At 34.8% G+C, this 72,089-nt stretch overlaps 4 protein-coding genes, 2 long non-coding RNA genes and 1 other non-coding gene across 7 annotated transcripts in view; 1 reads left to right on the top strand and 6 right to left on the bottom strand.

The window, feature by feature from the left end:
- Positions 1-3,905: 3,905 nt before the first annotated feature.
- Positions 3,906-5,346, bottom strand: LOC131635931 (uncharacterized). Its single transcript, XR_009293906.1, has 4 exons — positions 5,119-5,346; positions 4,902-5,013; positions 4,630-4,718; positions 3,906-4,498 (listed from the first exon to the last, which is right to left on the bottom strand). It is a non-coding gene; the product is annotated as an uncharacterized LOC131635931 (long non-coding RNA).
- A 7,360-nt stretch (positions 5,347-12,706) lies between these two features.
- Positions 12,707-14,147, bottom strand: LOC131635929 (uncharacterized). Its single transcript, XR_009293905.1, has 4 exons — positions 13,920-14,147; positions 13,703-13,814; positions 13,431-13,519; positions 12,707-13,299 (listed from the first exon to the last, which is right to left on the bottom strand). It is a non-coding gene; the product is annotated as an uncharacterized LOC131635929 (long non-coding RNA).
- Positions 14,148-17,619: 3,472 nt separating this feature from the next.
- LOC131635927 (DNA repair protein RAD51 homolog) lies at positions 17,620-18,962 on the bottom strand. The gene is given in 4 exon segments (XM_058906565.1): positions 17,620-17,756; positions 18,237-18,347; positions 18,582-18,726; positions 18,873-18,962. Coding segments are annotated over 4 exon segments (354 nt in total). The 3' UTR covers positions 17,620-17,748.
- A 20,542-nt stretch (positions 18,963-39,504) lies between these two features.
- LOC131635918 (uncharacterized) lies at positions 39,505-40,011 on the bottom strand. Its single transcript, XM_058906555.1, has one exon. The coding sequence runs from the start codon at positions 40,009-40,011 to the stop codon at positions 39,505-39,507; it is 507 nt and encodes a 168-aa protein (XP_058762538.1).
- Positions 40,012-49,096: 9,085 nt separating this feature from the next.
- LOC131635914 (putative HVA22-like protein g) lies at positions 49,097-51,298 on the top strand. Its single transcript, XM_058906552.1, has 7 exons — positions 49,097-49,315; positions 49,478-49,550; positions 49,658-49,756; positions 50,022-50,078; positions 50,168-50,231; positions 50,522-50,737; positions 50,824-51,298. Exons 2-7 carry the CDS (start codon positions 49,519-49,521, stop codon positions 51,199-51,201), a joined length of 846 nt encoding a protein of 281 aa, XP_058762535.1. The 5' UTR covers positions 49,097-49,315; positions 49,478-49,518; the 3' UTR covers positions 51,202-51,298.
- An 11,648-nt stretch (positions 51,299-62,946) lies between these two features.
- TRNAI-AAU (transfer RNA isoleucine (anticodon AAU)) lies at positions 62,947-63,020 on the bottom strand. Its single transcript has one exon. It is a non-coding gene; the product is annotated as a tRNA-Ile (tRNA).
- A 3,453-nt stretch (positions 63,021-66,473) lies between these two features.
- Positions 66,474-72,089, bottom strand: part of LOC131635925 (histidine--tRNA ligase, cytoplasmic-like) — a 7,776-nt gene continuing 2,160 nt past the window's right edge. Inside the window, exons 3-7 of the mRNA XM_058906562.1 lie at positions 71,934-72,089; positions 70,344-70,478; positions 69,198-69,479; positions 67,526-67,666; positions 66,474-67,080 (exon numbers count right to left, since the gene is read on the bottom strand). The exon at positions 71,934-72,089 is cut by the window's right edge and continues 102 nt beyond it. Of these exons, the coding sequence (XP_058762545.1) occupies positions 66,775-67,080; positions 67,526-67,666; positions 69,198-69,479; positions 70,344-70,478; positions 71,934-72,089 (1,020 nt within the window). The 3' untranslated portion in view covers positions 66,474-66,774. The remainder of the gene's footprint in view (positions 67,081-67,525; positions 67,667-69,197; positions 69,480-70,343; positions 70,479-71,933) is intronic.

Below are 72,089 nucleotides of genomic sequence, written 5' to 3'. Positions count from 1 at the left end.
CTCCAAATATAGTACAACACTTCAATTTAAATTCTAGTTGTGTGGATTGGAGTGCTAGCATCGATAAGATTTCACAAACCATGCTCAAAGCTCACTCACCATTTCCCATTACACTTCTCAGCAATGCTTACTTAAGCCACGAAAATGTCCAACGTACTTTGTAATACGGTGAACTGACTTTATCGAAATGTACGGTAAGAAAGAGTCGCCACCGACTTTTATTTATCCAAATTAATGAAAGGCTAAAAGAACAGAAAAAACCTTTTAAAAGAAAACTGAGTTCGGGGGGTAATTTATACAAAGAGAAGGTGTAAGGCACCCTTTGCATCCATGATTTTCCATGGGCTCTTAATTGCTTTGCTCTTTTAGAAACCAAAAGTTTAGAAATGTAGAAGAAGAAAATAAGGACTTTAGCCCGAAATGAGCGTAGCCTTATTGAAGTTTTTTAAGAAAAGGGTAGAAAAAGGGAATTTAAACCAGAGCATGCAATTAAGGGAAAATTACCTTGATATTTGTAAAAGTGGTTCTTTTGGCCTCTCAGGGCTATCCATACCATAGGAGGGTGTGAAGTCCTTTTATTTGGAGGTTGAAGGGTCGTCGCAATTATCGTTCGCCATAAGACTGTCCCTGCCATAGAGGGGCAGGTAGTCTAAGGGAAGGATCAGAATAGCCATCATTTTTTAGGCAACCAGAGGACACCTCAGCATTTCGTAGGCAACTTCGAGGGACGAGATCATATTATCGAACCGAAGGCAGCATCATTGGGACTTATGATCTTAAGAATGAACCGAGGGCAACATTGCTGAGGTATCCTCGTATTCGAGGAACTTGGCTATTCTGCACTGAAAAACACAAGGCAACAAGGCAACAGGCAATAGGCAACAAGCAACAGGAGGGGTTACCATAAAAGGTGTGTGGGTGCACAATCACGTGATTAATTCAGAAAATTTATCTTGTAAAAATTAATGATTCTACATTCAGTTCGAGGTTACACTCCCTAAATTACTAACCACGCAGTAATATAATGCATACAGTTTTAAGTGCCTTCAAGGCCACACAATACAACCAGAAGCAGTTACATAATAAACCATGGGAAAGGGGGAGAAAAAGCAATAAAGATAAGAAAACCCCACAAGGCAGATAGTTTTGACATAAGTAATAATAATAAGGGATAAATAACTGTTACCCCCCTGCCATTAGGGCGAGTTTTGGTTTTCCCCCTATTAATTTTTTTTTTGGGTTACCCCCTTGAAATATGAAAAGTTCTATGATTTACCCCCCTAGGACCCCCCTGTAAACTTGTTTTTTTTATTTACCCCCCTGGGTTTTCACTGTTTTTTACACGCTTAGGGGGGTACCCTAAAAATACAGGGGGGTAATCCAAAAAAAATAATTAATAGGGGGGAAAATCAAAACTCGCCCTAATGGCAGGGGAAAATGTCAATTATCCCTAATAATAATAAACGAGAACGAGTTTTAGGGTTACCGAACATCTGAGCTTTGACTGGTTGGTTAACCCTGAAAATTGGAAAAGGAAAAACAAACAATAAAGGGTGAGTATAGGGGCAGTTCATTGGCATTGAAGATAAACCCTAATTTATTTTATAAGGCAAAAAATAAATGAATAAAGAAATAATAATAAAATCAGGGACTTAGCTTTTGATCTGATATGGCGCATAGTCGGAGAAACCCTGATAGTAACCCTGAAGAACTGCACAAAGAAAAAAGGGAAAAAAATTTGTGTAGGAATGATCCTCGTAAACCCTGATTAGGGCACAAGTTACCATGGTTAATAGAATAAATAAAATCAAATTAATTAATTATTGGTTTTAAACTTAATTAATTAAATCGATGAAAATAAGGTTTCGATTAAATATCCTAACCCTAATATTTATTTTTAATCAATGAATAAAAATTATTAAAATTAAACAAATAATTTAAACTAAAAAAAACAAATTATTAATAATAAAAAAAATATATAAATGTTTTATTTATTATGTTTTTATATATAAAAAAAAGTTTAAAAAAGGTTTTGTTTTTTAAAGAGTTTTTTTTTAAAGACTTGTATACATATAAAATATTTATACAAAATATATATAATAAAAATAAAAAAACACAAGTTTATGTAATTTAAAAGAAAAAAATTTGAAAACTTAGCGTTTTGATCCTGTGTGGTAGGGTGCGTGATGACCATGGTAGACTGGCAGCTTCAGGGGCGCAAGATCTGAATTTGGGATGATCCAAAGGCTGAAAGTTGAGGGAGTATTGGATGCACGTGAGCCACAAAGCACCGGATCCTTTAGAATTTTAACAAAAAAACGCGCGCGCTTTTCAAACCCACCAATAGCGGACCGCCACGTCTTCATCGTCCCCAATTAACCTGCAAATTTTGCTGCTATTTTGCTACGAAATAGCTGTGAATCAAGCTTCTCGCTAATTCACCTGCAACGACCAAAATCTCTTACAGACACGATAACTTTATCGCGAGTATGCCATAGTGATCGTCCAACACTCACGGATACGATGGACCTAATGATTTGTCCTGATTTTACTCATAACAGAAAACCCTAAATCAAGAGCTTTAACCATAACAATGGCGTCCTCACCATACCGGCACCAAAACGAAATTAAACTTCCAGATTTGTTCAATACATCATAACAAATAGATATATGCAATCAAAACTTGTGAATGATGCGTAAAATGTTGTAATCGAAGAAAAGTAAGATCAGCCAAACCGTGAGTGATTGGCTCGTGTTCTTGAGGTTTCAGGGGCTTGTGATGATTGGTACAGCTTCCTTGATGCTCCTGGAACGTGTTGCAACCAATAAAACAACTTGAATTGACCTGTAATTCAGAATTCGTGTTTGAGATTTTCTTAGTTTTTGAAGCTCGGGTTTAAGGTTCTTTTGGTTGCAGAACTCGTAACCTTTGTGTTGCACCCCAATTTTTGACCTCTGAGATCCCATCATTTTTCTAAGTATCATGATCATTATCATTATCATTTATCATCATGCATATTTTTATTTGCTAACAAAAAAATAAAAATAAAAAGTTTGTTGCTTGTGTGTTAAAAAAGACAGGAGAATGATCAAGAGAAAGCTGAAGAAATTAGGGTTTTAAGGCCCACAAGAGGTTCAACATTCACTCAGTATTCAAAGGTTCCTTCAATCAAATTCAAGTCCAAGGATGGCTCAGTTTAAGGCAGACAACTCTCAAGATCGCCAGAAGCGCCAAATTAGGGTTTTGTTCTCCCTTCATCTCAAAAGAACTATCTTCATCAACAATCAATATTTGGTCCTCAAAGATTCATTCCAAAAAGCTCAAAAACTTTGAATCAACCAAACTAGGATTCTTCATTCATTCACTCGTTCATTGCAAGATAATTTCGTGTTCATTTGAAGTGTGCCATTTTCAATTTGTGTGATTCAAGAGATTAGTTTGGAATTTGTTCAAGGAATTGGCATATGGATTTGTCATTGATGAAAGAAAGTGTTTCACATGGATTGCTTGGAATTTAGAACAAGTTCAAAATCATCCATAAGGATTTCTTCAAGGTTTGCAAAAAAAGAGAAGACATTATCCGTTTTGAGTTCATTTTGAAAGAATTGCTTCAAGTATGGTTCTAAGACCATGAATTAAAGAATTTCAAGTTCAATATTATTTCAAAGATCCATGATGGAAAGAACATGTTTCAAGGTCTAAAATTCAAAGGATATCCTATCATTTTCTATTCAAAAGGAATTCAAATTTCATTCAAGAATATTCAAACTTCATGTTTGAATAACAATTTCATTCAAGTTCTAACAAGAAATTCAAGCATTTACATGGAACAAATGAATTACAAAGGAACTTTATCTAAAGTTCAAGAATTACAAAATTTCATTCATTTTAAAGAATACAGGTTTCATACAATTCTAAGGTGAAATGAATTGGAATTACAAGAAAAAAGAAAAAAAAGCTTCAAAGACTTTCTTGAATCCTTCAATCTTCAAAGTCTTCATTCTTCAAAATCAAATTTCTTCATGCTTTCTTCAAAGTCCTCATGCAACATGAAAAAGAAACAAAAAGGGGTGAGATTAGCAAAAGTTCAATAATTCAAAAAAAAAAGATTAAATCAAGACAAAAAAGGACCAAAGAGAGATTTTTTGTTTGGCTTATGTCATGAGAATATATATTTGCACATGTCATGAGGAATATGCTTGCAATGATTATAACTTGCCAATCAAGTTTATTATCATCCAAACACATCCTTAACTTTGCCTATAAATAGGAAATTCTCTCCTTGAAGTTAAAAAAAAAGCTACTATACTACTAGCTTTCTCACTTCACTCTCTTTTCATAATTTTCAAGTTACAAAGTTCCATAGTTACAAAGAAGGGAGAGGTAGTTCTTCATACCTCACTTGAAGATCTTCATCTTCAAGCTTCCAACAACTTGAAGTTCCATCTTCAAGGCTCCCTAATATCCAAAGAGGTGGTGGTCACTTTCATCAAAAGCCTACAACAACAAATCAAAGTTGTTAGCAAGAAGTTCTAAATTGTTCTACAACAATCAACAACAATTCGAGGGTGTTCTTCATCAAACACCACACGAATTTCCAGAAAGACAAAAAGAGATTTGAAGCATACCTTCAACGTTGCAGCCCCGTGTCTACACCTCATACACACATCACCTGCAATTTCAACACCGACGCTTCCAGCAACAAGTTATTGTGAAGCTGTAACAAATTGCAACAAAATTCAGCAAACAGCAACAATTCCCAGGAACAATTCACAACAATTCTAAGGCAATAGCGGCAAGAGTTCGGTAAAGCATCAACAACAATTTCACAAGCAGCAATTCAAAATTCAGCAATAGATACTATCCTATCAAAATTCCAGAAGCAAAATAAACTATATACCTCAACAATCACCGGCAAAAATCTCCTTGCCGTAGGTAAGTCGATTCAACTCTTTCTCTAAATATTGTAATTTGTTGCTGTTAAACTTATTTCCCTGTTAAAACGAAAATCACTAGAAAAATTGAAACAGGGAGACTAAGTTATCAATTGAGCCATGATCAGAAAATTAAAAAAAAATGAATTGGTTTGAGAAACTGTAAAAAATGATTTGTATTACCTTGAACATGAGAGAACCAAAAAGCACCCTGAGAAATTGTTGTTGTCACTGTTCTCCACGAGAGAGGTAGCACAGAGAGAGAACATTAGTTTGTCGTTGTTGCTACAAGGAGAGCTCACCGAGAAAGGAGAACCAAGAGCAATTGTTGTTCACATCAAGAAAGAGAAGCTACTGTTGTTGTTTTTTTATCAGAAACGTGAATATGAGAGAAAAGAAGAAGAGAGGCGCTGTGCCTCTTCTGTCCAACTCTTAGGGTTTTCTCTAACCCACCTTGCATATTGGAATGTGGGCGGATCCGGGCTCCATCTGACCCGACCCGGTCCGGCCCAGTTTTTTTTTATTTCCTTTACTTCAAATCATTTGGACCTGCACCTTCTATTCAGATTAAACACCTCTGACCCAAATTGATTTTATTTTCCTTAGTTTTTTTTATTATCTTTCATAAAAGTATTAAGTATTTTATTTAATATAGGATTTTATTTTTCTTTTCTAATCCTTATTAAAAATGACAAAAAAAATATGTTTTAATATTTTCATATGTTTATAAGTATGTTTTAATTTTAATCCTTATTAAAAAAAAATCCAAAAAAATATATTAGATGCATATTTAAGTTTGTGCTTCTAATTATTTTATCTTTTCATGAAAAATCACAAAAGAGAATGAATTAAGTTTAATTTATTTTATATATTATTCGATATTATTTCTTATCTTTTTTCCTTTGTCCCGAATCAGAATAAAAGATCAAATATGGCAGAGATTGTATGCAGTTGATTTAAGACTTTTGGAAATTTATCGTGTAGTCGCTATGATTCTATCAAGCTTCTGATAAATTTTCATTAACTTTAAATCCGAGATCATCATTCACTCACCATCGATCTTCACTAACATCGTGAATATACTTGACTAGCTTCAAGATGATTCAGGTGCTAACATACTAACAATTGACTTTAATTTCAGCATTTTATTATATTGTTCTTTATATTTCTTGCTTTATGCTTTATTTTATTATTTATTATTTATATTTCTGTTATTTTTTTTTTCTTTGTCCATTTGGACATATTATTTATATTTCTGTTATTTTTTCTTTGTCCACTTGGACATATTATTTATATTTCTGTTATTTTTTCTTTGTCCACTTGGACATATTATTTATATTTCTGTTATTTTTTCTTTGTCCACTTGGACATATTATTTATATTTCTGTTATTTTTTCTTTGTCCATTTGGACATATTATTTATATTTCTGCTATTTTTTCTTTGTCCATTTGGACATATTATTTATATTTCTGCTATTTTTTCTTTGTCCATTTGGACGTATTATTTATATTTCTGCTATTTTTCTTTGTCCACTTGGACATATTATTTATGTTTCCGCTATTTTCTCTTTGTCCATTTGGACGTTTATATTCCGCTATTTTCTCTTTGTCCATTTGGACGCTATGTTTATGTTTCCGCTATTTTCTTTTTGTCCACTTGGACCATACTTTACTTTTATGCTAAAAACACTAATAAACAACAAAAAACTAAAAAAAAAAAAAACGCTTAAGGTTCTCTCTTGGACTACTGGTTACTATCCCTAGCATTTTGGAGATTCGGACTTATGGACTTAGTGCCTCTGGACCCTTATTCTGTTATTACTCTGTGGTTGTTCTGTCTGGCATTGGATTGTTGTCTGTTTGCGTATGCAGGTATTTCCTTGGAAGTCCTTGATGGTTAATTCCAAGGCATTGAGATAAGGATTTTACCCGAAAACAGCCGTTACTCTGCCTGATTTTCATCAAAATTTTAATGTGCTTAATGCAAAGTGGTGCTAAAGATAATAAGTGCATCTGGATCCCCAAGTGGTAATGCGTCGGTCAACTGTTGGTTTCTTATTTTGGTCAGATCATTCTCTCCTTAAACTTTTATTTTATGCACTAGGTTAGCCTCTTCATCTCCTCCACTTCTTATATTTTCAAAATCTTCTTCCTTTTTTTCCAAAATCTTCTTATGTTTGTAAAACCTTTTTTTAAAACCTTTTTAAAAATGTCTTTTGCCCTTAGTGGCTTTTCTGCAAAAGTTTAGACACGATTAATTGTTGTAGTGAGTTGCGATACCCCATGATTTTGAAATTGATTGATATAATGAGATCTTTTCTGCGTGAGAGAGCTAGTGGCATACTCGTTGATTTTATCCGAGTTGGAGCCCTTCTTTCATTAGCGATGCAAAGAACTCATTTGTTCTCATGCTCAAGATCAATGGCCGAGTATTTCTCTCCGACGATGATAAAGTGTTTATTCATTTTTTTTAAAAACCGTTTTCCCTTTTAAGCGGAACTACATTAGCTCTGACTTCTCCATTGCACCGAGGAGGTATGTAGGCACAAGGCTTAATGTCTTGCCGAGCTTATTTTAAAAATCAAACAAGATAAAAAGTGATCTAAGCAAAATTAAGAGCCCATGGATAACCATGGATACAAAGGGTGCTTAAAACCTTCCCTTTGTATAACCAACCCCCCGAACCCAAAATCTGTCAAAAGGTCTTTCCTGTTCTTTTATGCCTTTCCTTTTTTGGATAAAATAAAAGTCGGTGGCGACTCTTGCAAAAAAAAAGAAAAGAAAAAAAAAGAGCAAGGAGTCAGTTCGCCTCAAAAAACCGAGTTTACAGAACTGGCGACTCTGCTGAGGAATTGAAAAATCTTTTTTAAAAGAGGGGTTACCTTAGAGTCTTAGATCACTTTAATATTTGCTTATACTTGGTTATTTTGTACATACTTGTTATTTCATGCTATTCTTGATATATGTGTGGTTCTGTCACTTGAGATACTTTATGGACAAATCCTAACCCGGATTAAGTACACATAAGAATTAGGTGGAGGGTATAGTCATGTATGGCATACAAGGAGTTCAGTCCTTAAAAAGCTGGCATGAGAATCCTTCCGCTCAGTGGAGGTTCCTTGTTGGTAGTATATGTTTAGCAAGTTCAGTTGCGAAGACATTATTGCTTTCATTGAACTGTAGAAGCTGAGTTGGCTGTAGAACCCATAACCCATCCTGGCCTTACTAGGTTGTGGCGCAGAAACTATTCAGGTGAAGACTTGGATTAGTTGTCATGCGAAGAGCCACACTCAGACGAGTTTTTCTTGAGAATATTGCTAGCTCACAAGTTCAGTTGTGTAAGCCGGTAATATCCGAAAGAAGAATGTGGACTCTGACGTATCAGTAGAACATGTTGTGCAGGTGATTAACCCCTAGTACTATCCCATGTTTGGTTCTTTGACCTCATGCTCGTGACGTTGAACTTTTGAACCTACCTTATGTGCACCATGTTTGTGTTACCATTTCTGTATATGTGGCATTCATGCATTCATACATTCATAAAAATCTTTTCCTTTGATTTCGAATGAACTCAGAGGTCTTTTTTTGTAAACATCGTAAGTTTCATCAAACTCAATGGATCTTGGGTGTTGATGGGGTGAAAACTCTAATCCACCAAAATGGATGATTGATTTTGATGATAACTTGATCAATGCTTTAATCCAATGCTTGAATGTTTGCAAATTAATATTTTAAGTTCTTTGGAACTCAAATAAAAAAACAACAATTACATCATTTGCATACATACATCCAGGTCATCCATGAAAATTATCCTTGTCTGTCTCCATCTTCAGAGTTGTTTGTCTACCATCGAGTTGATTCTTCCACCTCGGATTCCTCTTCCATAAGGTTTTAGGTCTAATTTTCATTGTCCTTTCCATCAAGGGGCAGCGGGCCATGATTTAGAAAGATGTTTCCCTACTGTTTGCATTTCCTCAGTTGTATTGTTTGCTCTTAAACTTTTTTCATTCCTGAATGTTAGTTTTAATGAAATGAGCATCGTATGTTTGAATTCATTTTCATCTACTATGTCTATGTTTATGCTTCTTTTACAAAAAAAAAAAAAGAAAAAACAATAATAATAATAAAAAATAAAATAAAAAAAGTTTTTTTGCTTTCTCTATCAAACTTGTGTTTTATGCAAAGATTGGAGGGAGGATGATGACAACGAAATACCCAAGTTGTTGAACTGTATGCTTTCAAATAAAACTTTGCTAACGATGTACAGGCATTGTTTCACTTCCCAAACACTGGAGAAATAAGGAAGTTAATCCCTCGTCAACCCCTTTGAGCCTAGAAGTTGGTGTTTCTTTCTGTACGAAATAACCCATATTTTAACCCGGGGCAGGGTAGTTCCCAGTTAATTTGTTTGTGCATTCTATTTTAAGAGAATCATTCAATGCACCTTTTAACAAGTGTTTTAATCACAAGCTTTCCCCCGCTTACATCAAAGAAGTACTAGAGATGCCAATCAAAAGCTGATAATGGTTCATTATAATCATTAAGCAAAGTAGTCACTATCTTTCAGGAAAAAGTATCGAAAAATAAAATCGACGAAAAGCCTGCTAAGTCAAAATCAAAAAATGACTTAGGCAAAAACTAAGGCATCCCGCTGACTGTAAGTTCAAAATCAACAGTTCAGGCAAAAGTTAGGGATATCAAAAGAAAAAAAGGAGAGATAAGTCAATAAGTTCTTGAACCACAAAATGTTGTGACTATCAAAAGGAAGAAGTGACTGGCATCTCCAAGTTTTCTTGGCTTGTGAACTATCATCATTACAACAGGTAAAATTCCAAAAGTCTCTTGGTACCTGAATGCATATTTTGAATTAACTGGGTTTAGGAATGAAGATCATCACGGAGATGGGGTGGGTTACAAAAATTTTGAGCCTTATACCTTTTATTTTTTTAAACCGTGAACCTGACCATGTTACAACCTTCAAAAGCCCTAATTGAAGCAAGGTTTATTTTGAAAGCATACTACAACAAGGTTGCGTAAGCTGACTCCCAAGAGATTTACCAATCATTTATGTTGATACCATATCTTTGCTTTATCTTTCACGTTGATTGTCTTAACCTTTATGTTTTAACCAGTGATTCCATTTTCTTTACAAAGTGATTTTGATTTCAAAAATATGTTTTGAGCATTGCATTAAAATTACCATTCTTGAATGAACACTTTATTTGAAAGTAAGTACTTATCTTTCGGGAAGTTCAAACAGTCGAGAAACTTGGTCAGTGATCCTATCAGGGGCACGTTACTTCAAGATCCTGTTATTCATATGTTTAATCAAGATTTGTTGATCAGAATATCCTCTTCAAGATGTATACTATGGCAAGTCTTCCCAACATTCATTTCAAGAGTTGAATATGTGATCAGTTCATCCCCAACATAGTTCAACTGAAGCCATGATCAGTTAACTTGCAACAATTACTCAATCAGGGGCAATCTTCTTCAGCAATACTCAAGCCTAGTTTATCAGTTATTCTCAAAGGATCATTTGTTTGATACAGTTATCAGTGTGACAAGAAGTTTGTTCATGCATCTTCTTTCCAAGCGGATTTTTTTTTTAGAGTTCCTGTGTTGAGGAATCAAAGCTCCAATCTTGCCTCACAAAAGAGTCAATCCCAGTCGTCATGAATAACTACATTGCATTGAGCATTCATCATGCATAGAAAACTTTAACATCATGCATAAAAACAAAATCATGCTCATTTACATTCTTCTAAGGTCCTGTTGTTGTCAACATCTTACCTTGAGATCAAAGTCCAACTTACTTGGCACCTACCCAAACAAATTTATCCTTTTGATTCGTTTTGTCTGTATCTATCTGATATTCTTCATGATATGTCTTGTTTGTTCTGACAATTTTTCAGAACTTTGTCACCTTTTATTCAAAGCTTCTATGGATGTCCCAATTCCCAATAAAGTGTTATTACCTCATTCAATGTCACTCTTGAATGTCTCTGAGTTCAATCATGTTTTATCTTGATTGTCGTTTGATGCTGCTGCATTCATGGTTTATCTTAAAACGCTTTTGATATTTTCTTCTTAAAGTTCAAATCATGTTTTACCATGATTGACCTTGGTGTTCTCTAATCATGTTTTACCTTGATTGTCACTTGGTATTCTCTAATCATGTTTTACCTTGATTGTCATTTGGTATTTTTCAATCATGTTTTACCTTGATTGTCATTTGATGTTATCCAATCATGTTTTACCTTGATTATCCCTTAATGACATCCAATCATGTTTTACCTTGATGGATCTGTGACGATTATCTAATCATGTTTTACCTTGATTGTCCGTTGATGATTACCCAATCATGTTTTACCTTGATTGTCATTCGATGTTGCCTAATCATGTTTTACCTTGATTGTCATTTGATGTTGTCCAATCATGTTTTACCTTGATATTCATTTTATGTAGCCACATTCATGTATGCCTCAGATATTCTATTCTCAAAGTTCAATCATGTTTTATCTTGAAAGCTTTTGTCAACTGTTTCTTTCTTGTGTGAAGTCTGATTCTATTTCTAGATGACGTATACCTTTTCCTTAGCGGAGTCTGTTTACTTCTCCCCTGTGGTGTCCTATTTCCATCTCGTGGAAATCATATGCATTCATAATCATAAGCACTACATTGCATCTCAGGTTCAAAAATTGTGTTTTTATATATATTTAAGTCTCTTCAATCACGTCGAAACGAAGATTTACAATCTTCACATCTCCGGATAGAAGAAACTTAAATAGGGGCATCTGTTGCACCCCAATTTTTGACCTCTGAGATCCCATCATTTTTCTAAGTATCATGATCATTATCATTATCATTTATCATCATGCATATTTTTATTTGCTAACAAAAAAATAAAAATAAAAAGTTTGTTGCTTGTGTGTTAAAAAAGACAGGAGAATGATCAAGAGAAAGCTGAAGAAATTAGGGTTTTAAGGCCCACAAGAGGTTCAACATTCACTCAGTATTCAAAGGTTCCTTCAATCAAATTCAAGTCCAAGGATGGCTCAGTTTAAGGCAGACAACTCTCAAGATCGCCAGAAGCGCCAAATTAGGGTTTTGTTCTCCCTTCATCTCAAAAGAACTATCTTCATCAACAATCAATATTTGGTCCTCAAAGATTCATTCCAAAAAGCTCAAAAACTTTGAATCAACCAAACTAGGATTCTTCATTCATTCACTCGTTCATTGCAAGATAATTTCGTGTTCATTTGAAGTGTGCCATTTTCAATTTGTGTGATTCAAGAGATTAGTTTGGAATTTGTTCAAGGAATTGGCATATGGATTTGTCATTGATGAAAGAAAGTGTTTCACATGGATTGCTTGGAATTTAGAACAAGTTCAAAATCATCCATAAGGATTTCTTCAAGGTTTGCAAAAAAAGAGAAGACATTATCCGTTTTGAGTTCATTTTGAAAGAATTGCTTCAAGTATGGTTCTAAGACCATGAATTAAAGAATTTCAAGTTCAATATTATTTCAAAGATCCATGATGGAAAGAACATGTTTCAAGGTCTAAAATTCAAAGGATATCCTATCATTTTCTATTCAAAAGGAATTCAAATTTCATTCAAGAATATTCAAACTTCATGTTTGAATAACAATTTCATTCAAGTTCTAACAAGAAATTCAAGCATTTACATGGAACAAATGAATTACAAAGGAACTTTATCTAAAGTTCAAGAATTACAAAATTTCATTCATTTTAAAGAATACAGGTTTCATACAATTCTAAGGTGAAATGAATTGGAATTACAAGAAAAAAGAAAAAAAAGCTTCAAAGACTTTCTTGAATCCTTCAATCTTCAAAGTCTTCATTCTTCAAAATCAAATTTCTTCATGCTTTCTTCAAAGTCCTCATGCAACATGAAAAAGAAACAAAAAGGGGTGAGATTAGCAAAAGTTCAATAATTCAAAAAAAAAAGATTAAATCAAGACAAAAAAGGACCAAAGAGAGATTTTTTGTTTGGCTTATGTCATGAGAATATATATTTGCACATGTCATGAGGAATATGCTTGCAATGATTATAACTTGCCAATCAAGTTTATTATCATCCAAACACATCCTTAACTTTGCCTATAAATAGGAAATTCTCTCCTTGAAGTTAAAAAAAAAGCTACTATACTACTAGCTTTCTCACTTCACTCTCTTTTCATAATTTTCAAGTTACAAAGTTCCATAGTTACAAAGAAGGGAGAGGTAGTTCTTCATACCTCACTTGAAGATCTTCATCTTCAAGCTTCCAACAACTTGAAGTTCCATCTTCAAGGCTCCCTAATATCCAAAGAGGTGGTGGTCACTTTCATCAAAAGCCTACAACAACAAATCAAAGTTGTTAGCAAGAAGTTCTAAATTGTTCTACAACAATCAACAACAATTCGAGGGTGTTCTTCATCAAACACCACACGAATTTCCAGAAAGACAAAAAGAGATTTGAAGCATACCTTCAACGTTGCAGCCCCGTGTCTACACCTCATACACACATCACCTGCAATTTCAACACCGACGCTTCCAGCAACAAGTTATTGTGAAGCTGTAACAAATTGCAACAAAATTCAGCAAACATCAACAATTCCCAGGAACAATTCACAACAATTCTAAGGCAATAGCGGCAAGAGTTCGGTAAAGCATCAACAACAATTTCACAAGCAGCAATTCAAAATTCAGCAATAGATACTATCCTATCAAAATTCCAGAAGCAAAATAAACTATATACCTCAACAATCACCGGCAAAAATCTCCTTGCCGTAGGTAAGTCGATTCAACTCTTTCTCTAAATATTGTAATTTGTTGCTGTTAAACTTATTTCCCTGTTAAAACGAAAATCACTAGAAAAATTGAAACAGGGAGACTAAGTTATCAATTGAGCCATGATCAGAAAATTAAAAAAAAATGAATTGGTTTGAGAAACTGTAAAAAATGATTTGTATTACCTTGAACATGAGAGAACCAAAAAGCACCCTGAGAAATTGTTGTTGTCACTGTTCTCCACGAGAGAGGTAGCACAGAGAGAGAACATTAGTTTGTCGTTGTTGCTACAAGGAGAGCTCACCGAGAAAGGAGAACCAAGAGCAATTGTTGTTCACATCAAGAAAGAGAAGCTACTGTTGTTGTTTTTTTATCAGAAACGTGAATATGAGAGAAAAGAAGAAGAGAGGCGCTGTGCCTCTTCTGTCCAACTCTTAGGGTTTTCTCTAACCCACCTTGCATATTGGAATGTGGGCGGATCCGGGCTCCATCTGACCCGACCCGGTCCGGCCCAGTTTTTTTTTATTTCCTTTACTTCAAATCATTTGGACCTGCACCTTCTATTCAGATTAAACACCTCTGACCCAAATTGATTTTATTTTCCTTAGTTTTTTTTATTATCTTTCATAAAAGTATTAAGTATTTTATTTAATATAGGATTTTATTTTTCTTTTCTAATCCTTATTAAAAATGACAAAAAAAATATGTTTTAATATTTTCATATGTTTATAAGTATGTTTTAATTTTAATCCTTATTAAAAAAAAATCCAAAAAAATATATTAGATGCATATTTAAGTTTGTGCTTCTAATTATTTTATCTTTTCATGAAAAATCACAAAAGAGAATGAATTAAGTTTAATTTATTTTATATATTATTCGATATTATTTCTTATCTTTTTTCCTTTGTCCCGAATCAGAATAAAAGATCAAATATGGCAGAGATTGTATGCAGTTGATTTAAGACTTTTGGAAATTTATCGTGTAGTCGCTATGATTCTATCAAGCTTCTGATAAATTTTCATTAACTTTAAATCCGAGATCATCATTCACTCACCATCGATCTTCACTAACATCGTGAATATACTTGACTAGCTTCAAGATGATTCAGGTGCTAACATACTAACAATTGACTTTAATTTCAGCATTTTATTATATTGTTCTTTATATTTCTTGCTTTATGCTTTATTTTATTATTTATTATTTATATTTCTGTTATTTTTTTTTTCTTTGTCCATTTGGACATATTATTTATATTTCTGTTATTTTTTCTTTGTCCACTTGGACATATTATTTATATTTCTGTTATTTTTTCTTTGTCCACTTGGACATATTATTTATATTTCTGTTATTTTTTCTTTGTCCACTTGGACATATTATTTATATTTCTGTTATTTTTTCTTTGTCCATTTGGACATATTATTTATATTTCTGCTATTTTTTCTTTGTCCATTTGGACATATTATTTATATTTCTGCTATTTTTTCTTTGTCCATTTGGACGTATTATTTATATTTCTGCTATTTTTCTTTGTCCACTTGGACATATTATTTATGTTTCCGCTATTTTCTCTTTGTCCATTTGGACGTTTATATTCCGCTATTTTCTCTTTGTCCATTTGGACGCTATGTTTATGTTTCCGCTATTTTCTTTTTGTCCACTTGGACCATACTTTACTTTTATGCTAAAAACACTAATAAACAACAAAAAACTATAAAAAAAAAAACGCTTAAGGTTCTCTCTTGGACTACTGGTTACTATCCCTAGCATTTTGGAGATTCGGACTTATGGACTTAGTGCCTCTGGACCCTTATTCTGTTATTACTCTGTGGTTGTTCTGTCTGGCATTGGATTGTTGTCTGTTTGCGTATGCAGGTATTTCCTTGGAAGTCCTTGATGGTTAATTCCAAGGCATTGAGATAAGGATTTTACCCGAAAACAGCCGTTACTCTGCCTGATTTTCATCAAAATTTTAATGTGCTTAATGCAAAGTGGTGCTAAAGATAATAAGTGCATCTGGATCCCCAAGTGGTAATGCGTCGGTCAACTGTTGGTTTCTTATTTTGGTCAGATCATTCTCTCCTTAAACTTTTATTTTATGCACTAGGTTAGCCTCTTCATCTCCTCCACTTCTTATATTTTCAAAATCTTCTTCCTTTTTTTCCAAAATCTTCTTATGTTTGTAAAACCTTTTTTTAAAACCTTTTTAAAAATGTCTTTTGCCCTTAGTGGCTTTTCTGCAAAAGTTTAGACACGATTAATTGTTGTAGTGAGTTGCGATACCCCATGATTTTGAAATTGATTGATATAATGAGATCTTTTCTGCGTGAGAGAGCTAGTGGCATACTCGTTGATTTTATCCGAGTTGGAGCCCTTCTTTCATTAGCGATGCAAAGAACTCATTTGTTCTCATGCTCAAGATCAATGGCCGAGTATTTCTCTCCGACGATGATAAAGTGTTTATTCGTTTTTTTTAAAAACCGTTTTCCCTTTTAAGCGGAACTACATTAGCTCTGACTTCTCCATTGCACCGAGGAGGTATGTAGGCACAAGGCTTAATGTCTTGCCGAGCTTATTTTAAAAATCAAACAAGATAAAAAGTGATCTAAGCAAAATTAAGAGCCCATGGATAACCATGGATACAAAGGGTGCTTAAAACCTTCCCTTTGTATAACCAACCCCCCGAACCCAAAATCTGTCAAAAGGTCTTTCCTGTTCTTTTATGCCTTTCCTTTTTTGGATAAAATAAAAGTCGGTGGCGACTCTTGCAAAAAAAAAGAAAAGAAAAAAAAAAGAGCAAGGAGTCAGTTCGCCTCAAAAAACCGAGTTTACACTTTGCTTCTGAATGGTTTATGTATTTATAATGCAAGCTTTTAGGTCAACAATTATGGACTGAATCTCTTTGAATCATTGATTGGTAATTTGATTGGAATTTGATTTTTAATGTTTCTAAATTTGGCCTTGATTGATTTTTCTTGCACCTCAAGCCATGTGAACGAAATTTGGATGATATGATGAGGATATTTGATTGATATTTGGCTTAGAATCAACGCAAAATCATATCTTCATTTAATTTATTATTTTATATAATTAAATGATGATTTAAATGCATAAAAACCATAAAATAATTAATAAAAATAATATAAAATTGAAAGATATATTTTTAGGACGTGCATGGGCTTAAGATAAGGATTGGATGAAAAGAATATAGGCCCATTTGGAAATATTTGGAGTTTTGGCCCTTTTCTCTTCATACATGCCCTTGAAAATAGGTGAACTTGTGCACCTTGCCATTTCCTCATTTTTCAACATTTTTTCAAGTTCTTGGACTTTTTAGAAGCCTTGAAGAGTCCTCTAATCAATGCTTTTGGTCCCATGCCAAAATAATTTACCATGCTCCTTGTGTGCTCTTTTGAAAAAGATGACTTTTGGTTGACTTTCAAAAGGGACCTGTAATGTTTTGAGTCATATCTCCCAAATGAAGCATTTTTAGACTTGGCATGTGAGAGACAAAATTGTATGGATTTCAATTTCCTTCAAAATGAGCTTTGGATGGTAAATAAGATGGGCAAATTTTGGGGTACGACACACTTCCCACGGTAACATCGACGTTTTCCATTCCAGCTGTTTTTATCCTCTCTAAATCATCCATCACAGTCACGCCGCCAACATAAGTCACAGGAATCTGAGAATATAATAAAAATGCATCAGTAATATGCATACTTCACATGAAAATAAAATCAAGGATGTGCTAACAAATGGCGAATAGTTGCCAAGAAAAGCCACGAGCTCTTCATCGATTCACAGCCTACAAGGAGCAATCATTCACCATCAGAATTTCTATCTTTGTATGTAATTAAATACCTTTAGACATTAAGAGTTATTACGTACCTGTTTCCTTCAACATCAACCCCATGAACCAGAAAATCATCCACAAAGTTGGCAAGAAACTGCATTACTTCAACATCAAGTGATAGTCACTGAACTTCTGCCATCTATCGGTGACAATTGCATATTTACCTTCCTGAGCACTGGAAACCATAAGTGCTTGAAAATAAATGTTCAACTAAATAATAAAATGCATTGAAGGATTGGGAACCTTAACATCATAGATTGTTTTGTTAGCATGTATATCAAATTATGAACACGTGAAATAGTATTGCAAATTGAATCTCGGTAAGTACATGCTTAACATCTTCTACAGAATGTGATTAGGTTTACTGTTGTTATCTAATTTCTACTTTTTAACAAGTAGTGACCGAATGGGAAATTTATTATCATCTCTGCAAAATATTCATACCCAACCACTGTCAACTTTTAAACCATATCATATATGATCACAAGTAGACATCTTCAAAGTCTTTAGTGTGTTTAATATGAAGACATAGTTTTTTGGAAGTACTAGTTTTGATAAGCATATACTTATTGACACTCAGCACCAAAAGCATTGATACGATGCTGGAAATTCACACATAAAAGAAGCATTTACAATTCAGACTCAAACCTTCTAATATCTTGTCAACCTCTCTTGACCCAGTGGGTATCTGAATAATCGATTCTCGCTGGGCATGGAGCTCACTAGCAGTAGTAAATCCCATAGGCACTAGCTTAGAAGCTGTCAATAAACAAAACGGACCAAACACCACAAACTCAATAAAGTCAAATTATGTTCATATAAGCTCTAAGATGTTTTTCATAAGCTATTTTGAAGAGCTTTTGAAAATAAGCTGAAAACAGCTTATGGACACAAAATAAGTTGTTTAAATAAGCTATCATAGAGAATCTCACACTGAAGATAAACTCATCCAAACAAACCCTAAAACAAAGGTGAAAGTGAATGATTGATTACCTGCTTCAATGATCTTGTCAACCTTGGCTTCACTGATACCTTCGATTTGCAAAAGATCCTTCCTGGGAGTATAAGCAACAGATTCAACAGTACAAATACCTACATCTTTAAGCTTCTTAACATCAAGTGCAGCTATACCAGATGTCTGAAATCACATTCAATCACGGAACAATCAACAACAACACAAAGGGGGGAAATTTCTTTTTCGATATTAATCAATTAGGGCAACCTAAAAATGAAATTGCAAAAACTGGGTGGCGAAATCTAGAAAAAAAGAGAGAAATTTTATACCTGAATTTGTTCGATGGGTGAAGGACCGTGTTTAATCTCTTCGGTTTCTTAGTCTTGTTGTGCTGTTTTCTCGAGTCACAGCTGTTCCATGAGATGCTCGTTTTTTGACACAACAACGAGACTTTGGATGAGAAGAAAAATGGGCAATAGGGATAATTGAGGGAGAATGAGGAAAGGAGGAAGAGAAGGAGATGGAGAGAGGAATTCGAAATTTTGATAGAGAGGCGCAAGTTTGACAAGCTTTTAGGGTTTAGAAGAACAACATTATTGTATTTATGTTTTCACTTTTTTTTCTTCCTTTTTTTAATTTAAAAAAAATTAGAAAATAAAATAATTAACGAGAGGGAAACTAAAAAAAATAGGGAAATTCTGGCGGGATATTTTTTTTGGGCTTGGGCCACAGTTCGAAGTGAAAATTATAATGCCACGGTTTTTATTTGCGGCTTAAAATATCTATAGTTTGTTAACCGTGACAAATAAAAAAAAAGACCACGATTTCATACTCCGGATTCAATATTTAAAAACTTATGTCTACGATTTGAAAACTCTGGCCAACGCTTGTATGTGGCCACAGTTTTTGAGTTGTGGAAAAATTTAGCGTGGCCGTAGACCAAAAATGTTGTAGTGTGTCGTTCATTCTACCAAGTGTCACCTAAGCAGTGTGCTTTAATTTAAGGGAATTAATCACAATCAAATTATAACGACCATTTATTACTCCTTATATCTTCCGTCGTTTTCAAAAAGATTGTATTTACATTTCCTACTCATTTTCAAGAAGTCTGTATTTTTTTTAACCTGTCTTGACCATTTACATGTGTCTTTCATCCAAATCTTCTCTCAAAGTTTCAGTGTTTACTTCTTCTACCCTCTATTTAAATACTCTCCTAGGAACTCCTTCTTCCTATGGCTGTCAGAACCAGAACTCTTAGAAATGTTTCATTCCTTATGAGCATGTTCTATCTTTTGAAAATGAAAGTTGTTTGTACTCCGTCTCAATATATCAACAAAGTTTCTATCCCTTCTTATGTCTTATATCTTATGTTTTTCACACATAATATCTTTTTGATTATGACAAAAAGGGGGAGAAAATCTTGAGAGTTAATGTTGATGATTAATGATCAATTCCTGAGATAAAACTGCTTACATTTACTAACCCCATAAAAATTTTGTTTGTGTTAGAAATGTTTTTGTTTTTCAGGATGTTATCAAACTCTGAAAGATTTGTGTCAGACTCTGAAAGTTATGAATATCAATTTAAAAATCAGATATTATCAATGAGACTTTAAGAGTACATTGGCAATTTGACTCCGAGAATGTGATTCTGGAATCAGACTCTAAGAAGATGTCATACTTAATAAGTCTCTGAGTTTTTACAAAGATCTCATTTTAAGCAACCAAGCCTTGAAGTTTACAATGAGGCTCTAAAAGACCTCACTCAGATCTAACAAAATCAGGCTCTAAAAGATTTCATTTAGGCACTGCATTTTCCAGAATGGAAATCAGGCTCTGAAATGAACAATTTTGGTATGAACAATTTTGTTATACTGATGTTTGTTTTGTTGAGTACTTAACAAACAGATTATGATTCTGATGAAAAGGCGTGGCCAAAACATCAAAAGCCACCAGGTTATGTTTCCGCGCTACACATGTCCTGATGAACAGCGGCAACCACTTCAGAAGCAGAAGCATCTGAATTTATCACTCTGTTACGAAGTCTGAAGAAACCAGTTCTGAAGACCAAGTGATGAAAGACTCTGAAGACGTGGTTCTAAAGACTCTGAAGACTTGAAGCTCTGAAGACTCAAGTTTCTGAAGACAAAGGATTATGAAGACCAAGTGCTGAAGACTCTGAAGATGTGATTCTGAAGACTTAAAGTTATGAAGAATTCAAAGCTTATTCTCTTTTATTCCAACTCATGGTGTAAGCCTCTGAAGTTCAAGAAGAAAATAAGATAACGTTACTATGTAGTACAAGGTACAAATGAAGGTTTCGTTCCCTTACCAAGAAAGGACGGACGTTGCATACTACCTTGTCTCCCATTATGATCAAGCCGCCAAACTTCTGAAAGTTCCAGAACTGCCATCCAACGGATATATTATTGTATTGGTTATATAAGGGCTTGAAGACTCAAAGAAGAAGCTGCTAATTCACGATCACACTCACTCTGTATAGATTATTAATAGCTTCATATTTCTTTTAGTCTTAGATTTGAAAAAGGAAAGTTTACATCCAGCTTGTGTAGAAGCATTTTATTGTAAAGAAACCCTAATCACAGATTATTTGATTGTTCCTTGAGCGACCGAGTGAAGGTCTGTAGTCTCGAGAAGTCTAAGACTAGAGAGTCTTAGAGGTTGTTAGTCACAGGGGTGCCTGTGCAGGTGTTGGTCACAGGGGTTTCCTGTGCAAGGTTAGTCACTGGTGGTTGCCCGTGCATTGTAGTTAGTCACTTGCGGTAGCTTGTGCAAGGTTAGTCACCAGCGATTTCCCGTGCGATTGTAATCAGTTCGGTTATAATGGGTTAAGTCCTCGATTGAGAGAGGCGAAATCACCTTGGAAAGGTGGACTGGACTAGCTTGATATTTGTCAAGTGAACCAGTATAAAAATATTGTGTTCCTTCTTTCTTTCCTGCATCTTTTTGTTACTATCAATAGTAAAGAATTTGTGGTTTCAGTAAAGGGGAATTATTTTTTATTAAAAGCTTTATGTTTTAAAAACCCTATTCAAACCCCTCATTTCTAGTGTTTTTCACAGCTTCAGCAAGTTCTAGGAGCATTACGGTCGTATCAGCCACTACGGGCAGGCCGTAGTGCTCTCTGATTTTTGTATGGGGATTGATTTAGAAATGGGAGAAGGCCCTGAACGTGTTATGCCTGTAGTGCCTACTGTAATACCCTAAACCCAAAACTCTTCATTTATAAAAATAAAATAAATATTTTCTCAATTCGGTGTTACACATGCTCATCGTGCATCTTTCTCAACATTATAACATAAGACAGTAGTAGAACTCTACATTAAGCATACTTTAAAATGTCTCAAATATGAATAATTCACCCTTACTATAGATGCTCTAGAAGATATGCTAGCTTGTGTTCTCGCACTGTCAAAATAATTCATCCTATCATTTGTGTGCCTCTCAATGGCCTTGCACCGTTCCTTGGAGGAGCCCTTTTAGAATTCTAAGATGATTTGCTCATATTTTTTGATATGAGAAGAGCTAGATGGAAGGATGAGGAATATGACCTTGCTAGTAATAAAACCCTGCTTATATAGAGAGCTTGGGATTAATCAAAATCAACTTTATTTATTGTGCAGCAATGGACATGAGAGGGAGATATATTTTTGGTCTTCAAGCACATCTCCCCAGCTTTAACTTCTATTGATTCTCTCAAATGCTAAAATATCATAAGATTAGACCATATAGAGAATTGAAGAGTTGTTCGCAACCATTCTAGCCAAATTACAACCACTTTTCTAAATGATTTGATAAAATCCAATTTTCAAATGATTTCTATTCTTTTTTATTTATGACAAAGGGGGAGAAGAGAATAAGATTTTGATTCATTTTTATCTAGATTTGATTAAATACAGAACATTTAAATCTGTGGATTTGATTATAATATTATTTTGCTTCTAACAATTCTCTTTTGAGTTTATGATATTTCTCTTTAGTCTCTTTTCTTATTTCCTTCTTTAGAAATTCACGGTTTTTATTTGCGGTTTAAAATATCTACAGTTTGTTAACCGTGACAAATATAAAAAAAGACCACGATTTCACACTCCGGATTCAATATTTAAAAACTTATGTCTACGATTTGAAAACTCTGGCCAACGCTTGTATGTGGCCACAGTTTTTGAGTTGTGGAAAAATTTAGCGTGGCCGTAGACCAAAAATGTTGTAGTGTGTCATTCATTCTACCCAGTGTCACCTGAGCAGTATGCTTTAATTTATGGGAATTAATCACAATCAAATTATAACGACCATTTATTACTCCTTATATCTTCTGTCGTTTTCAAAAAGTTTGTCTTTACATTTCCTACTCATTTTCAAGAAGTCTGTATTTTTTTTAACCTGTCTTGACCATTTACATGTGTCTTTCATCCAAATCTTCTCTCAAAGTTTCAGTGTTTACTTCTTCTACCCTCTATTTAAATACTCTCCTAGGAACTCTTTCTTCCTATGGCTGTCAGAACCAGAAACTCTTAGAAATGTTTCAATCCTTATGAGCATGTTCTATCTTTTGAAAATGAAAGTTGTTTGTACTCCGTCTCAATATATCAACAGAGTTTCTATCCCTTCTTATGTCTTATATCTTATGTTTTTCACACATAATATCTTTTTGATTATGACAAAAAGGGGGAGAAAATCTTGAGAGTTAATGTTGATGATTAATGATCAATTCCTGAGATAAAACTGCTTACATTTACTAACCCCATATAAAATTTTGTTTGTGTTAGAAATGTTTTTGTTTTTCAGGATGTTATCAAACTCTGAAAGATTTGTGTCAGACTCTGAAAGTTATGAATATCAATTTAAAAATCAGATATTATCAATGAGACTTTAAGAGTACATTGGAAATTTGACTCCGAGAATGTGATTTTGGAATTAGACTCTAAGAAGATGTCATACTTAATAAGTCTCTGAGTTTTTACAAGGATCTCATTTTAAGAAACCAAGCCTTGAAGTTTACAATGAGGCTTTAAAAGACCTCACTCAGATCTAACGAAATCAGGCTCTGAAAGATTTCATTTAGGCACTGCATTTTCCAGAATGGAAATCAGGCTCTGAAATGAATCTATCAATCAAGTTCTGAAAATGAAAGATCTCTGATATCAATACTCTAAAGATAGTATTTGATCTATTGGAACCATGGGGAGTTACCCAGAACGGTTCATAATCAGGATATCTGATCTTTACCAAGTCTCTGAATCATTGGGAGTTTCTCATAAAGGATAAGTATTCCTCATCTTTTTTTCTCTCTGAAATTTTTATGATTATGTACAAAATTGTGTCACAAAATACATATATTTGTCATCATAAAAAAGGGGGAGATTTTTAGAACAAGATTGGTTATGCGATACGTCTCTGAGTTTTTATGATAACAATGTGTATGTTGGTATGAACAATTTTGTTATACTGATGTTTGTTTTGTTGAGTACTTAACAAACAGATTATGATTCTGATGAAAAGGCGTGGCCAAAACATTAGAAGCCACCAGGTTATGTTTCCGCGCTACACATGTCCTTATGAACAGTGGAAACCACTTCAGAAGCAGGAGCATCTGAATTTATCACTCTGTTACGAAGACTGAAGAAATCAGTTCTGAAGACCAAGTGCTGAAAGACCCTGAAGACGTGGTTCTAAAGACTCTGAAGACTTGAAGCTCTGAAGACTTGAAGCTCTGAAGACTCAAGTTTCTGAAGACAAAGGATTATGAAGACCAAGTGCTGAAGACTCTGAAGATGTGATTCTGAAGACTTAAAGTTATGAAGAATTCAAAGCTTATTCTCTTTTCTTCCAACTCATGTTGTAAGCCTCTGAAGTTCAAGAAGAAAATAAGATAACGTTACTATGTAGTACAAGGTACAAATGAATGTTTCGTTCCCTTACCAAGAAAGGACGAACATTGCATACTACCTTGTCTCCCACTATGATCAAGCCGCCAAACTTCTGAAAGTTCCAGAACTGCCATCCAACGGATATATTATTGTATTGGTTATATAAGGGCTTGAAGACTCAAAGAAGAAGCTGCTAATTCACGATCACACTCACTCTGTATAGATTATTAATAGCTTCATATTTCTTTTAGTCTTAGATTTGAAAAAGGAAAGTTTACATCCAGCTTGTGTAGAAGCATTTTATTGTAAAGAAACCCTAATCAAAGATTATTTGATTGTTCCTTGAGCGACCGAGTGAAGGTCTGTAGTCTCGAGAAGTCTAAGACTAGAGAGTCTTAGAGGTTGTTAGTCACAGGGGTGCCTGTGCAGGTGTTGGTCACAGAGGTTTCCTGTGCAAGGTTAGTCACTAGTGGTTGCCCGTGCATTGTAGTTAGTCACTTGCGGTAGCTTGTGCAAGGTTAGTCACCAGCGGTTGCTCGTGCGATTGTAATCAGTTCGGTTATAATGGGTTAAGTCCTCGATTGAGAGGCGAAATCACCTTGGAAGGGTGGACTGGACTAGCTTGATATTTGTCAAGTGAACCAGTATAAAAATATTGTGTTCCTTCTTTCTTTCCTGCATCTTTTTGTTACTATCAATAGTAAAGAATTTGTGGTTTCAGTAAAGGGGAATTATTTTTTATTAAAAGCTTTATGTTTTAAAAACCCTATTCAAACCCCTCATTTATAGTGTTTTTCACAGCTTCAGCAAGTTCTAGGAGCATTACGGTCGTATCAGCCACTACGGGCAGGCCGTAGTGCTCTCTGATTTTTGTATGGGGATTGATTTAGAAATGGGAGAAGGCCCTAAACGTGTTATGCCTGTAATGCCTACTGTAATACCCTAAACCCAAAACTCTTCATTTATAAAAATAAAATAAATATTTTCTCAATTCGGTGTTACACATGCTCATCGTGCATCTTTCTCAACATTATAACATAAGACAGTAGTAGAACTCTACATTAAGCATACTTTAAAATGTCTCAAATATGAATAATTCACCCTTACTATAGATGCTCTAGAAGATATGCTAGCTTGTGTTCTCACACTGTCAAAATAATTCATCCTATCATTTGTGTGCCTCTCAATGGCCTTGCACCGTTCCTTGGAGGAGCCCCTTTTAGAATTCTAAGATGATTTGCTCATATTTTCTGATATGAGAAGAGCTAGATGGAAGGATGAGGAATATGACCTTGCTAGTAATAAAACCCTGCTTATATAGAGAGCTTGGGATTAATCAAAATCAACTTTATTTATTGTGCACCAATGGACATGAGAGGGATATATATTTTTGGTCTTCAAGCACATCTCCCCAGCTTTAACTTCTATTGATTCTCTCAAATGCTAAAATATCATAAGATTAGACCATATAGAGAATTGAAGAGTTGTTCGCAACCATTCTAGCCAAATTACAACCACTTTTCTAAATGATTTGATAAAATCCAATTTTTAAATGATTTCTATTCTTTTTTATTTATGACAAAGGGGGAGAAGAGAATAAGATTTTGATTCATTTTTATCTAGATTTTATTAAATACAAAACATTTAAATCTGTGGATTTGATTATAAGATTATTTTGCTTCTAACAATTCTCTTTTGAGTTTATGATATTTCTCTTTAGTCTCTTTTCTTATTTCCTTCTTTATATTTTTGTTGATGACAAAGGAAGGAGTAAGATAATAAGTATTTAAGCTCTTGGATCTGACATCTAAATTATTGCTTAAATTATGAAGAGTTATTTATATTTTGCTTTAAAGTTCAATTTAATTAACCTGTATAGAACTTAGGGGGAGCTTACAAACTTCACCCTTAAGACTATTAGACTCAGGGGAAGCTTACAAACCTCAGACCCTAAAGCCAACTTGTTAATTTCATCAACAACCATTGTTCTTAAATATTTGTGTTTTTCATCATCAAAAAGAGGGATATTGTTGGAGCAAAATTGGTTTGTACCATATTCCTATGGTTTTGATGATAACAAAGTATTTAAAGAAAAATTGGGTATACTAACTTATGTTCAAGTGTGTAGGACCATAAACTAACATTTGCGATATAAACTAAGTTCTAGCATAAAAAATTAAACATTAAAGAAAATCTTGAAGATCTCAAATCTAAAGAATCGGAATTTGAGCATCAAACTCTGAAGACTTAGACTCTGAAGGAGGTCAACTTTTGAAGACCAAACTCTAAAGAAAGTCAACCTTTGAAGATCTAGACTCTGAAGACTCGGACTCTAAAGTTGGTCAAAGCTAGGATCAGAAAGACTCTGAAAGGTCATTATCAGACTTAGAGGTCATTTTTTCTTCTGATCCTGTGCAGAACCAAACAAAAATCTGCATAGAAATCAGGGATAGAACGGATAATTCGTTTTGAAGTAAGGGAATTTCAAATGTCTTTTTCCAAGAATTAACCGTATCAAGTAAAATTCCAACGTCTCTGATCAAAGCTTCTCCAAGACCCACTTGTGCTAGATGTCTTCAACAATGACTCTTTTCTATCTCTCTATATAAGGAGATGAAGACCTGAAGAAAAAACAACGAACTATTGACAAACAAAGAGTTGTTACTCTGTCAAATCAAAAGCATAAGTTAATCTTAGAATTTCTTAACCCTTGTTTATCTTATAAATTCTTAAGTCCTAAGAGTGTTTTGTGTTGTATTCTTTTTATACCTCTAATTGTTTATCAAGTGTAATACTAAAACAATCTCTCATCTGTAAGTTAGATTGTTAGAAGTCTCTTGCTTGTGTGCTTGAGCATCTGAAGTCCCTTACAAGTGTATTTGAGCATTTGAAGCCTCTTGCTTATGTGCTTGAGCATTTATAATCAGTTGTGATTATAGTGAAATCCTTTGGAAGTGCAAGGGGATTGGACTACTTTTGATTTGTGGGAGGAACCAAGATATATTGCTTGTGTCTCTCTTTCCTTGACTCTCTAACTCTTAACTTATTTTATTTGCTGCAAACTATCATATTTGTATCAAATTCTAGACCATGTGTTCAGAATACAATAAGAGGGTTTTAGAAAAGAAATAAAAAAAACTAACAGAATTCACCATCTTCTTGTGTTTTTCTCACATTCACTCTAGTCTACTAGGTGTTTGAATGCTAGAAGCCTCCCTATTCATCTATGGCAATTTTTCTCCATTTGAAGTCCAAACTCAATAATTTGGTCTAAAACCCGCTCTCTTCAAGTGACGTTTCAATTCTCGTGGGTCACGAATTATATTTCTACAAACACATATGTGAGAAACCGAACAACTCATTCCTTAAAATGTGGTTTATGCACACCTCTTCATGAAAATGTTCTATCATACATCACCCTACGCTAGAATTGATAATACTCCATACTACACATGTACAACATTGTTCATCTTTAAGTTTAATAAAAGGAGGATTGATCTATCGACAAATTCTTAAATTTTGATCGATAATATCATGTAACTAACATATATTTTTTTAAAAAAATACTTGTTGTATACTTTCTAAATAAAGATATACTTTTTTCTAAATATTTTTTCTAATTAAACATATACTTTTTTAAAAAGAATTATATACTTTCCATATATATATATATATATATATATATATATATATATATATATATACTTTCTAAATATATACTTTTTTCTTACAAATTTATATATTTTCTAAATATATTTACACTTATAAATACTTTTTAAACTAAATCTTTTTATAAAACAAAATAAACATATATATTACTAAAAATGATTTCATTCATTTTTTTTTTTTGAAATAATGATTATATATAACCAAAAAACAATGTAATACAAGACGCGACCCAAAGGATCCAGCGTAGAACATCCAACCTATACAACTTAAGCTATCATCATCCTAGCTATTTTCTCTCTATATTTTGGATACATCCAAATTCTATTTACAGTAGTATCTATGATTTTTTGTACTATGTTTGTATCTCTATACTCCTTTTGAAACACCATTGCATTCCTTTGTATCCAAATAGCATATATAGTTTCTGCTACTGCTGTCTTCACACTGCTACTGCGCCAATTCTTGCTTCTACAAACTGTGTTCAGCCAAGATAGTTCCTGCTCCCATCCCCTGGCCTCATGTTTCACATTAAGCCATTGCAAAATCTTGCTCCAAACATCCTTTGTGTACCTACAATCGAATAAAAGGTGTTGTATATTTTCAGTACAATCACAAAACATACATTTCAGATCCACATTCACACCAAATTTCTCCAATCTTTCTTTTGTTGCAAGTCTCTTGTGGCATGCTAGCCACAAAGTGAAAACAGCCCTAGGACGAGCATAATTGTTCACCATCAGCACCCTCCAGTCAGCCTGTTGAGTTTGTTTCAGAAAAGCCCTATAGAAATTCTGCATTTTGAACTTGCCTTCTGTGATCAGTTTCCTCCATTGTTCCATCGGCTCCACTTCAGCTCTCAATTTGAAAACAGTTCTCAGGATCCAGGAGCCACTATCACCAATCTTTACTTGCATGAACTCCTCAGTCTTAACATAGTAGGAGTGTACCCATCTGACCCACAAGGTGTCTTCTTTGCTAGCCAAATTCCATAGAAGCTTCACCATTGATGCTTTATTCCAGGCCTCAAGATTAATTATATCCAATCCTCCATTTTTCCTTGGGCAGCAAACTTTCTCCCATGCAACAGGGGACTTCCTTGTTGCTTCACCTCTCCCAGTCCACATAAATGCCCTGCATACAGCATTCACCTTGTTAATCACCTCCTTTGGAATTGGTAAGCACCTCATCCAATAACTAGCAATGCCAAAAATCACACTCTTAATGAGTTGTATTCTCCCAGCATATGTGAGAAGCCTAGCACTCCAACGTCTTATTCTGTCACCAATTTTATCAGCCAAAGCCATGCATTGGCTGTTTGACAATCTTCTACTGGCCAGTGGAATCCCCAGATATCTAAAGGGAAGATGCCCTTTAGCAAAACCAGTGATATGCTCTAAAGCACTTCTGTCCTCCTCCTGCATGCCTCCACAATAGATTTTGCATTTTGCTGGATTCACACTCAGCCCTGTTGACTTTGAAAATTCATGGAACTTGTTCATCATCAGCTGTACAGAATTGGTTTCTCCCCTGGAAAACATAAGTAAGTCATCAGCAAAGCTTAGATCAATTAGGCTAATTTTCTCACATTTGTGATGGTATTTGAAACCTGTACTCCTGTTCAGATCAACCACCTTTCTATGGAGATACTCCATAACAACCACAAATAGCGGTGGGGAAATAGGGTCCCCCTGCCTTAACCCCCTAGCTGCTCTGAAACTTTTTGTCACCATGCCATTTATGTTGAACTGATAGGTTACCGTGGTCACAGCCTTCATCACCCAACTAATGAACCTCCTAGGGAATCCCATTTCAGCCATAATTGTTTGCATAACATTCCAGTCAACTGAGTCATAGGCTTTCCTAATATCCATTTGTATCATGCATCTTGGCATGCCACCCTTCCTACTATACCCTCTGATCAGCTCATAGGCAAGAAGCACATGATCCTGAATTTTCTGGCCTGGCACAAAAGCTGCCTGATTCCTGTCAATTATGCTCTCAAGAACTTTACTCATCCTAGTAGCCATAATCTTAGAGATGATTTTATACACTGTAGTGCAGCAAGATATTGGTCTAAATTCCCTGATATTAGTAGCCTTATCATGCTTAGGTATCAGAGTGACTATGGTTTTATTAAACCTAGCATCCATCTGTCCACCTTCAAAAAATTGTCTCACAGTTTCCATCACATCCTCTTTAACCACCTGCCAGGAATGTTTACAAAATTTTGATCCATATCCATCCAGCCCAGGGGCCTTCAGATCACCTATACTCCTTAAGGCCTTTTCAACCTCACACTCTTTGACAGGACTGCTCGGCATTATCCTTTGTTCTCTACATAACTGTTTTCCTTTTCTAATGGCTGCAATATCTACTCCCTCCAAGTTCTTTTCAGCAGTCCCCATGAGCTCCTTGTAGAAGTTTAGCACCTCTTCCTCCATGGCCTCATGAGTATCACAAACTCCTCCATCCTCTTTAATCAATCTATTAATCTGTTTGTGTTTCTGCCTACTCCTCACAGATGAGTGAAAAAAGGAGTTGTTTCCATCCCCCAGTCTAACCCATTCAATTTTTGACCTTTTCCTCAATATTGATTCCTCCATATCATTCAGATTCAGCAGCTCCTGAGTGAAGGATAGAAAAACACTTAGAAAGGGGGGGTTTGAATAAGTGTAGTATTAAAAACTTGAACGATAAAAATAAATTGCACAGTTATTTTTATCCTGGTTCGTTGTTAACTAAACTACTCCAGTCCACCCCCACGGAGTGATTTACCTCACCTGAGGATTTAATCCACTAATCGCAACAGATTACAATGGTTTTCCACTTAGTCCGCGACTATGTCTTCTAGAGTATCCTGATCACAACCTGATCACTCCAGGAACAAATGCTTAGACACAAGCTAAGACTTTCTTAGAGTATCCTGACCACCACGTGATCACTCTAATTACAACTGCTTAGACACAAGCTAAGACTTCCTAGAGTATCCTGATCAACACTTGATCACTCTAGTTACTTACAAATTAATGTAATCAATTCTAAGAGTATTACAAATGCTTCTGAAAAGCTATAATCACAACAGTGATATTTCTCTTAACATTTAAGCTTAATCTCACTAATATATTACAACAGCAATGTAGTGAGCTTTGATGAAGATGAAGTTTCTGAGCTTTTGATTGAACAGCGTTTCAGCAAGTTAATATTCACAGAATTTGGTTCAGAGTTGTTGACCTTGCTTCTCATCAGAACTTCATATTTATAGGCGTTTGAGAAGATGACCGTTGGGCGCATTTAATGCTTTGCGTATTCCGTACAGCATTGCATTTAATGTTTCACGCTTTTGTCAACTACCTCGAGCCTTGTTCACGCTGTGTCTACTGACGTTGCCTTTAATAGCTTCCAACGTTCCTTTTGTCAGTCAGCGTAGCCTGCCACCTGTACTTTCTTCTAATCTGATGTTTGTGAATATAATATTTGAATATCATCAGAGTCAAACAGCTTGGTGCCTAGCATCTTCTTGTCTTCTGACCTTGAAGTGCTTCTGAGCGTGATACCATCAGAACTTCAGTGCTTCTGCTTCTGATCTCAAGTTCTTCTGATGCTTCCATAGACCCATGTTCTGATTCTGCCTTGACCATCTTCTGATGTCTTGCCAGACCATGTTCTGATGTTGCATGCTGAACCTTCTGAGACAAAGCTTCTGAGCGCTGATTTGTGCATACTCTTTATATATTTCCTGAAATGGAAATTGCAATGTATTAGAGTACCACATTATCTCACACAAAATTCATATCCTTGTTATCATCAAAACTAGGAATATTGATCAGAACAAATCTTGTTCTAACAATCTCCCCCTTTTTGATGATGAAAAAAACATATATAAATGATATGAATTTGCGATCAGAAAGAGCAGACGGCTAAAGACAAATTACACAGCTATAACATAAGCATGTGAATATGTCTCCCCCTGAGATTAGCAATCTCCCCCTGAGATGAATAATCTCCCCCTGAAATAAATACTCGAAGAACTTTAATAATAAAAGACTTCCCTGATTATTTCGGTAGAGACGATCACATAAGCTTCTGTCTTCTGATAATTCATAGCTTCTGACTTCTGCTTCCATTGGACAGCTTCAGAACTTGAATTTCTTTAGATCCCTAGAACACTCACAGCTTCTGATTCCTGCTTCCATTTAGGACAGCTTCAGAACTTGAATTTCTTTGATCTTCAGAACATTCACAGCTTCTGATTCCTGCTTCCATTTAGGACAGCTTCAGAACTTGAATTTCTTTGATCTTTAGAACATTCACAGCTTCTGATTCATGCTTCCATTTAGGACAGCTTCAGAACTTGAGTTTTCTGGATCTTTAGAACATTCACAGCTTCTGATTTCTGCTTCCCTCGGATAGCTTCAGAGCTTTGAATTTCTTCTTACATCACTTCATGCTAGATTGTATCAGAACATTGTTGAATGTACCAGAGCATCATCAGAGCATCTCTACATCCTGAAATGTTACAGAACAAAACTAAACGACAAAAGTCAACACGAATGAGTTAGAACATAAAATGTGTATCAGAACACAAAATATGTATCAGAGCCATATAAGCCATATAGAATATATCAGATCCAATAGACAATGTATCAGAGCAAATAGACAATGATTTGGATCATATTCTATTATCAGAATTTCTGATCATTCTTCCTTCTTGCTTCTGATTCTGAAGCTTCCTAGCACTCAGCTTGCTTCAAGAATCCAAGAGCTATTTCTGATTCTGATTCTCCCCCTTTTTGTCATATCATCAAAAAACAGAAAAGATTCAGATACAAACAAAAAGAAACACACGGAGGAAAGAGGATGATTTCATTGAAGTTCAAACAACAGGTACAGAAGTACACGAAGAGAAGGAAGACAAGATGCACAAAAACAGATGCAGCAAAAGCAAAAAAGTAAAAAACAGCATAGACTCAATCTAAGACGGCCCTAGCCTTGACAGGATCTTAGCCAGCATCTCTTGAACCACATTGTTGTATCCCTCTTGCCTCTCCATGAAAGCTCTAAACTCAGCATTGACTGAGCTTTGCTCATCCTGTTTCTTCTGAATATCTTCCAGAGTCCTTGCAAGATGAGAAGATTCATCAGAAGAAGCTTCACCGCTTCTAACCACAGGAATAGCATTTTGATCTGTAGCTTCCATAGATAGATCATTTGCAGGGATTTCCTCAACAGGAACTGATTCAGCAACATGATCTTCTACATCTGCTTCTTGCATAGAAGCATCTCCATAATCTGCAGCTGGAATCTCAGAATCTCCATTCTCAAGTGCCTGAAGAATGGCAGCAAGATTCCTGGGGGCAGAAGGACCTTCAACTTCTGGTGGGTCAACAACTTCTGGAATGACCAAGCTTGGGTCTTCCTTAGAAGGGTTTTCCCTCAGAAAGTCAAAGAGGGTCTTGAAATCCCCAAGTAGAACAGGATATTGAGGTATCCAGACCACAATCTCCCTGCAAGGATTGGCTTCCAATGCAGCAGCGAGTCTTGCTACTTCCAATTCATCCACAAGGGGCTTCTCCTCAGCAGCAACACAATTTCTGAGAGGATGGTAGTATATACCATTATCATCCTCCAGAAGGTAACCAGGGTAACCAGGGGCAGCAGCCACTAGTCTTTTCTGTACTCCCATTGCTTCTACTTGAAAATCCTTGCGAAATCTTCTCCAGAGATTTCTTGTAGAAACATCATCCAGACCATTTAGAAATGCATCCTTCAGAAGGTCTAGACTGCTGATCACCTCATGTCTGAAAAGTTCCAGGTAGGTACAGGGTTCAGGTTCAGGCGGATTGAAGGTGAATTTGTAGTCAGGGTAGAGAAGACAGTAAGGTTTGGATTTTCTGGTAGGTAAGGGATGGGATATAGAAGGTGGAGGTGCGGTGGATGAGGAAGAAGAGATATCTGAGAGAATGATTGATGAGGATGGAATATCATAAATGATAGATTGAGAAGAGGATGGAGTATTTGTAAAGGGAATTGGTGAGAAAGATTTATCAGAAGGAGTTGGGGGAAGAATACTTAAAGGTGTGGGGTTTAGAATGGGAGAGGAGAAGGATGATGGAGAAGGATTTGGTAAGGTGAAGTTTATTTTTGGTTCAGATGGAGGTGATTGGAAAAATGGTTTAGGGACAGAAGGAGGTGGAGTAAAAACCTGCCTGGAGATTTGTACAGAAGAAGAAGATCTGGTTCTGCGAAAGGAATCTCTGATCCTTTTATCCCTTCGTTCGTCAGAGTCCACCTTGTCAGGATCATAGGTGACCCTCAACTTCTTGGCTTTCTCAGCCTCATCTTCTCGGGCTTTTCTTTTTAGCCTAGCCTTTAGTTCCTTCTGATCCTTCTTCAGAAGATCACCCTTGGACGGAAGTACTCTGCCACGGATCCAAGCAGGATCAATATCTGATTGCTTCCTAACACAATCTTCCAGATAAAGCTTGACAACCTGATGCAGTTCTTTTTGAAACAGAGAGGCAAAGCCTTCAACAGCAACTCTTCTTGACAGGATGTCAGGAAAGCTTATGCACACAGAAGGTACATTTTGAATGAGTTCTAGTCTGAACAAATCCACACCATTGAAAATGGGACCTTGAACTACTCCAAGAAAATGGGACGCATTGAGTTTTCTGATGGAGTCCAGCACTTTGCTTTCAATTATAATGTCTGAAATCATTCTTCCAAAAGGAATAGTCGTTCTTGAAATATGAGGGTACTTCGCCCTTTCGTCTTCTCTTGACTCAAAGATAGAAGTCTTCAGATTCTCAAACAGAATATGGGAGATGTTGATCTCAGTCTTTTTGCCAATGCAGAAAAGAGTATACTTGTGATCCGGACTGATGTAGGAGGAGGAGAGCATCCTCTTTCTATGGTGAAGGGAACCCAGAATAATCTCAGCCCATACTTTATAAAACGGCCTTAAGGTGCTTGTGGTATTTGAGTCAATTCCAAAGGTCAGAGAGATTTGTTGTTCAACTTTAGACCAGTCAACTGTTGCATGACGAAAACCAGACCAACCTTCTTCATCATTCAGATTGTACAGCTTCCTGATGAGCTTTTCAGTGATAACCACTTCATGCCCTAGCACGAAAGAAATGATGGCAGTTGGGGTAACCGTTGCATGTACCCAGAAATCCTTCACAAGTTCAGGAAAAATTCGACCAACCAATCTTTCAAGATATTTAGACCATCCTTGCTCAAAGATTCTTGCATCACACTTAAATCCATTTGCTTTTAGGTTGTTGATGTCCACAGCAGATTCACATAGAACTTCTAGTTCTTCCGTGGGTATTAAGCATGTTTTCAATGGAGCATACTCATATTTGCGTAGAAGGATCTGTGTAGAAGAGAGTCTTTCTTTTGAATTTGATGAGCAAGAAGATGAGTTCATGATGATTATGCTTTGAGATCAAATCAAAAACTAGGGTTTGAAAAAAAATGCAACGAAGGGGATGCACAAGAGAGAGAGAGAAAGAGAGAAAAAGAGGGAATGAAGATGAAGCGGGTTATTTAAATGATTTGAAAATAAAGAAATCATTATGAATTTAATGAGAAATGACATTAGGAGAGAGAACACAGTAAATGAAATGATTTAACACAGTTACCTAGGTCAGCGTCTTTTTAACTGCACGCTTTGTACTAACCGTACAGACACGTGTTCACCATCAGATAATGGATGACAGCTGTAAAATATGAATAGACTTTACGCCTTTTGATTCTGATCACTGCTTCTGATTGTCATTCTTAAGAAATGATCTGGTTCTGATAGGATCATCTTTCTTCCCAAGAATCACATCTTCTGAATGAGCTGAAGCAAGTCTAGGTGATCTTCTGATTGTTGGTTCTTCAGAAATCCTGAGATTCTCTAAAGATGCAGCAACTTGATCTTCTGATCCATTGCTTCTGAGACTGCCAACTTCTGCAGCTTTGCTTCTTGATTCTTCAACTTCTGATATATCAATATCAAAATCTGCAAAATTCTCAAACTGCTTTGGTTTTTCAAGACCAAGCTTATCATCAAACCTGATATTGATTGATTCTTCTACAATCAATGTTTCAGTATTGTATACTCTGTAGCCTTTAGAGCGTTCAGAATATCCAAGAAGGAAACATTTTTGTGCTTTGGAATCAAACTTACCAAGATGATCTTTAGTATTCAGAATAAAACATACACATCCAAAAGGATGGAAATAAGAAATGTTGGGCTTTCTGTTCTTCCACAATTCATAAGGAGTCTTATTTAGAATAGGTCTTATAGAGATTCTATTCTGAATATAACATGCAGTGTTTATTGCTTCTTCCCAGAAATGCGTAGCCATATTGGTTTCATTGATCATGGTTCTGGCCATTTCTTGTAGAGTCCTATTCTTTCGCTCTACAACTCCATTTTGCTGTGGAGTTCTAGGACAAGAGAAATCATGGGCAATACCATTTTCTTTGAAGAACTCCTCAAAGAATTTGTTCTCAAATTTACCACCATGATCACTTCTGACCTTTATGATCTTGCACTCCTTCTCAGATTGGATCTGAGTGCAGAATTCAAAGAACACTGAATGAGACTCATCCTTGTGTTTCAAGAACTTTACCCATGTCCAGCGGCTATAATCATCAACGATGACTAATCCATATTTCTTCCCTCTGACAGATGCTGTTTTGACTGGGCCAAACAGATCAATGTGCAAGAGTTCTAACGGCCTTGAGGTAGAAACAACATTCTTAGACTTGAATGCAGGTCTGGAGAACTTGCCCTTCTGACATGCTTCACAAAGAGCATCTGATTTGTATTTCAGATTTGGGAGTCCTCTGACCAGATTTAGTTTGTTAATCTGAGAAATCTTTCTCAAACTAGCATGTCCTAATCTTCTGTGCCAGACCCATTGCTCTTCAGAAACAGACATAAGACAAGTCACCTTCTGCTTCTCAAGATCAGAAAGATCAATCTTATAAATGTTGTTCTTCCTCTTGTCTGTAAATAGGATTGAGCCATCCTTCTGACTTACAGCCTTGCAAGACTTTTGATTGAAGATTATATCATAACCATTGTCACTTAATTGACTTATGGACAATAAGTTATGCGTTAATCCTTCAACAAGAAGTACATTAGTTATGGAAGGAGAGTTACCAAGACTTATGGTTCCAGAGCCAATGATTTTTCCCTTCTGATCTCCTCCAAACTTGACTTCTCCACCTGGTTTAAGCACCAGGTCTTGGAATGTAGACCTTCTTCCCGTCATGTGTCGCGAGCACCCAGAGTCCAGGTACCATGACATTTTGCTTTCTGTCCTCTTTGCCACCAAGGATATCTGCAACAGAAATTATCTTCTCCTTAGGTACCCACAATTTCTTGGGTCCTTTCTTGTTAGTTCTCCTCAAGTTCTGATTGAACTTGGGTTTAGCAAAATATTTAACAGGAGGAATAGTATGATACTTCTTATTCTGAGTTCCATGATATTTCTTAGGTTGTGTCACATGCTTCTTGGTGTGTGTTATGTGAAAACTTTGTGCATGTGATGTGTGCTTAATATCATGGGAGTGGCCAAATTTAAATTGGTTATACAGAGGCTTGTATGATATTTTCATATCATCCACAGATTCAAGCTTGTATGGGATTTCACCCTCATAACCAATGCCAACTCTCTTGTTCCCAGACACAGCATATATCATAGAAGCTAGCTGACTTCTGCCAATACTTCTAGATAAGAACTTCCTGAAACTTAAATCATATTCTTTCAGAATATGATTCAGACTGGGAGTGGATTTTTCTGAATCAGAAGGAGATCCAACATTATTGGATAATTTTAAAACTTTTTCTTTTAATTCAGAATTTTCCAACTCAAGCTTCTTAGTTTCAAATTCAAATTGCTTTTTCAGCTTTTTGTATTTGATACTAAGATGAGCTTTTAATTCAAGAAGCTCTGTTAGACTGGAAACTAACTCTTCTCTAGATAGTTCAGAAAATACCTCTTCAGAATCTGATTCTGATGTAGATTCTGATCCATCATCTTCTGTCGCCATCAGCGCAAAGTTTGCCTGCTCTCCTTCAGAGTCTGATCCTGATTCTGATTCAGAATCATTCCATGTTGCCATAAGACCTTTCTTCTTATAAAACTTCTTCTTGGGATTCTCCTTCTGAAGTTTTGGACACTCGTTCTTGTAATGTCCAGGCTCATTGCACTCATAGCAGACAGCCTTCTTCTTGTCAGATCTTCTGTCACCAGAAGATTCTCCATGTTCAAATCTCTTTGAACTTCTGAAGCCTCTGAACTTCCTTTGCTTGCTCTTCCAGAGTTGGTTCACCCTTCTGGAGATCATGGACAGTTCATCTTCTTCTTCAGATTCTGATTCTTCAGGATCTTCTTCTCTAGCCTGAAAAGCGTTAGTGCATTTTTTAATATTAGATTTTAATGCAATAGACTTACCTTTCTTCTGAGGCTCGTTTGCGTCCAGCTCAATTTCATGGCTTCTCAAGGCACTGATAAGCTCTTCCAAAGAAACTTCATTCAGATTCTTGGCAATCTTGAATGCTGTTACCATTGGACCCCATCTTCTGGGTAAGCTTCTGATAATATTCTTTACATGATCAGCCTTGGTGTAGCCTTTATCCAGAACTCTCAATCCAGCAGTTAGAGTTTGAAATCTTGAGAACATCTTCTCAATATCTTCATCATCCTCCATCTTGAAGGCTTCATATTTCTGTATTAGAGCAAGAGCTTTAGTCTCCTTGACTTGAGAATTTCCTTCATGAGTCATTTTCAAGGACTCATATATGTCATGGGCCGTTTCCCTGTTAGATATCTTCTCATACTCAGCATGAGAGATAGCATTCAGCAAAACAGTCCTGCATTTGTGATGATTTTTGAAATCTTTCTTTTGATCATCAGTCATTTCGCTTCTCGTGAGCCTTACACCAGTAGCTTTAACAGGATGTTTGTAACCATCCAACAGAAGATCCCATAGATCAGCATCTAGACCAAGAAAGTAACTTTCCAGTTTATCTTTCCAATATTCAAAGTTTTCACCATCAAATACTGGTGGTCTAGTATAACCATTGTTACCATTGTATTGCTCAGCAGAGCCAGATGTAGATGCAGCTGGATTTGTTGGAACTTCACCAGCCATCTTTTACTGAATCGTTTTTCTCTTCCTGAATCTTTTCTAAACACGGTTAAGTGCTTGCACCTTAGAACCGGCGCTCTGATGCCAATTGAAGGATAGAAAAACACTTAGAAAGGGGGGGTTTGAATAAGTGTAGTCTTAAAAACTTGAACGATAAAAATAAATTGCACAGTTATTTTTATCCTGGTTCGTTGTTAACTAAACTACTCCAGTCCACCCCCACGGAGTGATTTACCTCACCTGAGGATTTAATCCACCAATCGCAACAGATTGACTATGGTTTTATTAAACCTAGCATCCATCTGTCCACCTTCAAAAAATTGTCTCATAGTTTCCATCACATCCTCTTTAACCACCTGCCAAGAATGTTTACAAAATTTTGATCCATATCCATCCAGCCCAGGGGCCTTCAGATCACCTATACTCCTTAAGGCCTTTTCAACCTCACACTCTTTGATAGGACTGCTCGGCATTATCCTTTGTTCTCTACATAACTGTTTTCCTTTTCTAATGGCTGCAATATCTACTCCCTCCAAGTTCTTTTCAGCAGTCCCCATGAGCCCCTTGTAGAAGTTTAGCACCTCTTCCTCCATGGCCTCATGAGTATCACAAACTCCTCCATCCTCTTTAATCAATCTATTAATCTGTTTGTGTTTCTGCCTACTCCTCACAGATGAGTGAAAAAAGGAGTTGTTTCCATCCCCCAGTCTAACCCATTCAATTTTTGACCTTTTCCTCAATATTGATTCCTCCATATCATTCAGATTCAGCAGCTCCTGAGTGAAGGATAGAAAAACACTTAGAAAGGGGGGGTTTGAATAAGTGTAGTATTAAAAACTTGAACGATAAAAATAAATTGCACAGTTATTTTTATCCTGGTTCGTTGTTAACTAAACTACTCCAGTCCACCCCCACGGAGTGATTTACCTCACCTGAGGATTTAATCCACTAATCGCAACAGATTACAATGGTTTTCCACTTAGTCCGCGACTAAGTCTTCTAGAGTATCCTGATCACAACCTGATCACTCCAGGAACAAATGCTTAGACACAAGCTAAGACTTTCTTAGAGTATCCTGACCACCACGTGATCACTCTAATTACAACTGCTTAGACACAAGCTAAGACTTCCTAGAGTATCCTGATCAACACTTGATCACTCTAGTTACTTACAAATTAATGTAATCAATTCTAAGAGTATTACAAATGCTTCTGAAAAGCTATAATCACAACAGTGATATTTCTCTTAACGTTTAAGCTTAATCTCACTAATATATTACAACAGCAATGTAGTGAGCTTTGATGAAGATGAAGTTTCTGAGCTTTTGATTGAACAGCGTTTCAGCAAGTTAATATTCACAGAATTTGGTTCAGAGTTGTTGACCTTGCTTCTCATCAGAACTTCATATTTATAGGCGTTTGAGAAGATGACCGTTGGGCGCATTTAATGCTTTGCGTATTCCGTACAGCATTGCATTTAATGTTTCACGCTTTTGTCAACTACCTCGAGCCTTGTTCACGCTGTGTCTACTGACGTTGCCTTTAATAGCTTCCAACGTTCCTTTTGTCAGTCAGCGTAGCCTGCCACCTGTACTTTCTTCTGATCTGATGTTTGTGAATATAATATTTGAATATCATCAGAGTCAAACAGCTTGGTGCCTAGCATCTTCTTGTCTTCTGACCTTGAAGTGCTTCTGAGCGTGATACCATCAGAACTTCAGTGCTTCTGCTTCTGATCTCAAGTTCTTCTGATGCTTCCATAGACCCATGTTCTGATTCTGCCTTGACCATCTTCTGATGTCTTGCCAGACCATGTTCTGATGTTGCATGCTGAACCTTCTGAGACAAAGCTTCTGAGCGTTGATTTGTGCATACTCTTTATATATTTCCTGAAATGGAAATTGCAATGTATTAGAGTACCACATTATCTCACACAAAATTCATATCCTTGTTATCATCAAAACTAGGAATATTGATCAGAACAAATCTTGTTCTAACACTGAGTACAAATTTTTTCCTGTGCAATCATATCTTTGTTCATTTTATCTTGTCTTAACTTTTGTTGAATCTCATCCAATTGCTCTCTCTTTCTCTCAATTTGGCTTTTAATACTCAGCAAGGGTTTATGAATTCTCCTGAGGATAGGCTGCAGTCTCATTAGCTTGGTCCATAGGCTATTCTCACCCCTCACCTGCTTCTGCCAGCTCCTTCTAACAGCCTCTTCATACCCTTCCAACTCTGTTACAGCATTAATGAACTTGAACATAGGCTTAGGTCTGCTCACAGTCACATCTCCCTTAATACAAACCATAGCATGATCAGACACACCTGGTTCCAGCATGTGCACACTCTTGTCCACATTTTGTTGAATCCAATCAATGTTCCCAATTACTCTGTCAATGCAAGAGTAGATAACACCATCACTATGCTTGTTGCACCAAGTGAATTTCTCTCCCTTACTTTCAATCTCAAACAGCCCTGTAGTCTCCATCATATCTCTAAGGTCTTTAAATTCACTCTCCTGGACCTCTTTGCCCCCAATTATGTCCATAATTCCCAGCACATTATTGAAATCACCCATAGTAATCCAGGGGCCCTGCTGAGTGTTACCAATTCTCCCAATATCTCTCCACAACTCCTTCCTCTTTTCCAGCTTATTTGAAGCATAGACAACAGTGATCCATTGTTCAAACACACCATCAGCAGTGTACATACCACAGTGAATCAGTTGGTCAGTCATGGTAACCACCTTAAGAGACACTCGACTATCATCCCACATACACCAAATTCTTCCATTGCTATGTTTACTATAGTTGTCAGCAAAGTTCCAATTGCCCCCCATGCTATTCCTACACTTATCAGCCTTATCTTGCTTAACTCTTGTTTCAAGTAGAAAAACTATTTTTGGATGCAGCCTCAAGAGATGGGAGCTAATCTCTTTCTTCTTGGCTACTTTATTCAACCCCCTTACACTCCAAGAAATAATCATGTTTCCCCTATGGGGTGCCCCTTAGAGTCATTCCACTCTCCTAAGGTGCTAAATCCATTACTATTCAGAATCTGCTTCAAGAAATCTATTTGTTTCGAATTCGTACCTCTGTCTTTGAAGCCTTTGAGGACTGCAGTCCATTCACCATCTTCATGTGTCACCTCTGCAACAGTATCCTTCTTCTTAGGATCATCCTCAGTTGGTCTGGGAGTACTCACATCAGGAGAGACTAGGCAAGGTACTTCATCATCTTTCTTGCTTTGTTGAGTTGTGTCTTTCTGTTCAGTATCTTTTCTTGGCTGCCACACTTTCACCGGAGGCTTCCTCTCCCTATCACACACATGCCCCACTTTTTGACACCTCTCGCAGTATTGAGGCCGCCACTCATATTCCACCTTCTGCTTTCTCTTCCTCCCATCATAACTGATCACAATTTCCTCACAAAGCTTCTGAGTAACATCTACTTCCACCAGAATTCTCGCATATGTGACCCTTAGTTTCTCAGCTGTGCACTCATCTGTGAACATAGGAGTCCCTATGAGGCTTCCAATCTTGCTTAGGCTGCGCTCTCCCCACATGTGCAATGGAAGTTGGGGCAACTTCACCCATATAGGAACTGTCCTCAACATGTCTCTCTCCATAGAGAACTCTGGCCTCCATTCAATAAGCACCATTGGCATGTTACGAATTGTGTATGGTCCCTTGAGTAACACATTCTCCCGATCTTCATCTGTCTTGAACTTCAAAATGAAATATCCTTCATCATTGTAGAACATTTCAGGCATCTTCACAAAGTTTCACTCCTTCATCATGTAATTTTTCACAGCATTCATGCTAAGGTTACCACCAATTGCATACATGATGAGCGCCGTGTCCCAGAATTGAATCTCCGGCGCAACATCATCTTCCTCAATCACCGCCTTCGCAGAGGAGTAACCCCACACAATGTGATTTTATAAAAAAAATTGTTTTTTACATTGCGAGGAATTTAACCCCAAATGATATATAAATTTAGTGAGGGACTTAACTCTGACATTTATCCTTGAAAAAAAAGGTCTTTTTAGTGTGGTTGGACTAATATATATTAGTAATATGCAATATTATAAAAAAAATCGAATTAGTCGGTTCAACCGATTGGATCGTGAACCGAAGATGAATTCGGTTGTGTCAATCTTCTAAAATTGTTAGTGGGTCAAAACCAGAGTAGAACCAGAAAAACCGGATTGAACCTTTCAAAACCATTCGAACCATAGAATCGAAGCCGATTTTGTAAAACCGTCCAGTTCAAAAAATCATCAAATTGACCATTTTAAAAAAAAAAATTTAACACGTAAATATCAAAACGTAAGATACATTCTCCAATCACAAAAAAGAATTCCATGTTTTTATTACAAACATATAAATTTCTAAGTTTTGTCATTCCGTTATAGTTTTTCTTTCAAGTTTCAACCACACTGCATCATATGTTTGTCATAATTCAACTCGAATTTACTTTTTATTGTTCAATTAAATGCGTTATATTGCTTTTTTTTGTATTTAATATTTTAATTTAGATATTATTAATAATTTGAACTTTATTTTAATTATTATATTGTATTACTTTACTTCTGATTTGAATTACTTTACTAATATGATATATTTTATATTTATCATTAAATTGATTTTTTCAAAAACTTTCTTTAACTCAAATCTTGAGGTTTATTATTACATATCCCTCTTTTTACACAAATCCAGTTCATATTTTGTTTACTAATTCACCCCCCCCCCCCCCCCCCCCCCCCCCCGCTGACTAAAAAAAAGCAAATAAAAATATTAGTTTTCTTTTATATTCTTTTACTTGTTAATTGATTTTTGCTTAAATAAAAATGTGACAAAAATATACTTTTCTATTCAATTAGAATTTTAGGAAGTACATAGTTGTTTTTATTAGAATTTTAATTGTTTATTTCTTTGAATTTTGATTGGTTAATCATGAATAAAATTGAGTTTTTTAGTTTAATTCTTAGAATTAGTTTTAGGTTTAATAAAAAATGCAATATGCTTGTGAATATTTTTCTTGTGAGTTTAGATATTAATTCTTTCTTTTTGTGAATATTTGTTATATTTTGTGGAATACCAAAAATGCCCCTAGTTGTTAAAGTTGACTTTAGTCAACTTAAACAACTTTCTTCTTAGATAATTCCCTTTAGATGTTAGGTTAGTGCTTAATTAGGAATTAGACTTGTAGATTAGAATAACTTAGATTAGGATATTAGACTTAGTTCCCCTTATTCATTCTTTTTTTTCTTTTCAACATTAAAACACTAATAAATAAAGATGTGAATCACACCTTACTAAAAGTGAGGGAGAAATGAGTGGGATTTATTCCCTAATCTGTTTCTCAGTCACTTAGTGGAAGAGAAATGAGTGGGATTCATTCCCTAATCTGCTTCTCGATCACTACCTAATGGGAGAGAAATGAGTGGGATTCATTCCCTAATATGTTTCTCGATCATTATACATTTTTATGTGATTCAAATCACAAATAAATTCCCCTTTAAAAAAATACCCAACCAAAAACATTTAAAACACCTAATAAAGGATCAAATTAAAACAAAGTGATGAGGTGGTGCGAAACCTTGTATTGGGTTTTGTTCATCATGTAGTTACATAAAAAACACAAACTCAAGATTCTTTTCTTTCTCCTTGTTAGGCACTTAAGAACAAGTTAAGTCCTTTCCAAAAGTAGGCGTATAAGTTTCCAAAGGTCGAGCATCTTGGATTGTGACCTTAACTTCTGTTCAACTAAAAAACACAAAACAAATGGAAACTATGGAGCCGAACTACGGCAGCTCTGATTCCTGGTAAGTAATACGTAGGCATTGGATCGCGGGGCCTAAGCGAGCACACTTGTGAATAAGTCCTTCTTTTCCCCGTATTTCTTTTGCATTCATTCGCATGTAGACATAGACATAGTACACACCCTTTTGATAGAAACAAACATAGGTGGATACCATCGAGTACGATGGGTGTGAGGGGTGCTAGCACCTTCCCCTTGCGCAACCGACTCCCGTGCCCTGTTCTCTGGTCGAAAGACCTTGTTCTTATTCGAGTCAGGTTTATGATATTCCTTTCCCGCGATGGGATGAATATATTAGTGGCGACTCTGATTCCATTTTTCGCGAGCGTGCGACAGTGGGTCACAAATTATATTTCTACAAACACATATGTGAGAAACCCAACAACTCATTCCTTAAAATGTGGTTTAAGCACACCTCTTCATGAAATTGTTCTATCATACATCCAACTACGCTAGAATTGATAATACTCCATACTACACATGTACAATATTGTTCATGTTTAAGTTTAATAAAAGGAGGATTGATTTATCGACAAATTCTTAAATTTTAATCGATAATATCATATAACTAACATATAAGTTTTTTAAAAATACTTGTTGTATACTTTCTAAATAAAGATATATTTTTTTCTAAATATTTTTTCTAATTAAACATATACTTTTTTAAAAAGAATTATATACTTTCCATATATATATATATATATATATATATATATATATATATATATATATATATATATATATATATATATATATATATATATATATTCCTCTAAACAAAGATATACTTTTTTCTTACAAATTTATATACTTTCTAAATATAGTTACACTTATAAATACACTTTTTAAACTAATTCTTTTTATAAAACAAAATAAACATATATATTACTAAAAATGATTTCATTCATCTTTTTTTATTAGTGTATATACATTATTAAAATTCTAACTAACATAGGGGTAACCCCACACAATGTGATTTTATAAAAAAAAAAAAATTGTTTTCTATGTTGCGAGGGATTTAACCTCAAATAATATATAAATTTAGTGAGGGACTTAATTCTGACATTTATCCTTGGAAAAAAAGTCTTTTTTGTGTGGTTGGACTAATTTCTATTAGTAATATGCAATATTTATAAATAAAGGATCGAATTAGCCGATTCAACCAGTTGAACCGTGAATCGAAGATGAATTCGATTGGGTCAATCTTCTAAAATTGTCACTGGGTCAAAATCGGAGTAGAACCAGAAAAATCAAATTGAACCGTTCAAAACCATTCAAACCATAGAATCGAAGTCGATTTTATAAAACCGTCCAGTTCAAAAAAGTATCAAATTGTCCATTTTTTTTAAAATTTAATATGTAAATATCAAAACTTAAGATACATTCTCCAATCACAAAAAAGAATTCCATGTTTTTATTACAAACATATAAAGAATTCCATGTTTGTCATTCCGTTATAGTTTTGCTTTTAAGTTTCAATCACACTCCATCGTATGTTTGTCATAATTCAACTCGAATTTATTTTTCATTGTTTAATTAAATGTGTTATATTGTTTATTTTTTATATTTTAAATTTTAATTTAGGTATTATTAATAATTTGAAATTTATTTTAATTATTATATTGTATTACTTTACTTCTGATTTGAATTACTTTACTAATATGTTATATTTTACATTTATCATTAAATTGAACTTTTCAAAAACTTTCTTTAACTCAAATCTTGAGGTTTATTATTACATATCCCTCTTTTTACACTGTCAGTGTAAAAAAATTACAATGTCAGTACATATCCTTTTTTTATATTTTATTATTACATAAATTTTTAATTGCTATTTGTTAGCTATTTAGAAAGTGGAGTTAAATTTAACCATTAATTGAAAATTTTATTTTATAGTCAAACGTTTGAGTTAGTTTTCTTTTTATATTTTTTAGATTCTTAGATATATATTTAATAATTATTTTTAATTAAAACACATTATTCTAAATAATGAACTATAAATATAACAAATAGAAAATTTTTAAATACCCACTCCAACACCACTTAAAGAAACGTGCCGCAAATAATAGAAAAAAAATTGTTAATTGAGTAAAAATAATATTTATTGAATAAGAGATAAATAATAATAATAATAATAATAATAATAATAATAATAATAAAATAATAATAATAATAATAATAATAATAATAATAAGAATAATAATAATAATAAAAATTAACAAATGAATATTTTTAAAAATTAATTAATTTAATAAATAAATATTAAAAATGATAGTCAGTGGGATATATAATAATAATAATTTAAAATTATAAAAATATAATAGAACAAAAATAAGTAATTATTATGATAAAAATAATAATAAATAAATATATGAAAATACAAAATTACCCTCAATTTTGGCACCAAAAATTACTTAGGAGACTAATTAAACAACTTTAATTTATATATATATATATATATATATATATATATATATATATATATATATATATATATATATATATATATATATATATATATATACTTTTTTCTTACAAATTTATATACTTTATAAATATATTTACACTTATAAACACACTTTTTAAACTAATTCTTTTTATAAAACAAAATATACATATATATTACTAAAAGTGATCTCATTCATCTTTTTTATTATACATTATTATAAATTATATACTTTTATGATTTAACTCATCTTTTCTATAAAAATAATAATAATAAAAAAATATATTACTACTGATAAATATATATTATAGATCTATTTTAATATATTGTAAAGTATTTATACACTTGAAAATATATAAACAATATATTTTTAATATTTATTCACTTAAAAATATATAAATATATATAGCATAAATATTATAACATAATTATATATCATTTTTCCATTTTATTCGAATTTTTTTTTGTAAATATTATAACATATATATATATATATATATATATATATATATATATATATATATATATATATATATATATCATATTCTAAAATTGTCAGTGGGTCAAAATTAGAGTAGAACCAGAAAAACCGGATTGAACCGTCCAAAACCATTCGAATCATAGAATCGAAGCCGGTTTTGTAAAACGGTCCAGTTCAAAAAAATGCATTAAATTGGTCTTTTTTTTTAAATTTAATATGTAAATATCAAAACTTAAGATACATTCTCCAATCACAACAAAGAATTATGTGTTTTTATTACAAAGATATAAATTTTTAAATTTTGTCATTCTGTTATAGTTTTTCTTTCAAGTTTCAACCACACTCGATATGTTTGTCGTAATTCAACTCAAATTTGCTTTTTATTGATCGATTAAATATGTTATATTGTTTTTTTTATTCTATCTTTTAATTTATGTATTATTAATGGTTTGAACTTTATTTTAATTATTAATTATTATGTTGTATTACTTTACTTTTTGAATTACTTTACTAATATGTTATATTTTATATTTATCATTAAATTGAATTTTTCAAAAACTTTGTTTAACTCAAATCTTGAGGTTTAAAATTTTAACTTGAATGTTTAACTCTTGGATTTTATTTGTCTTAACTTCCACCCAACACATCAAATATCTCTCTAATTTCTAAGTATTAAAATAACAATAGTTGTCTATTAATCTAACTTTATGAGGTAGTTGACCTCTAGACCATATTATATTTAGATCATATATCTATAATTAAGCATTAACCACCCAATCCGCCACAATCACAACGTGCTCTTCCATTAAAATCTTCCCCTATTAACAAACTTAAGTTAAATTAAATATATATTCATCATGACATATTCACACATTAATCAAACAACCAATCACAGATGACCAAATTGCCCTCACACATGTTCGTGTCCAACCACCAAACCATGAATCCGTTTTTCCAAACAAAACCAACCCTAAATTTAAAGAGAATCACACACACCCCTTCATTAATATTCTGTCTTTTCTAATTTTCTATAATTATACAAAAATAATAAAATATTTATATGTCATTGAGCATTTGTGTTGCCTCTGATTAAAGGCTTCTTTCAAGAGAAAGAGAGAATCAGAGGCCATTTCTTTCAAAAAAGAATAAACCTCGTTTCTTTCTAAAGAATAATAAAAAACTTGATTCTGTAACTTTTCATCTAAAGTTTTTGTTTGGGGCACCCTAGTTAACAACACCACGTAGGTTTGTTATTTGGGTGCCTCTTTTCATTCTGAGACTCAGAATCTTATTCTACAGCGACAGGTAATCATGTGATGTGATGCATGCAACTTTTTTTTTCCTTATTCTCTTGTTTTTATGTTGTTGAAAACGACAATTTTCTTATGATAAAATCCAACATGGTAATTTTTTACATTTTTTATTCAGAATCTGATGGGTTAATTAATTGTTTGGTTTTGTTTTCAGGTTTGCATAGTTTGTGGTTGTGTATATTATAGCGGTTGAAAATGTTGGGGGATTTCATTAATCGTATTCTCATGTATGTTTATTTAATTTTGGAATAATTGAATCAATATTTTTTCCAATTTATTTTTGAGTCATTTGTTATTTTGTTAAATAATCTTAATCTCCATTTTTGAATTGCAGTCTTCTTCTTGGGTATGCGTACCCCGGATTCGAATGTTATAAAACAGTCGAGAAAAATCGGGTTGATATTGAAGAACTTCGATTTTGGTGCAAATATTGGTATGTAATAATAATATATCTTTTTTCAAATCAAAATTTTTTAAGATTGATGACATAAATAACTGCAATAGCAGCCGTAATATTAGATATTGTTAAAAATTGTGATCAAGTATTGATGAGGCGCCTCAATCCTGTGTGTGGATGTCGTTATATCGAGGCTCAACCCTGTGTTGATGAGGCGCCTCAATCCTGTCTGTGGATGTCGTTATATCGTGGTTTAGATTATGTTATGTTATGATGTAATTTGTCTGTGATTTATTTGTAGGATTATTGTGGCACTCTTCACTGTATTGGAAAAGTTTTTGGATATATTTATTGCATGGTAAGTATTGAATTTTTCAATAATAACTATTCTTGTCTTCTTCAATAATTTAACTTCATCTCATGAATTCATTTTAAACTTCTATGAAGGTTGCCAATGTATGGAGAGGTGAAGTTGATATTCTTTGTCTACATGTGGTATCCTAAAACTAAGGTAAGGCCTATATGTGGCGGATTTAGGGTTCAATCATTGGCTGCAGTATGCATTGTAAGATTGTCTTAAGATTTAGAAGGTCATATGCAGATTAATTATGATTTAAGTGTCGCAAATAAAATTGAGGTTTTATTTTGTCATGGATTAACGCTGACAAATAGTTTATGAGGTATTTTTAGCCACAAACAGATCAAATTTTGAGTCTTGTGTAGTAGTCTGTCAAACACGACCTCTGAAATAGCTCTAATCTAGAGTTTAATACTTGATTATTGTTTGTTATAAATGTGCAGGGAACAAGTTATGTATATGAGACAGTCTTGAGGCCATATGTATCAAAACATGAAAATGACATTGATAGAACATTACAAGAATGGAAAGCTAGAGGATGGGATTATGTAATATTTTATTGGCAATATTGTGCACAATTCGGACATTCTGCATTTGTTCAGTTTCTTCAGCAATTGGCTTCTCATTCTTCTAAACTTACCCCCAAATCCACTATTCCGGTAAATGACATTAATATTTTTTTTTTCTATTAGTTACTTACATTAGACACATTTTAATGTAACAAATTTACACTAATCAATTACAGAAAAGTGATGAGCAAGGTCAAAATGTTGAACAAATATCAACAATGCAATCATCCTTCATGAAGCAAAATAGTTCACTAAGCAAAAGCAAGAAATGGCCAACAAGTCCACCATCATCACCAAGTATAATTAACCGTCACATCTCGGAGACAACCAAGTCGCAAACGGCACATGTCAACGTTGATGCTCAAACCGAATACGTAGATGAAGAAGGAGATGAAGCATGGGAGACTGAATCCGTCTCAATAGACGAAGCTCAAGATGAACCGCGCGCAAGTGTGAGCGTGAAGGATAGAATCAACCGAGCCCGCGCAAGACTCAGACGATTAGATACTCAAAACCCTCGAACCCCTAAGACCCCGCAGCGTCGACAACTGTAAAAATGTACATAATTACTATATAGTATTTACCTTAATTATTTCCAGCAAAAACAAGATAATGAGGCAAAAGAACTCAAATAGATTCTGTTTCTGTTTCTCTTTCTTATACATGTATTTAATAAAAATTCATTCATTGGCACTTTGCAATAGTTACTTTACCTTGAGTTTTCAGATACTCATGAATAATATACTTCGATCAAAATAAGAGAAGCATGTGTGTATTTCAAGTTACGCATAGAAGCAAAGAATTAGTACTTGACTCCTTGTTTGATTGCGGGGAATATTTAGTGGGTTCAATCGACAAAGTTTTGGTGAAATGACAAAAGTTTTGTAGGTTTTAAGCATGACATATTTTGTTAAAATTAGTTTTTTTTATTTTTTATAAGCAGGATATTAATGGGGGACTATGAGGATAAGAATACTTTAACCTTTTATAGAGACTAGAGAAAACATGTATCAAGTTATTCTCTTAAGTTCTTGCTTTGCTCTTGGATGTGAATGATATCTTTTAAATAATAGAATCTAATATCTACTGTTCCACATCATCCAACAAGTTATGAACCATATTATATTAGCCTAAATTTGACATCTTGTTTTTATGGAAGAAATTCTCAAAATTGTAGAGAGATTCAACCGAGAGTCATTTATTACCAAATAATTGTTGAATATGAAATTCATTGTGTCAAAACAGTATTCAACAGAGTATGTAGAAACTATATTCGACAGAGAGTCAAATACAACAAGTAATTGTCGAAGTTTGTAATTGTCGAAGGAGTGTACTTTGACAGAGTTGAACTTAACAATTGTTTTGTGTATTAGTGTTGAGTTAGCTAGTTAGTTAGAATTTGCTTGGTGAACAAGAAAACTCAACTATAAATAGGGAGATACTCTATCATTGTAAATAATGAGAAATTGAGACTTGCAAATAAAAGCATTGAGTTACTCTGTAGATCAATACAACTTCTTCCCCTTTTCTCTCTCTCTCAAAATCCTAATTTCTCGTTTTCTTTTCTTCTCAAATCTCTATGTAGCGAAATCATCTTACAACCAAGGTGTGGTTGATTCACTCGAGTGAAGAGTGAAGAACAAGAGGAGTGATCAATCAGAAAGATCGATTATTGTTCATTAAGATTGATTCAGATTATCTCCGAGATTGAGGTTAATTCCAACATCTGGTATCTAGAGCATTGACTGCGATTCTCGTGAAGTAAAGCACAATGAATCATCCGAACGGGTATTTTCTAACAAATCTTCCAATCCTGAAAGATAAGAATTATAAGAATTGGTGCAAGTTGATGAAAATTTTTTTAAAAAGAGATTGTGTTTGCTTGTTGCTTGTTGCTTGTTTCACAAGATAGGTGATTGGTCGAGGAGCTTAGTCAAATTAGGGTTTTGTGGCTCACAAGGTGGCTCAAGCTTTCTCATATTCTCAATTGATTTCCCTCATCAATATCCAATCCCAAGTGTGGTTCAAATCAAGATTAACAACTTTCAAATTCATCTGGTACACAATTAGGGTTTTTTTACCTAATTCTCTGGAAAGTTGACTTTTAATCAAGACAAGGTCTTATGGCTCAAAACATGATTCAAATATCTCCAAGCCTCATTATAATCCACCCATAACATTCATTTGGCTAGAAGAGCTTGATTCAATTGATACTTGAAAGAATGCAATTCAATTGGAAAAAGTTAACTGTCCAAGATCACCTTTGACTTTTGGGAAATTTGGTCAACCATGGACTTTTGAAGATCAAAAACATGAATATGATATTATTAAAGTCATTTGATCAAGAATAATCAAGAAAATCAACAAAGGAATCAGAAGTCAAAGTTAGGGTTTTGACTTTTTCATGAAGAAATCACTTGTTTTATGCTCAACTTTGAATGCTCATAACTTCTTCATTAAGCAATCAATTTTTATGCTCCAAAGCTCAAATTGAAGAGGAAGTGAAGATCTACAACCTTTGTCCTTGTGAATAAGTTTCTGAAAATGAAAGAATTTCAAGTTATGAAGCCATGAAGTTGCTAACTTTTTCCATCACTTAGAAAAAATTTCATGAAGGAAGATTTGTTCTTTAAAAGTAAGCAAATTTGAAGCCAATTTCCATCAATATCCCTTAAGGTACATGAACTCATTCATAGTATGTGTGAGCTAGGAGTTTCGAATTAAAGAAGAAGGCACCATGGAAGTTGTTTTCAAGGATATTCCCATGTTTAAACTATGTCCAAAACCAAACCATACCTCTACAAACCTCTCTTGTAACATACATTATCTCTAAATCTCCCCATAATCTGAGAATTACACAGGTCCTTAATGTATTACACAAAGACTTGAGGTATTTTCCATTGCATTATACCACTTATGGATGAATTTGCAAAAAGTCACTTAGCCATTTTGATAACCTTTCTTCAACCACTCTTGATTAAAGCTTGCTAAACTAATTTTGCTTGGATATTACTTTATTATAGAAGAGATTAAGGAGTAGGATTGGAAACATAATGCTAATAAGGATTTAGTGAGAATCTTATTTGATGAACCAACAAGTGAAGCTGACAGAGAAGCTCGACAAGAAGAAGTCAAAGATCAAGCAGGCACAAGCAGACCTCATAGAAAAAGAAACATGTCTGCAAGGTTGTAAGAATGTGTGATTACATTGGATGATGTTGTCGATGATGAAGGTGAGCTAGTACATTATTCTTTCTACACAGACGCTGAGTCGGTCAATGTGACGTAAGCATTGAAGAACTCAAAGTTGATGCATGCGATGAATGAGGAACTAAAATCCATCGAAGTTAACAACACCTAGTCACTAATAGAATTCCCACAAGGTAAGAAGGCAATTGATATAAAGTGGGTATACAAGGTGAAGATGAATCCAAAAGGAGAAGTTACCAGACACAAGGCAATACTTATAGTCAAAGGATTTCTTCAAAATGAAGGAATCGACTTTGATGAAGTTTTTGCACCAGTAACTAGGATTGAAACAATAAGGTTGGTTGTTGGTATATCAAATATTAATAACTAGTACATGTATCAGATGGATGTGAAATGTGCATTCCTAAATGGCCCCTTAGATGAAGAAGTTCATCTTGTACATCCAGTTGGATTTATGAAGCAAGGGCAAGAAAATAAGGTTTACGGGCTGTATAAAGCCCTGTCTAGACTTAAATAAGCTCCAAGAGCTTGAAATAAGAAAATAGATGGCTTTCGAAGGGAGAAGGATTTAGGGAAATGCAAAACTAAGCATGGAGTATATGCTAGGAGAAGCAGGAGTGAATTGTTTATACTGTGTCTATATATCGATGACCTATTGATAATAGGTAGCTGCAAAAAAGAGATTGAAGGCTTCAAATGTGATATGAGCAAGGAGTTTAAAATGTTTTATCTTAGAAACATTTAATACTTCCTTGGTATCTAATTCTACAAGAGTAGTACAGGCCTGATGATGCATCAAAGAAGATATGCAAATGAGATTATCAAAAGATTTGAGATGGAAGACTGCAATGCAACTTCAACGCCTATTGAAACAAGATTCTAAATGTCGAAAGACTCATATAAAGATGATGTTGATCCAACACAGTACAAAATATTCATTGGATCATTAAGACAAGGCCTGATCTAGCATACAGTATGGGTATGGTGAGTAGATTAAGGCGAAAGCCAAAGGTATCACACCTTGCAGCCACAAAGAGGATACTAAGGCATCTCAAAGGAATTCTCGACTATGACATTTTTTCCTACAGTAAATGAAGGAAAAGAATGCAAACTAGTTGATTACATTTACTCAAGTTGGTATGATGATAATGATGATGATGATGATGATAGAAACTCCACAAATGGCTATGTGTTTATGCTAGGTGGTGCACCAGTTGCTTGAAACTTAAGAAAAGAACCAGTAGTAGTGTTGTCATCATGTGAGGTTGAGTATATAGATGCATCTCTCTATGCATGTCAGGCAATGTGGATATTAAATGTTTTCGAAGAAATTACAGGGAAGAATCATGAAGCAATAACCATGAAAATTGATAACATGTCTACTATCAATTTGGAGAAGAACCCGGTAGCACATGGAAGAAGCAAACACATCGAGATGAGGTTCCATTATCTTCGAGAGCAAGTAGCAAATGAGAAGTTGAACTTGGAACACTACAGAGCTAAGAATCAGATTGTAGACTTCTTGAATAAGGATGTGTGGGTCGAACTGTTCAAGAGATTGAGAACTATGATGAATGGAGATAGCTTAGACATAATAAATTAGGTGGTGTGTTGAATATTTAACTTATTGAAATAGGTGGTGTGTAAGAATTATATTAATCCCCTAACTTAGTGTGTCTAAGCTATCTTCTTCTTCTGGTGTGTCCATTCGCTCTTGTTTGATATTTGGAGAAACTCCATATATCATTTCAATATTATCTCATATTTCCTTGGCGGATTAGCAATTATAAACATGGAGGAATTGATTATCATCCAATGACATAACTAAAACATTCTTAGTTTTGAAATCAATTTTCAACTTTTTCTTTTCCTCTATGGTCCAAAGGAAATTGGATTTACCTACTACTCCATTTATATGGTGAGTAGGGATAAAGAAACCATTAATTATCGTTTCCCATAACTCAAATTCAATGCTTTTGAATGAAACTGTAAATCTAGCTTTCCATAATCTAAAACTATTACCAATAAACAGAGGTATGTTTAGGAAATATCTCTTATTAGAAATGGAGTTGGAAGTAATCCTCCTTCTGAGACGATTAGTCTTTGAATAGGAGTTAGGCTCTGATTCCACTTGTTGAGCATGTGACTCCACAAACATGAGAGAGTGGGTGGTGGTGATTTGTGGGAGTTTGAAAAATGACAATTTAAAAACAAATTGTTTTCTAAATCAGTTAAAAAAAACATTTGAATAAAATGTTTGAATATCGCAGCGGAAAATCAATTGAAGGAAAATAAACGAAAAGTAAAAAGATGGGAGTAAAGAGATTAAACCAAAATTTATAGAGGGTCGGTCTAACTAAAGTGAGCTAATCCTCTCCCCGAGACTTGATCTTTAGAGTATTCAGTAATGCTTATGAGCTAGTTAGCCTCCCAACTGAACTTGGGTTTTACACGGGATGACCATGAAATGAAACCCTCTTGAAGTAGTTCCATGTTAACTTTAATGAGTGTGTTATTTAGCCAAAATACTTTAAAATAATTCCCTTATGTTTTTACAAATTATTGATCCCTTAAATACAATCAAGTGAGCTCTCACACTTCCTCTCTTTCACACTCCGAAACTTCAAGACTTTACCGAATATACCAATCATATACAACTTGTTTGAGTCTTCTTGGAGATGATACCTGAGATATCTTTAAGTCGAACACCACCATCGATGGTCATTAAACACTAACTCTTCAGCTTTATTCGAAGTAAGAGTTTTGAACAAACTGTCTTATGCACCTTTGACTGCTTGACATACTTTCTTGGATTTGTGATTTAAGATCATATTGAATCTTTATAATTGTCTTCAAAGGTTGCATCTTCAAAAGTTGTCATCATCAAATCCAAATCATGATAGTCATGACTTGCTTTAGCTTTTGATCCCTTCTTGATTAAACCTAAAAGCACATAGTTCCGCAAGGATAATATCGGATGAGATCTCTCTTACTATATCTCTTTATTTATGTCATTTATATTTTTCGCTGCTTAATCTCTGCTTCTATCTTTTTCTTAGAATCAATCCTTCTTAAAATCAATCGTTTTTTTTTAAATTGAAACCCAAATATCACAATTCACTCTCCAACCCCGTCTTATATTTGAAATCACTTATTCGATAATACTTTGATGACGGGATAGTCCAAACGGCCTACAAAATTCAAAGAATTCAATATGTCTAATACAACCTTGTTTTCCTTTTTAAAAAAAAAAGTAGAATAATGATGAAATTATGCAATTGTTGGCTGAGAATGAGGAGACCTTATGAGAATAATAGCAAAACTAGAAATCCACTCATAAATTAAGTAGTTAACAAATAGGTGCATATCAAAACTTGTCGCAAATAGTTATCACTTGTGTTGTGAAAAACGATACCAATAATAAAGTATAATAGGGAATTAGAGAGGAGAAGAAGAACACAAGAATTGGTTATAACTGCTATTCTTTCACTTTCTCTTAAAACAAGATTACAAGTTTACAAGAATAACAAATAACCTCTCTCACCCTAAATCAGGATTTGCAGCTTAGCAATGATGAGAGACTAGTATGCTATTTATAATAAAACCTAACATACTAGCTAATGGGCTTTTTCAGCAAGGCCCATTACACAAGCCAACTTAATACACAAGCTAACTTAACAAATTAGGGTTTAAACACTAAAACCTAATTTAACATGCTAACCACCCTAGCATCTTCGACATCTGCATGCTAGACCCATCTTCGACTACAGCATGCACACTTCGATACCAGCATGTGAACAACCTTCGACTTCATGCTTAACTTTGTCGAACTGTCAAACCAAGAAGCTACCCTTCGGCTATACTAGAGTTCGATCCAATATCTCACAAATCTCCACCTTGGATCTAACTCTACAACATCAAGGGAGCAAACTAGATTTCTTCATGCAGCTTTATCAACTGCATACAGTGGAAAAACTTGCAACTCGGCAATGTCTTGGTGATCATATCAGCAGCATTGTCTTCAGTCGAGGCCTTCAGCACTTGGACTTCTTCACGCTCGATTACTCCTCTGACGAAATGCAGCCTCACATCAATGTGCTTAGTTCGCTCATGATAGGCTGAATTCTTCGACAGGTGTATTGCACTTTGACTATCACATTTAACAGTGATACCTTGACCTTGAAGTTTCAGCTCCTTTGCAAAACCTTCAAGCCACAATGCTTCTTTCACAGCTTCAGTGAGAGCAATATACTCCGCTTCAGTGGTTGATAGAGCAACAACCTTCTGAAGAGTTGCTTTCCAACTAATTGATGTGCCAAACATAGTGAAAACATATCCAGAAATAGACTTTCTAGAATCCATACAACCTGCATAATGAGAGTCGACATATCCTTCGATTGTTGCTTTACTATCTTCACCCAAGGCTCCACCATAAATTAAGACTCTGTTCAGAGATCCATTTATGTACCTTAAAATCCACTTCAATGCTTGCCAGTGAGCCTTTCCAGGATTCGCCATGTACCTGCTTACAAGACTTACTGCGTATGCTATGTCGGGTCTAGTACAGACCATAGCATATGGGATGCTATTCATATAGGCTCTTTCGACATCAGTACTGGGACACTGATCAATACTCAGCTTGAATTGAGAGTTTGTTGGAGTCACAACTGGCTTCGAATTCGACATACCAAACTTTTCAAGAATCTTCCGTGGATATGCCTCTTGAGATAAGCATATCTTCGACTTCTTTCTATCTCTCCGAATGTCAATTCCAAGAATCCTGGAAGCAGCTCCCAGATCCTTCATATCGAACTCCTTATTGAGTTCAGCCTTCACCCTCATCATATCTTCAACGCTGTTGCTTGCTATGAGAATATCATCCACATAAAGCAACAAAATAACAAATGAATTACCAGGTCGAAATCTGAAGTAAACGCAGTGGTCGAACTGACTTCTAATGAAACTTATGCGTGCCATGAACTTGTCGAATCTCCTATTCCACTGTCGAGGAGATTGTTTCAGCCCATACAAAGATCTCTTTAACTTGCACACATAATCTTCCTTCCCCTTTTCGACATACCCTTCAGGTTGCCTCATTAGGATCGTTTCATCTAGATCACCATACAAGAACGCAGTCTTCACATCCATCTGTTCTAGTTCAAGATCAAACTGTGCCACCATGGCAAGCAACATTCGAATGGACCTATGCTTCACAACAGGAGAAAACACATCATTGAAGTCGACACCTTCTTTCTGAGTGAAACCCCTTGCAACTAACCTTGCCTTGTATCTTTTGGACATCACTCCTTCAATTCCTTCCTTAACTTTGAAAATCCATTTACAGCTGACTAACCTTGCCCCAGCAGGTTTCTTGATCAGCTCCCAAGTATGATTATCATGAAGAGATTTCATCTCATCATCCATGGCCTTCAGCCATTCAGTCTTATTTCGACTCCTCATAACTTCCTTATAGTCTCTAGGTTCTTCGTCTAGAACCTCACTTGCAGAGATTAAGGCATAGGCTATAAGATCTGCATATCCAAGTCTCTGAGGTGGCTTGATGACTCTTCTGGACCTATCTCTTGACAATAGGTAGTCATCGTCAGTTTCCTCAACTTCAGCATCTTCTGCTTCTTCTTCGACTTCATCTGGGATATGCAATTCAGCATCAACATGCTCCACCTCAACAGGAATCTCTACCTGTTCCAGCTCTTCGTCATATGTTTCTCTACTTCGACCAACATCATCAGTTTTCTTAAAAGCCATTTCAGCTTCATTGAAAACTACATCTCGACTGGTGATACACCTCCTGTGACCTGGCTCTAGGCACCATAGCCTATAAGCTTTGACTCCTTTAGGGTATCCCATGAACATGCATTTCAGAGCTCTAGGTTCGACCTTGTCTTGCCTAATGTGAGCATAGGCTATGCAGCCAAATACTCTCAGTTTGTCGAGATCTGGTGGATGTCCCGACCAAACTTCTTCAGGTGTCTTCATATCTAACACTGTCGAAGGACATCTGTTTATCATATATGTTGCTGTCGAAACAGCCTCAGCCCAGAACACCTTCTTTAACCCCGCACTAGTCAACATGCATCTGACTCTCTCCAAAATAGTTCGATTAAATCTTTCAGCCAAACCATTTTGTTGTGGAGTACCTGCAGTAGTTCTGTGCCTTGCAATACCAGAGGCAGCACAAAAACTGTCAAATGCCTCATTGCAAAATTCAAGGCCATTGTCGGTTCTCAACCTCTTGACCTTCCTGCCAGTCTGATTTTCAACCAAAGTCTTCCAACTTTTGAAATTCTCAAAAGTTTCATCCTTAGTCTTCTGGATGAATGCCCATAATTTTCTGGAATAATCATCTACTATGGATAGAAAATACCTTGCTCCTGAATGTGATGCACACCTTGCAGGCCCCCAAAGATCAGCATGGATGTAATCAAGGGATCCATGTGTTCTTTGTTTTCCTTTGTTGAACTTCACTCTGCAATATTTTCCAAGTACACAGGGTTCACAAAACTTCAGCTTTTCGAATTTGTCTCCACCAAGCAGATTTTGTTTCCCTAATTCGATCAGACCCCTTTCACTGACATGGCCCAATCTCATGTGCTAGATTTCTGTCTTCGACAAAGGATTCGTGGATACAACATTTGTCGAACCACTTACAACTTCAGCCTCAAGGGTATACAAGCCTTGTTTCTTCACGCCTCTCAAGACTTCCTTCGACCCCTTCATGACTCTTAGGATACTTTTCTCTCCTTGGAAAACATTTCCTTTCTTATCAAATTCACCAAGAGAAAGCAGATTTCTCTTCAAATCAGGAACATACCTGACTTCAGTCAACAACCTTATTGACTCATCATGGAGCTTGAATCTCACAGATCCAACACCTGTAATCTTGCAAGCCTTGTTGTTTCCCAGCAATACTGATCCACCATCTTGATCACATAATTCCTCGAACAAGTCTTTGTTTGGAGTCATGTGCCAAGTGCAACCTGAATCCATAATCCACTCTCTTCTCGAGTCACTGCTTGAAACCACAAGAACATCAGATGATTCGAAATCATCTTGAACAATGGCTGCATTGCCATTATCCTTACCTCCATGATCTTTCAGGCGTTCAGGACACACCTTTCTTGTGTGACCCTCCTTCTTACAATGATAGCATCGAATGCCAGATGCTTCGCCACTGTAAGACTTCGACTGGCTTTTGCCCTTCTTGTCGAACTTACCATTCTTTCGCAAGAATTTTCCTTTAACGGCCAAACCTTCACCAACAGTTGAAGGTTTATGCTCCTTTCGTTCGTTCAGGTCCTTTGAATATAGGGCTGATTGAACTTCTTCAAAGGTCAGAGACTCCCTTCCATACAAGAGAGTTTCTTTGAAGTGAGCATGTGATCGAGGCGAAGCGCACAATAGTAACAGCGCTTGTTCTTCATCATCAATCTTTACATCGATATTTTCAAGATCAAGAATCAGCTTGTTGAACATATCCAACTTCTCAGCCAACACTTTGTCTTCAACCATCTTGAATGAATACAAAGCCTACTTCAGGTAGAGTCGATTTACCAGTGATTTGGTCATATACAAACTTTCAAGTTTCGCCCATAACCCTGATGTCGTCGTCTCCTTTGATACCTGTCGTAGAACCTTATCACCAAGGCTCAACAGAATTGCGCCGTGTGCTTTCTCGATCATAGTTGTCTTCTCCGTTGCCGTTAATGCAGCATTCATGGCTGCCTCTCCCTTCAACGCTTCCAAACAACCCTGCTGAACCAATAGGGCTTTCATCTTCAAGCGCCACAGACCAAAATCATTCACTCCGGTGAACTTTTCAATCTCATACTTTGTTGAAGACATCTTCTCCACGCTCACCGCACCAATTTGTTGTGAAAAACGATACCAATAATAAAGTATAATAGGGAATTAGATAGGAGAAGAAGAACACAAGAATTGGTTATAAATGCTATTCTTTCACTTTCTCTTAAAACAAGATTACAAGTTTACAAGAATAACAAATAACCTCTCTCACCCTAAATCAAGATTTGCAGCTTAGCAATGATGAGAGACTAGTATGCTATTTATAATAAAACCTAACATACTAACTAATGGGCTTTTTCAGCAAGGCCCATTACACAAGCCAACTTAATACACAAGCTAACTTAACAAATTAGGGTTTAAACACTAAAACCTAATTTAACATGCTAACCACCCTAGCATCTTCGACATCTGCATGCTAGACCCATCTTCGACTACAGCATGCACACTTCGACACCAGCATGTGAACAACCTTCGACTTCATGCTTAACTCTATCGAACTGTCGAACCAAGAAGCTACCCTTCGGCTATACTAGAGTTCGATCCAATATCTCACAACTTGCATTTCAAGAGAGGCAAAATTTATGATTTTTGTAGGGTGAAGATCTACACTGGAAATTGTAGGAAGCCACAACAAAATGGTGCAATGGATGTCGACTTAAAACCTATAGTACATTCAAATCAGAAGGATTTACAAAGATTAAAAAACATTGGTTATAATGGATGAAGTATTAGACAGATTTAATTAGTGTAAAGATTTCTTTTGAGTAGGTTTATTTCAAGAGTTGGAGTAACCTTTGACTAGAGTGTGATTTGTACCTAGTCATTCATGCTTTTTGTAACCATCTTTTGGGTTCTAGAAGACTTCGCGACAGTTGCAAATTGCAATGACTAATTATTTTAGTCTTAGAAGAAATTTACATTTCACATATTTATAAAAAGTAAAATATCTATGACAAATAAGTCTAAAAATTGTTTTTAGATGTTGGGGAATTTTGTTATGATTCAAAACACACACCAATTTGACTAGGAAAGACTTTAATAATTGTGATAAGGACGATCTTTATAGCTTCTACTTTCATTAATTGTCTAAATGTATTTAGATATGTTTGTCGGTAGGTCGATGTGTTTATATGTCTCTAGTTTATGAAAATATAAAAAGAAAATCTTAATTATATACTTTATCATTTAAAAAAAAATTGGATTTTAGTGTTAGAAACATAATAATATTATTTGGATTATTAATATTGGACTTTAGTGTTAAAAATTGGCCCATGCAGGTCTCGAACCTGCGACCTTCGCGTTATTAGCACGACGCTCTAACCAACTGAGCTAATGGGCCATTTGTTTTAATCTTGAGTTGGACATTACTTCTCTCAAACAAACTGATAGAGAAACACTATAAAAATCTTAAAATATCCTTACGATATACACTTCCGTATTAACCCTATAGGTAGTAAGTTTTGATTTTTTTTAGAAATTCATTCATGTAATTGACCATGTATTATAACTATATCGTCATAAAAAAAATTATAAATTAAACCATGCACTTATCTAATAAGATGAAAATTCCATATATAAATAAATCAACCTAGATCCATAATATAGTCAAAATAGCAAAGTAACAATCGATAATATTATCCATAATACAAATACTACTCCCTCTATTCCTTTTTAAGTGTCATTTTAGCAAAAAGCTCTTCAACCAAGATAGTGGATTGTTAGAGTTACTTTTCCTATCATACCCTTATTTATTTTTCTCTTTCCAATTAAATTCATTCATATACTCTCTTTTTCCAATAACTAATTGAAAAATGTGAGGTAGAGTTAATGAAAAAATAAGGGTATAATTGACAAATTATAACATTAAATTATAAAACGACACTTAAATAGGAACAAAAAAATTCTTCTTAAACGACACTTAAAAAGGAACGGAGGGAGTATATTATTGCGTATGTTGGAATCCCCAGTTCCTTCGCGGTCTTTTGTACTGCAATATTGTTTGTGCCTCAAAGAGAATAGCATCTACAATGACCCTCCCATAAGAGCCGTCAGGAAAGTCTCCTCTATCTATACTCACTCGAGGAAGATCCATAATACGATGAAATGCGTAACACATTAACAACATAATTTGTCCTAGCTTACTCCTCCTCTAATATCTTTTGATGAGTTAGTCTAGGTGGTTCTCCCTAGGGATGGCAAGCAGAGCCAAACTCGCGGGGCCCACCCGCACCCGAACCCGAGTCAACGGGTAAAAACCCGAGTTGACTGGGTTTGGGTTCGAGTTCGGGTGCGGGTTTGGGTTGTGTGAAACCCGCACCCGAAACCGGAAATCACACCCGCTTATATATATATATATATATATATATATATATATATATATATATATATATATATATATATATATATATATATATATATATATATATATATATATTGTGGAAAGTTGTATGAAAATTGTAAGAAAAATGTATTTTGTGTATTTTGTTACGGGTTTGGGTGAAAAAACCCGAAACCTAGAGGGTGTGGGCGTGGGTGTTGTTTTTCCATCCGAACAGTATTTGGGTTTGAGTTTGGGTTCGGGTTCAGGTGCCAATTTCGGGTGCGGGTTTGGGTAGTGTAAAACCCGCACCCAACCCGACCCGTTGCCATCCCTAATTCTCCCTCTGCATCTGGTATCATATAAAGATGTGACACTCTGAAATACCACTAGACATAGTCGTTAAGAAATAAGGGAATTTTGCATATAACTTTAAAACAATTTTGTAAGTTGTTAGTAGTTGTTAAGAAATAAAGGAATTTCTTAGTATCCCTTTAATAGGGATGAGTTCGGAGATGCATATCCGAATTTCACAAATTTAAAGATGTCTTTTTGAATTTGTAGTGGAATAATTTAGACATTTTGCATAGGGCCTATAAGAAAGATAAAGGATACGTTTAGAGTTTTCCGGAAATAATGTAAACTTTTTAAAAAACGAGCCAATGATGCTTCATTAAAACAAAATAGTAATAATAAAATATAGCAACCAAAAAAAGCCATGAAATAAATATAGATAATGATAAAAAGTGGCAGCAGTGTCATTTTAGAGAAGATGTTCTCTCTTCCCACATAAATAAATATAGATAATGACAAAAAGGGACAGTAGTGTCATTTTAGAGAAGATGTTCTTCTCTTCCCACTTTCTTCGCTATGGTGAGAAGATTGGAATAAATAGGGGTGGCAAAACGGATTTAACCTATCATTTTTGGCGGATCGAGCTGAGATTTTCGGCTCGATTTTTTAAGTTGGTCCGTCCTATCTAACCCGCTTTAAAAGCTGGGCGGATTTTTCCCGCGGATTTTTCTTTTAAATTTTTTATATTTAGGAGTAAAAATTGGATAATGCATTAAAGAAGTCAATCCACTAATTTTGTTTATTTATTGATAAAAAACAGAAATTTAAATACTTACATCTAACATCGCCATAAATTAGAAAATGTGTTTTCTTGTTGTTTGACTTGCATTGATAATGGATGCATGTTGCAATGAAATTCAATAATTTATGAGATATAGGAATTTCAAAACCGTACTTAACTGTCTTACTTAAAAGTGTCTTACTTCTAACATCGGATTATCTTTCCAAGTACTAGGGGTGATCGCGGTGCGGTTTGGGCGGTTTTGACGAAAAAAATCATCCGAACCGCAAGAGAAAAAATCGTGCGGTTTGGTTTGGTTCGGTTGGCTTTTAAAAAAAATCCGAACCAAACCAAACCAACCTAATGCGGTTTGGTTCGGTGCGGTTGGTTCGGTTTTTTAGAAATATTTTATTGAACCATTCATATACATATAGATGATAACATAACTTTGTATTTAGACATTCATACACTATCAAATAACAACAAAACCCGTCATATTTTGACAATAACTTTCTATTTAATATGTAAAAATTAAATTAGACAAAAGTGGAATAATAAACATAAAATAATAGTATAAAATAGTATAAAAATGATTAGAATGAAACAAAAAAATAGAAGATACGAGAGATTAGTGAATGTGAAAAAGAAAAAACAAAAGAGTTGAGAGATTAGAGAAGAAGATGTGCGATAAAAACGAAACTCAAATAGGGAACATTTGCATAAAAATGAGAAGGTGAAAAAGAAAGAATATAAGAGAGTAAAGATTATAGAAAAAGAGGGAAGATGTATGTGGCAAAGAAGAAGCGATAATGCTATTAGAGATTTGAGAAGATCGGGACTAAAATCATGTGTAAGGATGAGAAAATTGTTCGTAATCATAAGGTTAAGGTATTATAGATTTAAGTTTGGGTTGGATGTGAGTTAAGTAAAAGTTAGGTTGTAACATAATGCGGTTTGATTCGGTTTGGTTCGGTTTATAAAATACAAACCGCAAACCAAACCGAACCATGCGGTTTTGTTAAAAGATGACCCAAACTAATCCGAACCAAATGCGATTTTTTGCGGTTTCGGTTTGGTTTGGTTTGGTTTGCGGTTTTCTATTGGGTTGGTTTGGTTTTGATCACCCCTACCAAGTACACCCTCTCATTGAGAGGTTATGATAGATTCAACCAGCCAAGAAAGATTCCTCCCTAGGTTAAAATCTGTGTTTCCACACAATTACGCAATGCGGTGAATATATTCCTTCAACTACTTTCAAATTGGTTTATTTCTAAGTATTTTTTTTTAAATTGGAAGGCATATAAACCGAATGCAAATTGAAAGAAAATTATAAATAAATAACATAATGTAAATGTTGTTTTCCTGCTTAGTTTTGGAGTCAAAGTTTTGATTGATCTTACTGAATAAAAAAATAATCTTTTTCAATAAAAGCAAACTCAAGACCTTCGCAAGTTATTCTCTCAACTAAATTTGATAAAATGAATACAAAACAGCAAATGATAGAAAAACCTACATATACTCTTTCAACTCTAAAGTACAACAAACATTGAAATACAAAGTGTGTTTTTGAATCGGCGGTGGGAATGGTGGAACCACAGTAATGCCAATGTAAGCTGTCTCACTTAATGTAGTTGTCACAATATCATTGTGAAAACACCTACCCCAAACACAAGCTAAGTAGGATGCTGCAAATACTGGGGCTTACGGGTTTAACCGCTTCCGAAGTTCCTCCACAAAATTTCCTCTAGGAATGTTAATGTTCACATCATTACCTGACTCGAGGCTTTTCAACTGCACTGTGCCTTCTTTTATTTCCTGCTCGCCAACGAGTATCATCCAAGGGATTCTTGATTCTTTTGCATAGTCAAAGTGCTTCGGTCTCCTCTTGTTGACCAAGAATTCTGCTTTCACCCCAGCATCCCATAGTTCACCAGCTAGCTCTCCAGCTAGTGTCACGTCATTCCCTAATATGCTCACTAGGACTTCTGTCTTGGTAGGTCGGGCCATCTAGCAAAAACAAAAAATTATAAGGAAAATAGTGGTTGTCTTTCTATGTGATAATGTAACTCGGTCGTTCATAACTTGATAAGGACATGAATTTTCTGAAATTATAATCAAAAGAAAACAACTAAGATCAGTTTTATCATCATTTCCACACCAAAAAAGCAACAAAAAGAAAAAGAAAATATGTAAAAGCGAGCTGCAAACATCCCTAGTGAATAGATGCACCCCGCTGATAATGAAATTAAGTCATCAGCCAAACATCATAAGAAATTGTGTGAGTATCTGTCTGATGGGTTTAGGAAATTATCAGTGACACAATTATGCAACGGCAGTTATGGTTAGAAAAAAATTTAGATGTTAAAATGGGATTTGATATACAGAACAGTCATGGAAGATTTCTCTTTTTGACATAAAACAACAAAAGTTAGCTATCAAGCATTATGATCACCTGGTTCTGATCCTTCTGTTGTTGCTCCATTATGGCAAATACTCTTTCGATTCCCAAACTTACACCGACTGCTGGAACTTGCTTTGAACCAAACATTCCTATCAGATTATCATATCGACCACCAGCAGCAATTGAACCAACCTGTGTAAAAACCATCACTAAATATAAGCAAAAGATTTCAGTAAAAACTGTGTAAATGAAACAAGACAGAGGAGAGTATATGCAATGAATAAACATGACTATCATAAGCCATCCTAAAGAATCAAGAACTTCAAAGTATTTCTTCATATATAATACATATGCTTTATGGATAAGAATAAGGCAAAGGCTAACAAGTGTCCTAAGGAAACGTGTTAAAAAACCAAAGGTAAAAACTTGTTTTGGAATTTGTGTTTAAACTTCAAAAAATTAAATACATAAATTCCAAGATAACATGTGCCCTAAACCCTGGGTACTTATTAGCAAAACCTTAAGAATAATTGCAGAAAAATGATGAGAAAATTGTGTTGAGACCCATCCCAATCTTTGCTATTTCAAGTTAAAATTAGCGCTAATCACTGAACTTTTTCTACGATATAGAATGAACAGAATTGCAATGCCCACTGATACAACCATACAAAATGGAATTTTTTGCATCACCTTTCTAATTTACTAATCATATATAGGAAAGGTGCTAAAGTAGTTTAACCATTATATATATATCCTACATAACATGTTTAACTACATTAGAAATTAAAATTAAAATGCCACACAACAGAAAGGGCCTTGAATTTTTAGGAATGCAGGTTGATTATTTAAATTGTAGTAGACAACCAGTTAGACAAAGTCTGACTATAACCCATGTAAGTTACAAGTTGAGCTATCAAAGAATAAGGAATTAGTCAAAATATATTTGCAGCAACTTTGCTCGGTCTTGATTATGAGTTGATCTGGGGATGAAATGATCATTTAATTGCTCAATTTTGTTTTTCAAAAAAAGGAATATATCATTGAAGGGTAAGAAATACTCCTACAGCAGCAAAAGATAAAACTGAGATGTGAGAACAAAGAGAATCATCATTTCAAAAATACTCCAATTTCTCTGAACACCCGAGTGCAATATACTCCTTTTCAAAAATCAAGGGTTAAAAAGCATAGAAACCAACAAATTTATTTTCTAACAAAAGATGAAAAACAAATCTTACTATGCACAGATTTAAATCCCACAGCATAACCAAACCAGTTCTTACTTAAATTCACCGCAAAAACCAATGAAAACTAAATCCTAATTTAGAAGGTAGTTTGTTAGAACCCATATAACTAAGAATTGAACCTTAAATCCCACTCTCTCACCTCCTATATATCTAGTCCACTAAAACCATTAACAATCTTTCAATCTACATCTTTCATACAAAAGTTTCCCCATTAAAATTAATATCTGTCTAAAATGCTAAAACTTCTGCTTTCTAATTTATTTCATCTCTTTTCAATCCTATTTCTAGTGTGCAAGCTCCTTTTATTTAATTCTTCATTACTAATTCCTCATTACATCTTTTTTTATTGCTAATTCTTCATTACATCTAAAGTTGCACAAGAGCTGATATGATGAATTGTGCCCCTCAAAGAATGAAGGGACTAGAGAACATCAATAAACATTTCAGAATGGAGACATGATTAAAGACACGAGAATTACCTGAGCACCCCCTTTAAAAACAGCTTCAAATATAACTCCAGTATAATAATCAAGACCTCTGGCAAGACTTAAGTCAAAAACCACCTTGTCAAGGCGTTTTGATTTATCCAGAGCTTTAAATAAAATTTCCAGATCATTCAATGCATCAACAGATCCAGCATTTTCTAAGAAAGCACTGCCTTCTTGTTTAAGTTTAGATAATAATGTTAAAGGATGTCCTTTTTCTTTAACAAAAGTTCCAATTCTGTCAGCTGTCTCAGCAGTTAATCCTTTCTCTTCCACCTACAGCGTGAAAGTCAGTAAAAACCACATTACTAAACTTAAGAATGGCTTTACAAAAGATACCTTCCAGAGTTAACAGTTTAGAGTGAATATTAATGTTATAAAGAATTGTCATCAGACAACAGACATATTCTAAAGGGCAACCAACAACTATCGTAAGTCTCAAAATCCTTTGCCAATGTAACATACTTGCATAGTTCTACGAACATTTAAATTGTGAATGCATTTTTAAATAAAAGAAAATATTACAAAAATATATATTAAATCACACTACTCACAATATTTGTTCAACTCACTCCAGCCCACATCAGATTGATGAAATGCAAGTTAATCCTCCAAGTACAATAAAATGATGCTATCATATATTTCCAAAAAATAAAAAATAATAACACAAGATTTAAAAGATAAACAAACACTCAGTCTAATGCATTCAATAAGCCATTTTCATTTGATCAAGTCCAACATTTGAAATCATACAGGTTACCAGTAACAGCAGAACAGAAAATGGATGCAAAATCGAAAAATAATGCAATCCAGATGCTCCTCATAAATGAAGAAACAACAATAGAAAATGATTTGGCATAGTAAGTATCCAATGACGGGGTGTTGGCATCCTCAATAAATCATGCAACAATATTTATCAAAAGAATGCAAAGGCACCAACTTGAATTCCATCCCTAAATCAAACTATTTCCCACTGATAAAGCATAAACTATAGGCATTTATAAAATGAAAATAAAATAAAAGCCTACATCTTTCAAAATGTGCAACACAGAGAAAAGTTTAAGCACAATAAAATTGGCACACTAAATCAAAATAAAAATAATTATAAAGGAAATAGAAACAAACAACATATGTCCTCACCATTTCTTTTCTTATCTGTTCAAATGATTGTTTGTCTAATTTGTCGATACTTGAACATATAGTCCTAAACTTTTCAGGAGGCACTCCACATATTTGCATCATGCCATCCAGTAACTTTCTATGATTCAACTTTACCTGTGAAATAAAAAGATTAACAGAAAGGTCATAACAAAACACACAATATATAATTTGAAGACATTATTAAATGTGAAATTTAACCACTGAACTGGAAAACCCCGGTCAATCATCAGACATATTCAAATGAATGATATTATAAAGTTAAATTATAGCAAATAAGATAGGATGAGTAATCTAGTCAAATTTAACAAGATCACAGGAGCTCGCAAAACTCAATCACCAGTCCAAAGTAATGATGTTATATGGGTAAGTTACAGCAAATAAGCAGGGATGAATAAAGTAGTTACATTTAACAAGATGATTACAAAGATCACATTAGCCAGCAGGTAATCTGATCATTGAAACGAGTAGGGTTGATTAAAATCATTCAGCTTTAGCACGACATTGCAAAAAGATATTAAACTAGTAGGTTGATAGCAACACATGTCTAAGACTTGATGCCGACAAATATGTGATAGAATCAATTTAGTATAAAGCAGAAACAGAAATGAACACAGTAGGAAAAATAGGGAAAATAGCTTGATTATTTAGTAGCTTCTACTAGAGTTCAAATGGGATCTAGTAGGTACAAGAGTAGTACTGAAATAGCAACAGAAAGAAAGAAAAGAAAATGGATTTAGGCAGTTTTGAGAGGCCTATTCTCTCCCTAGGGTTCAGTACCAAAATCAAGCATACTGTCACAATGATTATTCCTTCTATTTATGACCAATCCTAAAAGCTTTCCTCCACTCACAGCATGACACCTAGCTCTGCCATGTGCTGTGTACTAACAGAATTTGTTTTATTTGCCAGTTGTCCACCTGTCCACTCCTTCTCTCTCTTGCGTGTTCTCTCATATACTTTTCCAAATCTACCAATATGCTATTAAAAATTCTACTTCAAATTAAACTTAAAAGCCTGGCACATATACTAATACATATTATGATATAGTCCTATGTGAAAAACTGCTCACCAAAATACATATAGACAGACCATGAAAAATAGTAATGGTTAAAGAACTATAAAACCACGAACTCAGGCAAGTCTAAATAGTTAAATAGATCATTTTTATGGATGGTGGACCATAGTGTAGAACCCAGACTACAACATATAGCGCTGCCATATCCGACGTATGGCATCATGGCCCCGCCTTCCTTCACAAATTTTTGGCTGTGGCAGAGAGCCAAAAATCTGCCGCTAATACCCGCCATGACCAATGTTATCAGCTAGTGGCGCCATGGCCGCTAGGGAGGGATACACATGGCGGTTTTTCGGCTCTCCGCAATGGTAACTATCAGCTGATATTGCAGGTTTTTCTGCCGTTATCCTCTATAACAGCGCCACAAAGCAGTCGGTATGGCAGGATTTTGGCTCTCCGCCATCGACAACACTGGCCATGACAGATATTTGACAAAACTGCTACAAATCCAGAAAACCAATATTTTTTGTAGCAGGAATGTTATAAAAATTTACCTCAAAATCCCCAATGTTCAGCTCATCAAGCAATTCAGTCAAAATTCTGACAACCTCAAAATCTGGAGCCATTTTTTCAGCTGGACCAGCAATATCAAAGTCACATTGATAAAATTCACGGTATCTTCCTTTAGATGGATTATCCCTTCTGTAGAC

This window comes from Vicia villosa, unplaced genomic scaffold, assembly GCF_029867415.1.
Source record: "Vicia villosa cultivar HV-30 ecotype Madison, WI unplaced genomic scaffold, Vvil1.0 ctg.001593F_1_1, whole genome shotgun sequence".
NCBI lineage: Eukaryota > Viridiplantae > Streptophyta > Magnoliopsida > Fabales > Fabaceae > Vicia > Vicia villosa.
Note: the sequence above shows the minus strand (reverse complement) of the source record. Positions and strands in the feature narration are given on the sequence as shown.

Excerpts from the sequence above, each read along its gene's own strand:
- LOC131635918 (XM_058906555.1), bottom strand. The coding sequence starts at position 40,011 with ATGGAGGAATCAATATTGAGGAAAAGGTCAAAAATTGAATGGGTTAGA.
- LOC131635914 (XM_058906552.1), top strand. The coding sequence starts at position 49,519 with ATGTTGGGGGATTTCATTAATCGTATTCTCAT. Across the intron at positions 49,551-49,657 it reads TTCATTAATCGTATTCTCAT|TCTTCTTCTTGGGTATGCGT; the intron begins GTATGTTTATTT and ends TTTGAATTGCAG. Across the intron at positions 49,757-50,021 it reads CGATTTTGGTGCAAATATTG|GATTATTGTGGCACTCTTCA; the intron begins GTATGTAATAAT and ends ATTTATTTGTAG.